Below are 72,089 nucleotides of genomic sequence, written 5' to 3'. Positions count from 1 at the left end.
TGCAGAAAAAAATTATATTGAATTTGCAACCTGATGGAGGTTAGTATAGATGGACTAATAGAACAAGTCCCACACATTGCTAAAAGCTGAAATATTTTTTCAGAGCTAGATGCAGAAAAAAGTTATATTGAATTTGCAACCTGATGGAGGTCAGTATAGATGGACTAATAGAACAAGTCCCACACACTGTTACAAGCTGAAATATTTTTTCAGAGATAGATGCAGAAAAAAATTATATTGAATTTGCAACCTGATGGAGGTTAGTATAGATGGACTAATAGAACAAGTCCCACACACTGCTAGAAGCTGAAATATTTTTTCAGAGCTAGATGCAGAAAAAAATTATATTGAATTTGCAACCTGATGGAGGTCAGTATAGATGAACTAATAGAACAAGTCCCACACACTGCTACAAGCTGAAATATTTTTTCAAAGCTACATGCAGAAAAAAATTATATTGAATTTGCAACCTGATGGAGTTTAGTATAGATGGACTAATAGAACAAGCCCCACACACTGCTAGAAGCCTAAATATTTTTTCAGAGCTCGATGCGGAAAAAAATTATATTGAATTTGCAACCTGATGGAGGTCAGTATAGATGGACTAATAGAACAAGTCCCACACACTGCTAGAAGCTGAAATATTTTTTCAGAGCTAGATGCAGATAAAAATTATATTGAATTTGCAACCTGATGGAGGTCAGTATAGATGGACTAATAGAACAAGTCCCACACACTGCTACAAGCTGAAATATTTTTTCAGAGCTAGATGCAGAAAAAAATTATATTGAATTTGCAACCTGATGGAGGTCAGTATAGATGGACTAATAGAACAAGTCCCACACACTGCTATAAGCTGAAATATTTTTTCAGAGCTAGATGCAGAAAAAAATTATATTGAATTTGCAACCTGATGGTGGTCAGTATAGATGGACTAATAGAACAAGTTCCACACACTGCTACAAGCTGTAATATTTTTTCAAAGCTACAGTCATGGCCAAAAGCTTTGAGAATGACACCAAAATGATATTTTCACATGATCTGCTGGTCTCTGGTTTTTATTAGTGTTTGTCTGATGTTTATATCACATACAGAAATATAATTGCAATCATATTATGAGTACCATTAGGTTATATTGACAGTTAGAATGAGTTAATGCAGCAAGTCAATATTTGCAGTGTTTCCCCTTCTTCTTCAAGACCTCTGTAACTCTCCCTGGCATGCTCTCAATCAACTTTTGGACCAAATCCTGACTGATAGCAGTCCATTCTTGCATAATCAATGCTTGCATTTTGCCAGAATTTGTTGGTTTTTGTTTGTCCACCCGTCTCTTGATGATTGACCACAAATTCTCAATGGGATTAAGATCTGGGGAGTTTCCAGGCCATGGACCCAAAATCTCTATGTTTTGTTCCATGAGCCATTTAGTTATCACCTTTGCTTTATGGCAAGGTGCTCCATCATGCTGGAAAAGGCATTGTTGGGCGCAAAACTGCTCTTGGACGGTTGGGAGAAGTTGCTCTTGGAGGACATTCTGGTACCATTCTTTATTCATGGCTGTGTTTTTAGGCAAGACTGTGAGTGAGCCGATTCCCTTGGCTGAGAAGCAACCCCACACTAGTGTTGAGCCACCCCCGTAGTGTTCGGGTTCGGTTCGGTTCGTCGAACACCGGGATGTTCGAGGAACTGTTCGTCGAACTGTTCGTCGAACACCTTAGAACACCGTCGAACACCGTTAAAACCAATGGCAGGCAAACAAAAACACATAGAAACACATAGAAAACACCTGCAAAGGTGTCCAAAAGCTGACAAACTGCTCAGAAGACACTCTCTTTAAAAAAGCCGGCCGGCAAATTCAGCAGCGGCATACACCGGTACCCGACAATTTAGACAAGAAGGAATAGAGCATCACACATAGATTAGATAGATAGAAACATGTCAGTCACACATATAAGAAGCACAGTGACAGTGTTGGTTACTGCACTTGTCATTTAGTGTAAAGGATTTATTAAAAAAAATATTAGTGTTTTCATGCACCGTCTCTTTAAAAAAGCCGGCCGGCAATTCAGCATCTGTACCCGACAATTTAGAACAGAAAGAATAGAGCTTCACACATAGATTAGATAGATAGAAACATGTCAGTCACATATATAATAAGTACAGTGAGAGTGTTGCTTACTGTACTTGTCATTTAGTGTAAAGGATTTATTTAAAAAAATAATAGTGTTTTCATGCACTGTCTCTTTAAAAAAGCCGGCCGGCAATTCAGCAGCGGTACCCGACAATTTAGAACAGAAAGATAGAGCATCACACATAGATTAGATAGATAGAAACATGTCAGTCACATATATATGAAGTACAGTGATAGTGTTGGTTACTGTACTTGTCATTTAGTATTAAAATAAAGGATTTATTATTAAAAAAATTGGCGTGGGGTTCCCCTTAATTTTAGGCTCTAGCGGAGGTTAAGCAGACGGCTGGGGCAGATGTTTGAAGCCTGGGAAGGGGGTAATACCCACGGAGCTTCCCAGGCTACTAATATCAGCCCCCAGCTGAATACATAGCCTTTACTAGCTATTAAAATGGGGGACCCCCCAAAAAAAATGACGTGGGGTCCCCCCTAATTTAATAGCTAGCAAAGGCTAGGCAGACAGCTGGTGGCTGATATTAATAGCCCAGGAAGGGAGCCATGAATATTGGCCCCCTCCCAGGCTAGAAACACCAGCCGTCAGCCGCCCCAGAAATGGCGCATTCATAGGATGCGCCAATTCTGGCACTTAGCCTCGCTCTTCCACGCTGCCCTGGTGCGGTGGCAGGGGGTAATAGGGTTGGGGTTGATGTCAGCTTATAATGCCAGCTGACATCAAGCCCAGGTTAGTAATGGAGAGGCGTCTATAAGACACCCCCATTACTAACCCCATAGTCAAAGTTAAAAAAAACACAAACACCCAGAATAAAGTCCTTTAATTGAAATAAAGACACAATTCTTTATTGTTCTAAATTAAACCATACTTACCATCACACCCATTCCAGCTGAAGCCAACGATCTCCTGCAATAAAAGAAAAATAATAAACCAACCTCATCCTTACCTTTCCATGGTTCCCACGACAGCTTCAGCTCTGCTACATCGAGATGACTGGCTGGACCGCAGCAGAACGCTGCCATCCAGCCTGTCATCCCGCAGACACTGAGAAGCGCAGGCTTGCTTGCGCTGCTCAGCGTCTCTCTGTGACGACATCCAGATGAGCCGAGTTCATGTCCAATGAACTCGGCTCACCTCATGCACGTCACTGACAGCGTGGGAAAATTCTCACGCTGAAGCGCTGATTGCAGGAGAATTTTCCCACGCTGTCAGTGACGTGCAGGAGGTGAGCTGAGTTCATTGGACATGAGCTCACCTCATGCACATCACTGACAGCGTGGGAGAATTCTCCTGCACTCAGCACTTCAGCGTGAGAATTTTCCCACGCTGTCAGTGACGTGCATGAGGTGAGCCGAGTTCATTGGACATGACCTCGGCTCATCTGGATGCCGTCACAGCGAGACAGTGAGGAGCGCAAGCATGCCTGCGCTTCTCAGTGTCTGCGGGATGACAGACTGGATGGCAGCGTTCTGCTGCGGTCCAGCCAGTCATCTCGATGTAGCAGAGCTGAAGCTGTCGTGGGAACCATGGAAAGGTAAGGATGAGGTTGGTTTATTATTTTTCTTTTATTGCAGGAGATCGTTGGCTTCAGCTGGAATGGGTGTGATGGTAAGTATGGTTTAATTTAGAACAATAAAGAATTGTGTCTTTATTTCAATTAAAGGACTTTATTCTGGGTGTTGTGTTTTTTTTAAATACTTTACTAGAAATTCATGGCGGTCATGTCTAATACTGGCGTGACCCCATGAATTTTGGGCTTGGGGCCAGCTGATAATACCAAGCTGGCCCTAACCCCTTTATTACCCAGTGAGCCACCGCACCAGGGCCCTGGATGAGTTGGGTACAGCGCCAGAAGATGGCGCTTCTATGAACGCGCCATTTTCCGGGGTGGCTGCGGACTGCAATTTGTAGCGGGGGGGGGGGCCCAGAAAGCTTGGGCCTCCCTGCGCTGCAGATTCCAGCCCCCAGCTGCCTAGTTGTACCTGGCTGGACACAAAAATAGGGCGAAGCCCCACGTACTTTTTTTTTAATTATTTCATGAAATTCATGAAATAATTAAGAAAAAAAGGCCTTCCCTATATTGTTGTGTCCGGCCAGGTACAAATAGGCAGCTGGTGGTTGGGGGCAGCCCGTTCCTGCCTGCTGTACCTGGCTGGACACAAATATAGTGCGAAGCCCCACTTCAATTTTTTTTAATTATTTCATGAAATTCATGAAATAATTAAGAAAAAAAGGGCTTCCCTATATTGTTGTGTCCGGCCAGGTACAAATAGGCAGCTGGTGGATGGGGGCAGCCCGTTCCTGCCTGCTGTACCTGGCTGGACACAAATATAGTGCGAAGCCCCACTTCAATTTTTTTTAATTATTTCATGAAATTAATGAAATAATTAAGAAAAAAAGGGCTTCCCTATATTGTTGTGTCCGGCCAGGTACAAATAGGCAGCTGGTGGATGGGGGCAGCCCGTTCCTGCCTGCTGTACCTGGCTGGACACAAATATAGTGCGAAGCCCCACTTAAATTTTTTTAAATTATTTCAGGAAATTCATGAAATAATTTAAAAAAAATTGACGTGGGGCTTCGCACTATATTTGTGTCCAGCCAGGTACAGCAGGCAGGAACGGGCTGCCCCCAACCACCAGCTGCCTATTTGTACCTGGCCGGACACAACAATATAGGGAAGCCCTTTTTTTCTTAATTATTTCATGAAATAATTTAAAGAAAATTGACGTGGGGCTTCGCCCTGTTTTTGTGTCCAGCCAGGTACAACTAGGCAGCTGGGGGCTGGAATCCGCAGCGCAGGGAGGCCCAAGCTTTCTGGGCCACCCCCGCTGCAAATTGCAGTCCGCAGCCACCCCGGAAAATGGCGCGTTCATAGAAGCGCCATCTTCTGGCGCTGTACCCAACTCATCCAGGGCCCTGATGCGGTGGCTCACTGGGTAATAAAGGGGTTAGGGCCAGCTTGGCATTATCAGCTGGCCCTAAGCCCGAAATTCATGGGGTCACGCCAATATTAGACATGACCACCATGAATTTCTAGTAAAGTATTTAAAAAAAACACAACACCCAGAAAAAAGTCCTTTAATTGAAATAAACACACAATTCTTTATTGTTCTAAATTAAACCATACTTACCATCACGCCCATTCCAGCTGAAGCCAACGATCTCCTGAAATAAAAGAAAAATAATAAAGCAACATCATCCTTACCTTTCCATGGTTCCCATGACAGCTTCAGCTCTGCTACATCGAGATGACAGGCTGGACCGCAGCAGAACGCTGCCATCCAGCCTGTCATCCCGCAGACACTGAGAAGCGCAGGCTTGCTTGCGCTCCACAGTGTCTCTCTGTGAGGGCATCCAGATGAGCCGAGTTAATGTCCAATGAACTCGGCTCACCTCATGCACGTCACTGACAGCGTGGGAAAATTCTCCTGCACTCAGCGCTTCAGCGTGGGAGAATTCTCACACTGAAGCGCTGAGTGCAGGAGAATTCTCCCACGCTGTCAGTGACGTGCAGGAGGTGAGCTGAGTTCATTGGACATGAGCTCACCTTATGCACGTCACTGACAGCGTGGGAGAATTCTCCTGCACTCACCGCTTCAGCGTGAGAATTTTCCCACGCTGTCAGTGACGTGCATGAGGTGAGCCGAGTTCATTGGACATGAACTCGGCTCATCTGGATGTCGTCACAGAGAGACGCTGAGCAGCGCAAGCAAGCCTGCGCTTCTCAGTGTCTGCGGGATGAGAGGCTGGATGGCAGCGTTCTGCTGCGGTCCAGCCTGTCATCTCGATGTAGCAGAGCTGAAGCTGTCGTGGGAACCATGGAAAGGTAAGGATGAGGTTGCTTTGTTATTTTTCTTTTATTGCAGGAGATCGTTGGCTTCAGCTGGAATGGGCGTGACGGTAAGTATGGTTTAATTTAGAACAATAAAGGATTGTGTCTTTATTTCAATTAAAGGACTTTATTCTGGGTGTTTGTGTTTTTTTTTAACTTTGACTATGGGGTTAGTAATGGGGGTGTCTTATAGACGCCTCTCCATTACTAACCTGGGCTTGATGTCAGCTGGCATTATAAGCTGACATCAACCCCAACCCTATTACCCCACTGCCACAGCTACAGGGCAGCGTGGAAGAGCGAGGCTAAGTGCCAGAATTGGCGCATCCTATGAATGCGCCATTTCTGGGGCGGCTGACGGCTGGTGTTTCTAGCCTGGGAGGGGGCCAATATTCATGGCTCCCTTCCTGGGCTATTAATATCAGCCCCCAGCTGTCTGCCTAGCCTTTGCTAGCTATTAAATTAGGGGGGACCCCACGTCATTTTTTTTGGGGGGTCCCCCATTTTAATAGCTAGTAAAGGCTATGTATTCAGCTGGGGGCTGTTATTAGTAGCCTGGGAAGCTCCGTGGGTATTACCCCCTTCCCAGGCTTCAAACATCTGCCCCAGCCGTCTGCTTAACCTCCGCTAGAGCCTAAAATTAAGGGGAACCCCACGCCAATTTTTTTAATAATAAATCCTTTATTTTAATACTAAATGACAAGTACAGTAACCAACACTATCACTGTACTTCATATATATGTGACTGACATGTTTCTATCTATCTAATCTATGTGTGAAGCTCTATTCTGTCTGTTATAAATTGTCGGGTACCGCTGCTGAATTGCCGGCCGGCTTTTTTAAAGAGACGGTGCATGAAAACACTATTATTTTTTTTGATAAATCCTTTACGCTAAATGACAAGTACAGTAAGCAACACTGTCACTGTACTTCGTATATATGTGGCTGACATGTTTCTATCTATCTAATCTATGTGTGAAGCTCTATTCTGTCTGTTATAAATTGTCGGGTACCGCTGCTGAATTGCCGGCCGGCTTTTTTAAAGAGACGGTGCATGAAAACACTATTATTTTTTTTGATAAATCCTTTACGCTAAATGACAAGTACAGTAAGCAACACTGTCACTGTACTTCGTATATATGTGGCTGACATGTTTCTATCTATCTAATCTATGTGTGAAGCTCTATTCTTTCGGTTCTAAATTGTCGGGTACAGGTGTATGCCGCTGCTGAATTGCCGGCTTTTCATGTTTCACTGTTGGCACTGTTCCCATCGATTTGGGCAATCACTGTAATGCCACAACCGCCATGGCTGTGGCATTACAGTGAGTGGCAGACAATCCCTGCATGATTGGTGCTCTAAATAGCGCCAGACATGCAGGACACGCTTTTGGTGCACGAACAGTTATCGAACATAACCTCGAACAGCCGAATTTTTTGCAAATCGTTCGGGTTCGTCGAACAACTCGAACACCGCCCAAAACAGCTCGAATTTGAGATTGGCGAACAGTTCTAGTCGAACACCGCTCATCTCTACCCCACACATGAATGGTTTCAGGATGCTTTACAGTTGGCATGAGACAAGACTGGTGGTAGCGCTCACCTCTTCTTCTCCGAATAAGCTGTTTTACAGATGTCCCAAACAATCGAAAAGGGACATCAGAGAAAATGACTTTGCCCCAGTCCTCAGCAGTCCACTCCCTGTACCTTTTGCTGAATATCAGTCGGTCCCTGATGTTTTTTCTGGAGAGAAGTGGCTTCTTTGCTGCCCTCCTTGAAACCAGTCCTTGCTCAAAGAGTCTCCGCCTCACAGTGTGTGCAGAAGCACTCACACCAGCCTGCTGCCATTCCTGAGCAAGCTCGGCACTGCTGGTAGTCCGATCCCGCAGCTGAAACAGTTTTAAGATATGGTCCTGGCGCTTGCTGGTCTTTCTTGGGCGCCCTGGAGCCTTTTTGACAACAATGGAAGCTCTCTCCTTGAAGTTCTTGATGATGCGATAGATTGTTGACTGAGGTGCAATCTTTGTAGCTGCGATACTCTTCCCTGTTAGGCCATTTTTGTGCAGTGCAATGATGGCTGCACGTGTTTCTTTAGAGATAACCATGGTTAACTGAAGAGAAACAATGATACCAAGAACCAGCCTCCTTTTAAAGTGTCCAGTGATGTCATTCTTACTTAATCATGACTGATTGATCGCCAGCCCTGTCCTCATCAACACCCACACCTGTGTTAATGGATCAATCACTAAAACGATGTTAGCTGCTCCTTTTAAGGCAGGACTGCAATGATGTTGAAATGTGTTTTGGGGGTTAAAGTTCATTTTCTGGGCAAATATTGACTTTGCAAGTACAGTAATTGCTGTTAAGCTGATCACTCTTTGACATTCAGGAGTATATGCAAATTGCCATTACAAAAAATGAAGCAGTAAACTTTGGAAAAATTACTATTTGTCTCATTCTCAATACTTTTGGCCATGACTGTACATGTGACGCACCCCCTGGGCCGTGTGTGCACGCGTGTGGGTTACCCGGAGCCGGGTCTCTGGGGGTTGTAGTCTCCGTGGCGGCGACCCAGTCTCGTGGCTCAGGGTAGTCAAACCAGTGGCAGTCTTTATAGGGTTTTGTGGTTTTAATGTCCGACTACGCCACCCGTGGATTGCGGTCAGGGTGTACCGCCGCTGCGAGGCAGTTCGCTGAGGCTGGTGTAGTGTGCGCAGCTAAAGATGGGATAACTCCCCACGGGAAGAGTATGGCCTCAGGGCAGGGAATGTGGATGATGGGAGTGATGGTGCGTGGGCGTCCCAGTACTAGTAGTGCTGTATGCGGTGAGAAAGCAGGAACGACTCAGAGTCTTTGCAGTGCAGTTCAGGGTCTTTACTGATGATATTAAGGCAGACCCTCCCGGGAGTACTGGCTAGCATAAGGGCCTGGTCAGTCTGTGAGCAAGCAGGAGTTCCCCTGGCCAGGTGGAGTTGTAGGCCTCCCCGTCTATCTGCACTCTTCCTGGCTACCTTGCTGTAAGCGAGTGGAAGTAGCCCACGTCCCTGAGTATACCGTGTGGTGCTCACCCGTATGGCTGGTGACTTGGGGCCTTCTGATAGCCTCCGCTCCTCGATGGCGGTGCTGGTCCCTTCCTTGTGACTGAGCCTCTGGGCTTCTATGGCCAGAGTACCTGGAATCCCCTGCCGGCTGGTTTCTGCTGCTGGACTTAGAGGTTCCCACAGCCTCGGACTCCGTTGTCCGGTACTTAGATTCTTCTGCCAGGGCGAACTCTGCTTAGCTCCAGCCCCTGGCACTCAGCTCCTGCTCCTACAGAGCTCCTGCTGTTTCTTGCCCTGTGTCTGGAACTGTCTCCAGGCTCTGACTCCACTGACTAATCCCGCCCCAGACCCAGTTTGTAAGGGCAGATTCCTCCCCTCCCAGGTCTGGGCAGAAAGTGTTGCATGCTTAAGGTCTCCTGACCAGAGTAACCTCCCACTTGCTCTCAGACATAATATTCCTATTACTGTGGCAACCAGACCCCTGGGGTGCCACATTCCTCCCTAGTAAATTTAGCACTCTGGGACTAAACACATTTTTAAGAAAACACAAATACAGGGTATAACAATAGCATAACATATATACAAGAAGCTTTAGTCTTTAGAGGTCATGGCATGTCCGTAACCGGGTGTCCATATCACCCAACAAGGTGATGTCTTGGCACAGAGTAGGGGACCTGTCCAAAGCAAACCCCAAGCGTTGGCCCTGGGCGTGGCTGCAAGGCTGAGGCTAGCTACTTTGGGCCACAAGGAGGCCACGCCAGACAGGTTTTCTCTTCCGCGGCCATCTTCGCAAGAGGCACCAAGGTGCAACTATCTACAATGTAGTTCCAGTTACTCAGCGTCCATAACCTGTCAGTCCAAATAAACCTGCAGGGTAACTAGTGAAACATAATCAATGAACAGGCAACAAAAACATAAACCATTTTCAACATTTGCAGTTTACAAGTATCACAGTTTAGATTTTCCAGCGAGCGGGCATCTGTCCTCTAGTGCTCCTGGTGGACCTACGTAACCCACTATCTGGTTCTGCACTACAGGGTGTAGGAGGTGTTGTGGGTAGGTCTGGCAGCTTTCTGCGTACCCTTTGGCTTACTGGGGGCATGGCAGGCTCACTACTAGCAGAGGGTTGATTCTCCTGGGCTGCTGGTATGGATTCTTCTGCCTCCTGGGCCGGCTGCTCTTCTGACGCTACCTGTTCTTCTGTAGGCTCTTGAGGGGCTGGCTGGAGAAAGGTGAGGACGGGTACCACGACTGAGTTGTTGATCTGAGTCCAGGACCGGGGAAAGTCTCTGAGTACGGTACTGATCATTTCTTCCCTTTCCTCTGTGGGTTGAGGGTTCTCTTGATCTTCGTCAGGGCTTTGCAGCTGCTCGGGACACTTTTTCAGGTGGTCTCTGGAAACAATGGCTGTGGTTTCTCCTCCATCCTTACTGATTACACAGACTTTTGGATTGTCATGGCTAGAGGGCAGTACGGTGTACAGGTCCTTCTCCCACTGGTCATCCAACTTGTGGAGCCGTCTCTTTCTCTTCAAGACCTGCTCTCCAGGTACCAGGGGAACAGCGGGAGCATACTGGTTATAAGCCTTCTCTTGCCTTTCTCTTGCTTGAGACAGACTTTGCTCGATGCTCTCCTGCACTTTCTGATACTGCTGCTGCCGTTCTGTATCCCAGTCTGCCTCTGGCGAGGTGTCCTCAGGTGTCAGGACTCCCATATCCAGGTCAATAGGCAGCTTACCAGGTCTTGCTCTCATTAGGTAAGCCGGGGTACAGTTGGTGGAGCCTACGGGGATGTGATTGTACAAGTCCACCAAATCAGGCAGTTTTTCAGGCCACAGACTGCGTTCCTCCAGGGGCAACGTTTTCAGCAAGTCTATCATCACCTGGTTCATTTTCTCACGTAGTCCGTTGGTCTGAGGGTGATAGGGCGTTGTTCTTATCTTCCTGCAGCCATACAGATTGCAGAACTCCTGGAAGACCTCCGCTTCGAAGGCTGGTCCTTGGTCCGTCAGCATTTGCTCCGGATACCCGTGTGGACAGCAGAAGTGCAGCTGGAAGGCCCTGGCTGCTGTTTGGGCCGTTAAGTCCTTGACAGGGACCACCACTAGGAACCAGGAGTAGTGATCTACGATGGTGAGGGCGTAGACGAACCCAGATTTGCTTGGAGCCAGTTTCACATGGTCCAGGGCTACCAGTTCCAGTGGCTGACTGGTGATGATGGGCTGCAGGGGACTCTTCTGGCTGGCACGGTCCTTTCTTCTTAGGTTGCACGGGCCACAGTCTCTGCACCACCTCTCGATGGCTCCTCTCATGCCTACCCAGTAGAACCGTTCACGCAACAAGAACTCCAGCTTTTTCCATCCGAAGTGTCCTGCTCCATCGTGGTACGCCTCCAGAACCATAGCCGTGTCTCGTCTTGGGACCACTACCTGCCAGGTCAGCTCATGTGTTCTAGAGTTGACCATTCTCCGGCACAGCTTCTCCTTGTAAAGAAACAGCCTGCTTTTCTCCTTCCACAGTTGCTTGGTCTCCTCCGGAGCGTCTGGGTCAAGACTGGCATCAGCCTGTGTCAGCATTTCCTTCACCAGACGGACTGCGGGATCACTGTCTTGTGTCTCCGCCCAGCTGTAGTGGGGTAAGGGATTGAACGTGGCAAAGCGCCTGTCCCTTACACGGTGGGAATACAGGGTAATCCCATGACGGTGGAACGCAGGGAGTTCGACTTCTTCCAGTTCTTCTGGATCTTCCCCTACGTCCGGTAAGTTTGGCATTCTGGACAGGGCATCCGCATTGGCATTTGAGCATCCCGCCCGGTATTTGATGGTGAATTCGTAGTTGGACAGGCGGGCCATCCATCTCTGCTCCAGGGCACCAAGTCTTGCAGTGTCCAGGTGTGTCAACGGGTTGTTATCCGTGTACACGGTGAACTTGGAAGAGACAAGGTAATGCTTGAAACGTTCGGTCACTGCCCACACCACTGCCAGGAACTCTAGCTTGAATGAGCTATAATTCTCAGGGTTTCTCTCTGTGGGCCATAGTTTTCGGCTGGCGTAAGCGATTACCCGTTCTTTCCCCTGCTGGATCTGGGATAGTACGGCTCCTAGCCCGATGTTGCTCGCGTCCGTGTGGAGGATAAAGGGCTGGCTGTAGTCAGGGTACGCCAGGATTTCATCCCCCGTGAGGGCCATCTTCAGCTGGCAGAAGGACTCCTCTTCCAGCTTTTCCCATCTGAAGGGCGGCTCTGGTTTTTGGCCTTCCTGGATTGGCCTCTCAGGAGGTCCTGCATAGGGGCTGCCATTTTGGTGAAACCGGGAATGAATCTTCGGTAGTAGCCTACCAACCCGAGGAACTGCCGCACTTCCTTTATGCTAGAGGGTCTTGGCCAGTCCTTAATCACGGTGATCTTATCGGGGTCGGGAGCCACTCCGTCAGCACTCACCACGTGTCCCAGGTACTGCACCTTTGGTTTCAGGAGGTGACACTTGGAGGGTTTCACCTTTAGGCCGTAGCTTGCCAGGGCGTCAAACACTTCTGCCAGGTGTTTCAGATGGTCCTCGTAGGTTTTGGAATAAACGATGACATCGTCCAGGTATAACAGGACCGTCTCGAAGTTCCGGTGTCCCAGACAGCATTCCATCAACTACTGGAAGGTTCCTGGTGCGTTGCAGAGCCCGAACGGCATACAATTGAATTCGCTGAGACCCATCGGGGTGGGGAACGCAGTCTTCTCCTTGTCCGCCTCTGCTACAGGAACCTGCCAGTACCCGCTAGTAAGATCCAAAGTGGAGAAGAAGTTAGCAGATTTTAATGTAGCTAAAGATTCTTCTATTCTAGGTAACGGGTACGCATCTTTGTGTGTGATACGGTTGACCATTCTGTAGTCTACACACATTCTCATTGTATTGTCCTTCTTTTTCACTAGAACTAGTGGAGCTGCCCAGGGGCTACAGCTGTCCCTGATTACCCCAGCCTCCTTCATGTCCCGCAACATCCCCTTTGCATGCTGATAGTGTGCAGGGGGTACAGGTCAGTATCTTTCCTTTATGGGTGGATGGTCTCCTGTTGGGATGTGATGTTCTACCCCCTTTACTCGCCCGAAGTCTAGCGGGTGTTTACTAAAGACTCTTTCGTACTCCTGAACCACACGGTAGACTCCCTGTTTTTGGTGTGAGGGAGTGGAGTCAGTACCCAAATGCAGTTGCTGACACCAGTCCTCCATTTGTTTCTTAGAGCCGTTACCTTCCTCTGGTTGAGATGGAGGCAAGGGTTCCACAGCCCTTACAGAATTTTGGTTTATGGTGAACAATTTGGCTAGCGTGGCATACCGGGGCAGGTATACTTCTCTCTCCCCGATATTTATGATGCGGACGGGCACCCTCCCATGGCGTACATCGACCACCCCCCGTGCTGTCAAAATGGTGGGCCTACTGTCTGAGTAGACGGGTTCTACCATTGCTTGGTAGTCTCTACATTTTAGACCAATAGCTGCCCGGCACCAGATCATCATCTCACTTTTCGGGGGCATGGCAATAGGGAACGGGTCACACATTTTCACGCTACCTATCTCACCACCAGATAGTTCCACTTGTTGCCGCTTCATCAGTGCCCGGATCTCTTTTTGGAGCACACGCTGCTGGCTAGAACTGGCGTTCTTGGCAACCTGCTGTAAAATGAGAATCACCTCTGCAAGACAATTTTCAATCACGTTAGTTCCCAAGGTTATTCTAGGGTGGCTCTCATGATGGTCTATGTCCACAATAATCAGTCCTTGTGCCGCCAGTTCGACTTTACCGACTTTAATGGTCACCTCCTTGAATCCCACCTGCGGCACGGGCTGACCATTGCTGGCGATGATACTCAGGTTGTCATCTGGGTAGCGGGTTATGTCCGAGTCATTCCAGTACCGCTTAAAGAGCACGTACGGGATGGTAGTCACTTGCGACCCAGTGTCCAGTAGGGCACTCATAGGAATGCCATCCAGTACCACAGGCAAGACCGGACGTCCCCCTACGTATTTATCACACCAGTTTGATGTGCCTGATGATCTTATGCCTGGGGGTTGGCCCTCTACCCCAGGTTGTGCCCGTTTAAATGACAGTACCTTGCCATGTGTCCGGGTTGATTGCAGCGGCGGCAGATGGGTTGACCGTCCTCATTGTATCTGTCGCTGGGTTTTCCTCTGGACGTTGGGATCCTCCTCTGTCGGCGCCACGGAACGTCCTCCGGTCCGGATGCCAGCTGGATCTTCCCTGGAGGGGAAACCTGTAAAGACTGCACAGTTCTGGTTAGCGCGGCTACGCTTTTGGTTAACTCTTGGACCTGATGGTGCAGGTCTGTAGCCGGGTTGTTATCCAAAGCCTGCGCACCAGCTCCTATAGGCTCTGCAGACAAGGGCGTCGCCTCCTGGTATTAGGTAATAGCAGGGCACCGGTGGGTTACAGCTCTACCCGGTGCCGGTTCTCTGAGCACCCGGATGGCCCTGTCTTTGAACTTTGCGAAGTCCAAACCAGGGATCTGCAAGGCCATTGCACGTAACTGGGTTCGGTGGGCATTGGACAGCAGACCCTCAATGACTTGCTCAGTTAACAGTTCATCTGCATTCCGCACACTGTCAGGGTCTGCCTGTTTAATGGCTCCCAGGGCCTCTTGCAAGTTCAAAGCATAGTCTCTTATACTGTCTTGGGCCCGCTGCTTGCACCCATAGAATTTCATTTTGATCTCTGCTGAGGTACGGGTATCAAAAGTGTCCCTCAGACGGGTTAAGATTTCTTTTACAGTCTCCTTGTCCCGGACTGACCAGGACTTTACTTTACGTTGGGCTGCCCCGGTTAGCTGGCCTACCAATATGCTCACTTTTTGTCCTTCTGTCAGGGGGTATACCTTAAACAGGCTGTACAGTCTCTCTTTAAAGTCGCTTAGGGTATGCGACTCCCCTGGGTACTGGGGCAGCCAGGCCGCTCCGGGGATATAGGGCATTGTAAATGGCATTACTGCGGCAGCGGCCGCGCTGGTGGTAGAGGGTCCCTCCGTATCCGTCATCTTCCTTCCCCCTAGTTAAGTGTGGCCTACCTTCTGTTGCTTCTTCTCCGTAGGCCGTGGCTCCGCTGATGATCGTCAGGGTGGAGGACCTTGCGTCGCGCTCTGGTGACGTCAGCGTCGCTCTCTCTCCCTTCCAGGACCTTGTGCAGCGTCGATGCGTGGGGCGGAGCTGCGGGTCTCGTGCGCTTTCGGCGTCCACGCCCCTCTTCTTCCCGCGTGGCGTCCCGAAGATGGCGTCCGATGGCAGGAAAACGACTGCGGATGGCGGGAAACTTTTGAAGATGGCGGGAAACGGCTCCGGATGGCGGGGACCTTCACCACGGCAGGTATGAGTCTTTTGAAGGCGCGCAGTACCCGGTGGTTGCGGGCACGAAATCCTGCCGACTACGCCAAAGTTGACGCACCCCCTGGGCCGTGTGTGCACGCGTGTGGGTTACCCGGAACCGGGTCTCTGGGGGTTGTAGTCTCCGTGGCAGCGACCCGGTCCCGTGGCTCAGGGTGGTCAAACCAGTGGCAGTCTTTATAGGGTTTTGTGGTTTTAATGTCCGACTACGCCACCCGTGGATTGCGGTCAGGGTGTACCGCCGCTGCGAGGCAGTTCGCTGAGGCTGGTGTGGTGTGCGCAGCTAAAGATGGGATAACTCCCCACGGGAAGAGTATGGCCTCAGGGCAGGGAATGTGGATGATGGGAGTGATGGTGCGCGGGCGTCCCAGTACTAGTAGTGCTGTATGCGGTGAGAAAGCAGGAACGACTCAGAGTCTTTGCAGTGCAGTTCAGGGTCTTTACTGATGATATTAAGGCAGACCCTCCCGGGAGTACTGGCTAGCATAAGGGCCTGGTCAGTCTGTGAGCAAGCAGGAGTACCCCTGGCCAGGTGGAGTTGTAGGCCTCCCCGTCTATCTGCACTCTTCCTGGCTACCTTGCTGTAAGCGAGTGGAAGTAGCCCACGTCCCTGAGTATACCGTGTGGTGCTCACCCGTATGGCTGGTGACTTGGGGCCTTCTGATAGCCTCCGCTCCTCGATGGCGGTGCTGGTCCCTTCCTTGTGACTGAGCTTCCGGGCTTCTATGGCCAGAGGACCTGGAATCCCCTGCCGGCTGGTTTCTGCTGCTGGACTTAGAGGTTCCCACAGCCTCGGACTCCGTTGTCCGGTACTTAGATTCTTCTGCCAGGGCGAACTCTGCTTAGCTCCAGCCCCTGGCACTCAGCTCCTGCTCCTACAGAGCTCCTGCTGTTTCTTGCCCTGTGTCTGGAACTGTCTCCAGGCTCTGACTCCACTGACTAATCCCGCCCCAGACCCAGTTTATAAGGGCAGATTCCTCCCCTCCCAGGTCTGGGCAGGAAGTGTTGCATGCTTAAGGGCTCCTGACCAGAGAAACCTCCCACTTGCTCTCAGACGTAATATTCCTATTACTGTGGCAACCAGACCCCTGGGGTGCCACACATGCAGAAAAAAATGATATTGAATTTGCTACCTGATGGAGGTTAGTATAGATGGACTAATAGAACAAGTCCCACACACTGCTAGAAGCCTAAATATTTTTTCAGAGCTCGATGCAGAAAAAAATTATATTGAATTTGCAACCTGGTGGAGGTTAGTATAGATGGACTAATAGAATGATGCTATGCCCAAAAGGTTTTACTTCACTAGGTGCAGTAAAAAAAATTGTATTCTATACACAGGTAGTGTAGCTTGCAACACAGATAGGCTACTCCACTGACTAACACACTCTGCAATAGGCCAAAAAGGATTTGCTTTGCTAGATTTAGCCAAATGCTGTGAAAAAAACTTGCACAGCACTGGCACAGACCTGCCTTGCAAAAAGTGATAGGAACTGATGTAACCTAGCCCTGAAAAGGACTGAAATTACAATTAGTCTTTACTCCCAACCTATCTATTTAAGAGCACAGACCTGCCTGATAAATGTCGTATGAAATTATGTAACCTAGTCCTTAAAAGGACTGCAATCACAACTCTTCCCTACTCCCAAGCTATCTGTAGATTTGTGCAAAAATTGGCTTGAAATTAACAAAGTATAGCGCACACAGCAACAGCGGTGCCGTCTAACACGCAGCTGCAGCAGTGAAAAAATGGTGGCGACGGGGAAAATGGCTGGGTCTTATAGGGCAAGGACATGTGACATACACTGCCAATGACACATGCCCTTGCTTGTGTGAAAAAAAGCAGTTCGCTCCATGTGTGCGCTGCTGATAGGCTGACAGACTGCACCGCCCCACTGTAAATGCGGGGAAGAGAAAAAAAAATGGAGATCTTCATTATTTCTGCAGAGATCCATCCCCTGCCCCTCCCCCCGCCCCACTGTACACTCAAACTGCGTATTAACATTAATTTTCAGCATTACTGAGAAAAAATCCAGTTATGATTTTGGTGCACGAACAGTTATCGAACATAACCTCGAACAGCCGAATTTTTTTCAAATCGTTTGTGTACGCTGAACAGCTCGAACACCGCCCAAAACAGCTCAAATTTGAGATTGGCGAACAGTTCGACTCGAACACCGCTCATCTCTATTCACCACTCCCCAACTGACCTATCCATCAAAGTGAATGGCTTTCCACTCTCCCCAGTCCCCCAAGCTTGACTCTGATCTGTCCTTCAAACGTCAGATCCAAGCCTTTTCCACTTGCTACCAACTCCAACTCCAAAGTATCTCGGGGATCCGCACATCCCTCAACCATGCATCTAGAAAAACACCAGTGCAGGCCTTCATCATCTCCCGCCTCTTTTACTACAAGCTCTTGCTCTGTGGCCTCCCTTCTACCACTTTTGCACCCCTCCAATCTATCCTAAAGTGTGTTGGCCAATTAATTCCTGGCTTCTCCCCTCTGTTAAACCCTGCGCAGGCTCCTTGTTGCCCAGACACTCCAGTTGAAAAGCGTAACTTTGGCATACAAAGCCATCGAAAACCTGTTTCCTCTATACATGTGTGACCTAGTATCCCTGTACTAGTTACCTTTACGCAACCTCCCATCCTTCCAAGATCTCCTTCTCTACTTCCCTCTTATCTCTTCTTGTCACAATCGCATACAAGATTTGTCCAGTGCATCTCTGCTACTGTGTAAATCTGTACCCCAACACATCAGACTGTCGCCTACAGTGGAAACCGTGAAAAGGAAGCTGAAGACCCACTTCTTGTAACAAGCCTACAATCCACGGTAACCCTCGCTCCAGGACACTGCTGCATGACTAGCTGTACCCTGACCTACTGTATCCTCCCCCATGCCTTGCAGATTGTTTATGCGCCCTCGCAGGCAGAGTCCTCTCTCCTCTTGTACCAGTTGGTGACCCCTTTGGACATGAAATAAATGTTTCTGTCATAGTAATAATAATTATAGTACTTGTACTCTGGGTCAATTGATGGCACTTCCCTGCTGTCTACACCTAATTTGATGTGTTTTGGCAGCTTTTGGGCCCATTTGTAGGTGTTGTATATGCATTTTTTTGGTCTCCCCATTGACTCCTATGGTGTTTGGTATTGTTCAACGAACAAATTCGGCAAATTGGCGAACAGTTCGAGTCGAACACCGCTCATCTATAGCCCCGACCGGAGGGGTTGAAGGCGATTCAGCAATTCCTGGGCTACGCAAATTAATACTGCCTCTTCATCCCTCATTTCTCCTCCTGGACTGCTCCCATCTCCGCGCTCACCCATAAGGGAGAAAATCCCAGCGAATGGACTTGCGATGCGGAGGAGGCCTTTGTCTCCCTAAAACAAGCTTTCTCCTCTGCCCCTGTGCTGCTCCGTCGGGATTACAACAAGCAGTTCTTCCTGGAGGTTGATGCTTCCTCCTCCTGAGCCGGAGCGGTGCTCACCCAGAAATCTTCGTCCGGGAGAATGGTAACCTGCAGTTTCTTTTCCAAGCTCTTCTCCTCGTCCGAGCGCAACTACTCCATAGGAGATCGTGAACTGCTAGCCATCAAATTGGCGCTGGAGGAGTGGCGCTACCTGCTGGAAGGGGCTCTGCACCCAGTGGTTATATACACTGACCACAAAAACCTGGCCTATTTACAAAACGCCCAAAGACTCAATCCGCGTCAGGTCCGATGGTCTCTATTCTTTGCCTGATTCTGCTTTACTCTACACACACTACCGCCCTGCGGACAAGAACATTAAAGCCGACGCTCTATACCGCTCATTCCTGTCTTCCGACAAAGAGGAGGAGCCTCTGCATATCATCGACCCCTCCAAAGTAATGACTGTGGCTCTGTTTGACCTGTCTCGTCTTCCACCCGGTAAGACCTTTGTAGCGGTTCCGGATCGTAAGAAGGTTCTTCTCTGGGGCCATTCATCAAACTAGCCGGCCATGCTGGCCAGAGGAACACCTTCCTGCTCATCTCCCGACATTACTGGTGGCCTTCCCTACGCAAAGATGTTGCGGATTTTGTCACGGCTTGTTCCTCCTGTGCCCGTAACAAGGTTCCCAGGCATCTTTCAGCCGGTCATCTCCTTCCTCTTCCCGTACCTTCCGCTCCCTGGCAACACATTGCTATGGACTTTATTACGGATCTCCCTGTTTCTGCCGGTTGTACTGTCATTTGGGTGGTCGCTGACCGCTTTTCTAAAATAGCCCACTTCATCCCGCTGCCTGGTCTCCCATCTATATAGATAAACGGACCGAACCCTATGATTATCTAGCATAATTGGTAGTCGGGGTATTCCTCAAGGTATACATAAAGCCTACAAAAAATAGAGTATCAACCCCAAAAGATATGAAACAAATATTGATATAAATTAGAAACTATTTTATTAGATAGACAGAATAAAACCGTATAACAAGATTAAAAAAGGTCACTCGGGGTGGGAATACACACAATTACAGAGCGGCAAGTGTAGGTAGATCCACAGATAAGTAAATCAACCCTCTAGACACATATACTAAGTAATACAGGTATACCTATGTAAAGGCTCATGCACTCCAAGTATCATTAAGCACAATATATAAGGGCTAGAGGGCCTCCATATGAAAGAGGCTTCCACATACACACATTGGTGAGAGCCACATGGAAAATAGTAAGTCAAGAAAAGAGGGTATCAGTTAAGTCAGGAGGCTCACCCATAAGGTGCTGGTGGAGGCCACTGAACCGCTCTGGAGCCCCGACACTCGTTTCGCGTAGCTTCTTCAGGGGTCTCCCATCTGCATATGTGCTGGCTAAGGACTTCATCCATCACATATTTCGTCTCCACAGCCTACCCCCCATATTGTGTCTGATCACGGGGTCCAGTTCACTTCGTGCTTCTGGAGAGCTACGTGCAAGCTTCTGGATGTCTCCTTGAATTTCTCCTCTGCTTATCATCCTCAGTCCAATGGTCAAGTGGAATGTATCAACCAGGTCCTTACCAGCTTTCTTCGGCACTTCGTCAATGCTCACCATAATGATTGGGTTGAGCTCCTACTCTGGGCCGAGTTCTCCTATAACAACCATGAGAGAGAGTCTTCTTCCAAATCCCCATTATTTGTGGTCTTCGCTCAACACCCCCGGATTCCGTTTCCCATCTCTTCTTCAGTGGACAATCCTGCCGCGGAGTCTCTTCAGCGAATTTTCTGCTATTTGGGAAGACACTAGATCCGCACTTCTTCAATCTTCCGAGCGGATGAAGAAACTGCTGATAAGAGACATCTGGATCCGCCTCAATTCCATCCGGGAGACAAGGTCTGGCTCTCCTGCAAATATGTTTGTCTCTAAATACCATCGTATAAGTAGGGTCCGCGGTTCATCGGCCCGTTCGAGTTTCTGAACCAAATCAATCCCGTGGCTTACAAATTAAAACTCCCGGCCACCTTACGGATTCCCAACTCCTTCCACATATCTCTCCTCAAACCAGTTGTTCTTAATTCTTTTTTTGATGATCCAGGTACCACCCCAGCTCCTGTCTCCACTGAGGACGTCTATGAGGTAGAGAACATTTTGGCCACCAAAGGGGTAAGAGGAAAAACCTTTTTTCTGGTGGATTGGAAGGGGTTTGGCCCAGAGGAGATGTCTTGGGAACCCAGGGAGAACATTCATGCCCCTCTTGAAAGGGATACAGGGATGTAGTGAGCTGTCTTTCTTCTTAACGAAGAATTTCTTGAAAGCCTAAAAAAGAGGGGGCGTAAAGGGGGGTACAGTAGCATCAGCAGAGACGCCGTCCCCCTTACCGCCGCGGTCCTGGTCCGGCGTCCTCCGGCCTCCCTGCTGCTGCTGGTGCACGCAGCTTCCCAGGCACGATGCTTAGGGTGCACGCGCGCTCCCTCCCTCTTAAAGGGGCCGCGCGCACCGTCCTAAAAGTCCCCGGCCAATGGTCCGAGGAATTTCCCTATTTAAAGCACCTCCTCCAATATGGAGGTGTCCGTGCAAGGTTGTTGCTCTGTGTTCTTACTGTTGCTTCAGCCCTCAGGTCCCTCTGCAAGTCAGTCCTGTCCGCCAGCCTGTTCTTCAGTCCATCCCACCAGTCTGACTGCAATCCAGCTTGACAGTCTGTCTACAGTCTAGTCCGCCAGTCTGTCTATGGGCTCTGCCCTCCTGCTTATCTGGAAGCACCTGCCAGTTACCTGCCATGCCTGCCAGCCTCCTTACCTGGAAGCAACTGTCTGTTACCTGCCGTGACCGCCAGCCTGCTTACCTGGAAGCACCTGCCAGTTTCCCCTTGTGCCCGCCAGCCTGCCTACCTGGAGCACCCGTCTGGCTATCAGCCAAATCAGCCTGCTTATCCACTGTACCGGTCTGTTCCTGCCATCTGACCTGTGGGAGTCACCTGCTCTCATACAAGGTCGGTCCCAGAGTGGCACCTGGTCCCCCTGCTCGGTCCCTCGCTGGTTCACGGAGTCGACTAAGCCGCCGTGCAACCTTGGTCAGGCCGAGTAGGTATTTAGTCACTCCCCTCTGGTCCCTCCTTGCACCGCAGCGCAGAGGTTCCACCACCCAGACCCGTAACACATATGGTGGTGATATGGTGGTGGAGGATGAGGATGTGGAGAAGGAGGAGGACAAGAGCAAATAGACAAAATCAGGAAGCGTATACCCATGTCTGGGTGAGAAGACAGAGGTGCATGGGAATAGAGTTAGACCTCCCAAAAACAGGACATTTTATTTGAGTTTATGTTATGCTTGCTATCATTCGGTGGTGTTGAGAAGTCTGGCCCAATCCAAACCTTGTTTATTTTTATAAGAGTCAGCCTGTCAGCATTTTCAGTTGACAGGCAGATGCGCCTATCGGTTATAATTCCAACGGCGGCATTAAAAACCTGCTCTGACAAAACACTAGCGGCAGGGCAGGCCAGGACCTCCAAGCCGTAGAGGTCCAGCTTGGATACACAATAATTATAAGGCACAGAGGAATCATGGAGGACGTTGGTACGGTCTGCAACGTACTCCCTCACCATCTTCCGAAACTTTTGCACTCCTTGTGAGAGTACCCCGCGCCTCAGGGCCTGTGCAATGGGAGGGTCTGAGAAAACAGTTCCAGAAATTTGACAGTGTTCCCCTGCCTCTGCTGGACTGGAGTTGTGGCTTTCACCTGTACTCCTTGGTTGTCCAACAAACTTTTCAGATGGGAATTTTTTAAATAATTCCGCAACAAGGGCCTTCTTGTACTGCACCGTTTTACTATGCCTGTCCTGCAAGGGAATAAGAGACATAAAGTTCTCCCTGTAGCGTGAGTCTAGAAGTGTCACCAACCAGTAATGACTGTCACCCAAAATTTGGACAATGCAATGGTCACGGGAAAGGCAGTGTAACATAAACTCAGCCATGTGTGCCAGACTGCAAAGAGGCAAGACTTCCATGTCTTCACCAAGAGCACCAGGAACTACCGGTGGATACCGTGTTCCTCTCCAGCTCCAGTTATAGCTTATTTACACATACCCACTTGGGATTGAAGATCTACGCTATTTGAGACACTGAATCCTCCTCCTCTACGTCTATTTCTTAGCACCCACAAGCAGTCGGTTTACTGATGAATGTCTGATTGACCGAAACGCTTATGTTAATTTGTGGACTGCATTAAAATTCTTCTTCATTGAACTTTTGAGTGCCGAGGTTACTCTCTTTTTCACCAAGAGGATGACTGACCATACTCTCCTCCTCATCCTCCTCCTCCCTGTCCTCAGGCCATCCACGCTTAACGACGGTATGACAGTTGTGCAGGTAGTACCGTCTATAGCGCAGGAAACTAGCTCCTGTTCTTCCTCCTCCTACTCTTCTTCATTGTCACCCAATCCACGTTGGGATGAGATGAGGCTGAGCTGTGTGGAATCACCCTGTATGGTTCTTTGCTCCATCTCATCGTGCTCTGCCTGCAATGCATCCTCTTTAATTGAGAGGAGAGAGCGTTTCAGAAGACAGAGAAGTGGGATGGTGACGCTAATTATGGCGTCATCGCCGCTCACCATCTTGGTGGAGTCCTCAAAGTTTTGGAGTATGGTACAGATGTCTGACATCCATGTCCACTCCTGAGGTTTTATGTGTGAAGTCTGACTTGAATACCGATGGCCTTGTTGATGCTGGTAGTCAACTAGTGTTGAGCCACCCCCGTAGTGTTCAGGTTCGGTTCGGTTCGTCAAACACCGGAATGTTTGTTGCACTGTTCGTCGAACACCTTAGAACACTGTCGAACACCATTAAAACCAATGGCAGGCAAACAAAAACACATAGAAAACACCTTCAAAGGTGTCCAAAAGCTGACAAACTGCTCAGAAGACACTCTCTTTAACCCCTTAATAACATCTGACGTACTAATACGCGTCTGTGCCCTGGGACTTAAGAGCCAGACCCGTATTAGTACGTCATGGCGATCGCGCGCGCACACAGGCTGTGCGGGCGCGATCGCTGCCGGGTGTCAGCTGATTGTCACAGCTGACACCCGGTACTATGTGCAGGGAGCGGTCCTGCACCACTCCCAGCACATTAACCCCCGCGATGCTGCGATCGAAGTCGATCGAAGTCGATCGCGGCATTGCGGGGGCAAGGGGAGGTGATCGGCGATACTCACCTCCTCTTCCGGCTTCCAGCGCAGTCTGCAAAGGCTTCCCGGGTGTTGCCATGACGACCCGATGTCGTCATGACAACATCCGGGTCACCAGAGAGCAGGAAGATTGCTTGGGCATGCGCAGTGCATCTCCAAGCAATCTTCACACTGTGCACTTCTGACAGCCTTCATGGCATAGGGATGGTGCTTCATTCCTGTGCCATGCAGGCGATCAGAAAAAAAAAGTGAAAGTCCCAGAGTGGGACAAAGTAATAAAGTGTATAAACTGTGTGAAAGTGGAAAAAAAAAAAAAATGTGCAAAAATATTATAAAAAAATAAAAAAAAAAATACACCAAAAATAAAAATATAATGTACCCATCAATAAATATTATTATAAAAAAAAAAAAAACAATAAAAGTACACATATTTGGTATCGCCGCGTCCGGAACAACCTGACCTATAAAACTGTTCCACTAGTTAGCCCCTTCAGTGAACACGGTAAAAAAAAAAAAAAAAAACAAAGCAAAAAACAATGCTTTATCACCATACCGCCAAACAAAAAGTGGAATAACACGCGATCAAAAAGACGCATATAAATAAACATGACACCGCTGAAAAAGTCATCTCGTCCCGCAAAAAACAAGCTGTGACACAGCTCCATCAGCCGAAAAATAAAAAAGTTATAGCTCTCAGAATAAAGCGATGCTAAAAAATATTTTTTTTTATAAAATAGCTTTTATTGTGTATAAGCGCCAAAACATAGAAAAATGATACAAATGTGGTACCGCTGTAAACGTACTGACCCCAAGAATAAAGCTACCTCATCAATTTTACCACACGCGGAACAGAATAATAAAAAAAAAAAAAACAATTCCTGAATTGTTGGTTTTTGTTTATTCTGCCTCCCAAAAATCGGAATAGAAAGCGATCAAAAAATGTCACGTGCCTGAAAATGACACCAATAACAACGTCAAGTCATCCCGCAAAAAACGAGCCGTCACATGACTGTCTGCCAAAATCTGGAAAAATTATAGCTCTCAAAATATGGCGATGCAAAAACTAGATTTTACAAAAAATGCGTCTTTTAGTGTGTGACAGCTGTCAGTCATAAAAACCCCATATGATTCTGGCATTGCTGTAATCACACCGACCCGAAGAATAAAGTCGTCTAATCACTTATACCGCACAAGGAACGGCGTCAAAAATAAACTCTTGGGTTAGGATTGGGCTAGGGTTAGGGCTGGGTTTGGGGCTAGGGTTGTGCTGGGGCTAGGGTTGTGCTGGGGCTAGGGTTGTGCTGGGGCTAGGGTTGTGCTGGGGCTAGGGTTGTGCTAGGGCTAGGGTTGTGCTAGGGTTAGGGCTGGGGTTGGGATTTTTTTCAAAAGTAAGAAAAATAGATGACGATATGGCGACTAGTGTTGAGAGCAAGTGCTCGCTACTTGAGTTTGCATTGGGTGCTCTGGTATGCATTGAGTATCGTGGGTATTTGAGTGACATGCTCGAGTCTCTGCCCCATATGCTTCGCGGCCAAAAAACTTTACGGGGATTGCCTGCCATGCACGAGCGATCCCCGCATGTTTTTTTTTGGGTGTCTAATAACCTTGAAACATGCGGAGCAGGGACTCGAGCATGTCACTCGAGCACACGCTGTACATGGTGCATACCTGAGTACCCGATGCAAACTCAAGTAGCGAGCACTTGCGCTCAAGAATAATGACAACTTATTCAATATGATGACCTAATGTAAACAAATTCTGTGCCGTACCTCTGGGTTCAAAATGTTCACTATACACCTTAATAAAATCCTTGAGGGGTATAGTTTCCAAAATGGGGACACTTGTGGGGGAGCTCCACTGTTTAGGCACATCACGGGCTCTCCAAACGCGACATGGTGTCCGCTAACAAATTGAATGGAAAATCGGCTCAAATTGTTAGCGGACGCCATGTTGCGTTTGGAGAGCCCCTGTGTGCTCAAACATTGGAGCTCCCCCACACTTTTTCATTTTTACGAATCAATTTGTGAAGCACCTGGGGGTTCCATGTGCTCACTATGCATCTAGAAAGGTGCCTTGGGGGGTCTAGTTTCCAAAATGGGGTCACTTGTGGGGGAGCTCCAAAGTTTGGGCACAGAGGGGCTCTCCAAACGCAATGTGGCGTCCGCTAACAATTTGAGCCGATTTTCCATTCAATTTGTTAGCGGATACCATGTTGCATTTAGAGAGTCCCTGTGTGCCCAAACATTGGAGCTCCCCCACAAGTGACCACATTTTGGAAACTAGACCCCCTAAGGCACCTATCTAGATGCATAGTGAGCACTTGGAACCCCTAGGTGCTTCACAAATTGATTCGTAAAAATGAAAAAGTGTTTTTTTTTTCACTTTTTCATTTTTACGAATCAATTTGTGAAGCACCTGGGGGTTCCAAGTGCTCACTATGCATCTATAAAGGTGCCTTGGGGGGTCTAGTTTCCAAAATGGGGTCACTTGTGGGGGAGCTCCAAAGTTTGGGCACACAGGGGCTCTCCAAACACAACATGGCGTCCGCTAATTATTCAAGCAAATTTTACAATCAAAAAGTCAAATGGCGCTCCTTCCCTTCCGAGCCCTGCCGTGCGCCCAAACAGTGTTTTTTCCCCAAATATTGGGTATCTGCGTGCCCAGGGGAAATTGCACAACAAATTTTGGGGTCCATTTTTTCTTGTTACCCCTGTGAAAATAAAAATAATTGGGTCTAAAGTAACATTTTTGTGAAAAAAGTTAAATGTTCATTTTTTTCTTCCACATTCAAAAAATTCCTGTGAAGCACCTGAAGGGTTAATAAAGTTCTTGAATGTGGTTTTGAGCACCTTGAGGGGTGAAGTTTTTAGAATGGTGTCACTTTTGGGTATTTTCTGTCAAAAAGACCTCTCCAAGTGACTTCAAATGTGATGTGGTCCCTAAAAAAATGGTTTTGTAAATTTTGTTGGAAAAATGAGAAATCGCTGGTCAACTTTTAACCCTTATAGCTCCCTAACAAAAAAAATTTTGGTTCCAAAATTGTGCTGATGTAAAGTAGACATGTGGGAAATGTTATTTATTAACTCTTTTGTGTGACATATCGCTCTGATTTCAGGGCTTAAAAATTCAAATTTTGAAAATTGCAAAATTTTCAAAATTTTCGCCAAATTTCCGTTTTTTTTCACAAATAAACGCAAGTGATATCGAAGAAATTTTTCCACAATCATTAAGTACAATATGTCACGAAAAAACAATCTCAGAATCAGGGGGATCCGTTGAAGCGTTCCAGAGTAATTACCTCATAAAGTGACAGTGGTCAGAATTGTAAAAATTGGCCCGGTCATTAACGTGCAAACCACCCGCGGGGCTTAAGGGGTTAAAAAAGCCGGCCGGCAATTCAGCATCGGTACTCGACAATTTAGAACAGAAAGAATAGAGCATCACACATAGATTAGATAGATAGAAACATGTCAGTCACATATATAAAAAGTACAGTGACAGTGTTGGTTACTGTACTTGTCATTTAGTGTTAAAGGATTTATTAAAAAAAATAATAGTGTTTTCATGCACCTTCTCTTTAAAAAAAAACGGCCTGCAATTCAGCATCGGTACCCGACAATTTAGAGCAGAAAGAATAGAGCATCAAAAATAGATTAGATAGATAGAAACATGTCAGTCACATATATAAAAAGTACAGTGATAGTGTTGATTACTGTACTTGTCATTTAGTGTTAAAATAAAGGATTTATTAAAAAAAAAATTGGCGTGGGGTTCCCCTTAATTTTAGTCTCTAGCGGAGGTTAAGCAGACAGCTGGGGCAGATGTTTGAAGCCTGCGATCCAGCCTGTCATGTGAATGTAGCAGAGCTGGAGCCATCCTGGGAACCATGGAAAGGTAAGGATGAGGTTGGTTTATTATTTTACTTTTATTGCAGAAGACATTGGCTTCAGCTGGAATGGACGTGATGGTGAGTATGGTTTAATTTAGAACAAAAAAGAATTGTGTGTTTATTTCAATTAAAGGACTTTATTCTGGATGTTTGCGTTTTTTTTTTAACTTTGACTATGGGGTTAGTAATGGGGGTGTCTTATAGACGCCTCTCCATTACTAACCTGGGCTTGATGTCAGCTGGCATTATAAGCTGACATCAACCCCAGCCCACTACAGGGCAGTGGGAAGAGCGAGGCTAAGTGCCAGAATTGGAGCATCCTATGGATGCGCCATTTCTGGGGCGGCTGACGGCTGGTGTTTCTAGCCTGGGAGGGGACCAATATACATGGCACCCTTCCTGGGCTATTAATATCAGCCCCCAGCTGTCTGGCTAGCCTTTGCTAGCTATTAAAATAGGGGGGACCCCACGTCATTTTTTTGGGGGGGTCCCGCATTTTAATAGCTAGTAAAGACTAGGTATTTAGCTGGGGGCTGATATTAGTAGCCTGGGAAGCTCCGTGGGTATTACCCCCTTCCCAGGCTTCAAACATCTGCCCCAGCCATCTGCTTAACCTCCGCTAGAGACTAAAATTACGGGGAACCCCACGCCAATTTTTTTTTAAATAAATCCTTTATTTTAACACTAAATGACAAGTACAGTAATCAACACTATCACTGTACTTATTTTATATGTGACTGACATGTTTCTATCTATCTAATCTATGTGTGATGCTCTATTCTTTCTGTTCTAAATTGTCGGGTACCGGTGTCTGCCACTGCTGAATTGCCGGCTTTTCATGTTTCACTGTGAGCACTGTTCCCATCGATTTGGGCAACCACTGTAATGCCACAACCGCCATGGCTGTGGCATTACTGTGAGTGGCAGACAATCCCTGCATGATGTGAAAAAATCCAGTTACGCTTTTGGTGCACGAACAGTTATCGAACATAACCTCGAACAGCCAAATTTTTTGCAAATCGTTCGCGTTTCGTCGAACGACTCAAACACCGCCCAAAACAGCTCGAATTTGAGATTGGCGAACAGTTCTAGTCGAACACCGCTCATCTCTATAGTCAACAACTGCCCTCTTCTGCTCACAAATCCTTCCCAAAATCTGCAATGTAGAGTTCCAAAGCGTGGGGACATCACAGATCAGTTGGTGAGCTGGAAGCTGCAAACGCTGCTGAAGCACGGCAAGAGCGGCGGAAGCTGTAGCTGACTTTCTAAAATGGGCACACAGGCGGCATATTTTGACAAGCAGATCCAGCAGATCCGGGTATTATTTGAGAAACCACTGAACCATGAGGTTAAGCACATGGGCCAGGCATGGTACGTGTGTGAGCTCGCCTCACCTCAGAGCCGCCACCAGATTCCGGCCATTGTCACACATGACCATGCCTGGCTGTAGGGTCAGCGGTGTCAGCCACAGATCTGCCTGCTCTTTCAGAGCTGTCCACAAGTCTTCAGCATTGTGTGGTTGGTCACCTAAGCATATTAGCTTCAGCACAGCCTGTTGCCACTTGGCTGAGGCAGTGCTGCTGTGCTTCCAGCTTGTGACAGATGGATGCTGAAGAGGAGGAGGTGCAGGAGCTGTAGAATGTGTGGGCAACCTTGATTGACCCAGGGCCCGCAATCCTCGGTGTCGGGAGGACGTGTTTTATCCCAAGGTCGGACTGGGTCCCGGCTTCCACTATATTAACCCAGTGTGCCATCAGCGAGATGTACCGTCCCTGCCCACAAGCACTTGTCAACATGTTCGTGGTTAGGTGGACTTTCTCAGTAACTGCGTTGTTGAGGGCACATCTAATATTGTGGGACACGTGCTCGTGTAATGCGGGAACGGCACACCGGGAGAAATAGTGGCGGCTGGGGACCGCCATCAGGTTGCAGAAAGCTTCCATCTCCACAAGCCTAAAAGGCAACATTTCTAGCGCAAGCATTCGCGAAATGTGTGAATTTAGTAGTGTGGCCTTTGGGGGGTTAGCTTCGTATTTGCGCTTGCGCTCCAAGGACTGGGCTAGGGACAACAGAACGCTGAGCTGGGAAAAGGACATGGACGTGCTTACTGATGGTGCTACTTGAGAGTGTGCAGCAACATGTGCAGGGCATCTTGGCATGCGCCATAGACAGGGGAGTGGTGTGCATGCACAGCGGCAGAAGCAGTGGTGTCACCGGCAGACACTGTTGCTGGACCCTGGTGTTCGGCCCACTTAGTCGGGTGCTTTGCTGCCATGTACCTGATCATGTTGGTGGTGGTCAGGCTGGTAATTTTGCTACCCCTGCTGATGCTGGCCTGGCAGGTGGTGCAAATGGCCTTTTTGGGTATATCTGCAGAGTCTTTAAAAAATAAACAGACTCGAGAAGACCTAACAGTTGTACTGGCAACTTCCTTCATCTTGGCGTTACAAGGAACGCTTTCCCGCCTTCTGTCTGCGGCCACCACACTGCTTCTTCCTGCCTGTTGTGGAGCTATGGCTCCCTCTTCCTGTGTGCTGCTGTCCTCGCTCTGCATGTCCGATTGCCAGGTTGGATCAGTTACTATATCATCCACCATCTCGTCTTCCACTTCTGCACTCTAGTCCTCCTCCTGACTTTCTGGCAATTTTGTCTCATCATCATCATCCACCTTTTGCAACAGTAATTGCACTTTACCACCGTCGCCTTCGTGTGACCGTGGCTGCTCCAATATTTGGGCATCGCTACACGCGTTCTCCTCTTGACTCGCTTGAAGCTGGGCGGACGAGAGGCCCGAATCTACAAATGGAAAAGTGAACAGCTCTTCTGAGTGTCCAAGTGTGGAGGAAGGAGGATCAGGGTGAGGAATATGGGGTCCAGACTCACGGCTACTGAGATTTGACCATGTTGAAGACAGGGTGGTGGTGGTGGCTAAGTGACTGGAAGCATTATCTGCTATCCAACCAATAACCTTTTCACACTGCTTTGTGTTCAATAGTGGTGTCCTACAGTCCCCTAGTAATTAGGACAGAAAGGTCAAGCGAGAACATGTGGGTGTTTGTTGTGGCACAATTTCAGCTTGCCCATGGCCACGTCCTTGGCCTCTGTATGCACCGTCACCATCACGTCCACTTACACGTCCCTTGCCAGGCACTTTGCTCATTTTAAATGGAGGACAATATTTTCCACGTTCACGAGAAATGGTTGATTTTGGAACGCAGTTATATGTGTTATGTCTGTCAGAGAACCACGGTTTTAAATAGCAGGCCTGTAATTTGCTAACTCTATCCTTCATAGACACCTAGTGTGAATAACTTGACCGACACACTGCAGCGGAATGAAAATAGAAGAAATGTCTGAATTTGGAACATTATTATAGGTGTTATGTCTGACAGAGAACCATAGTTTTAAATAGAAGGTCTGTAATTTGCTAATACTATCTTTCACAGACACCTAGTGTGAATAGCTTGATCGACACACTACAACGGAATGAAAATGGAAGAAATGGCTGATTTTGGAACACTCTTAGGCTGCATGCCCACGATGCGTTTTTTAAGTGTTTCCGCAGAGGCAATTCCGCCGCAGAGACACTTAAAAAATGCTTGGTAGAAGGTCTGCAATGTTCCCCAATGATAATCCGCATGTGCTGTGCACATGCTGCGGAAATCTCCGCTGCGGATTATCATTGCGGAAAAATCCGCAGCACTAGCATTAATTTTGCGTAATCACGGAATTTTTGCCGCCATTGACTTGCATTGAATCGCATAATATCTGCATGACGTGCACATGCGGATATTATGCGATTGAATGTGCGGATGGTACCCAAGTCTGGAGAAGAGGAGAGTCTCTTCCAGACCTGGGTACCGTAGTAACCGGTATAAAAAAATGAATTTAAAATAAAAAATAAACATTATACTTACCTTCTGATGGCCCACGGTCTTCTCTCCGGTGCGTCCTGGCTCCCCGGTGGCTCGCAATGGTGTAAAAGGACCTTCCATGACGTCATGTAGTCATGTGACAGGTCACACGACCGCAAATGGAGCAGAAAAATGGTGTTGCTTTTTCTGGATTGCTTTATAAGCAAATAACCAGGATTAAGATAAAAAAAAATTGCCCTGGCCCGTGATATCTGGGGCTGTCTAGAAATATCTGTAATTATTACAGCAGCAGCAGCCAGGACATTTAATGGACCCTCTTGTGCTGTATTATACACTGCAGTCTGCCACATACACTGTCTGCCTGCCTAGCACTGATTATATGCAGCTGGACTGTTGGTTCAGATGGATATAGATATATGTTGTGGAATACCTATACTATCTATGAAGATGCAAATCTCTCTCTGATGCAGCAGCAGCTCTCCCTACTCTGCCTGATTCCGAGGTAGACTGTGACGAGCATGGCGGCGCCCCGTCTTATATACACCTAATGACGCTGTGCAGCCAGCCAATCACTGTAATGCCCACAACCAACATCGCTACGGCACTACAGTGCGTGGTAGGCAATCCCTGCATGTTCATTGGCTCTCTAAAGAGCGCCAAACATGCAGAGAGGGGACATATGCGATGTAGAGGTCAGTTGGGAGTAAGTTGGAAATCGTTGGAAGGTTTCCAAAGATTCCAGTTGTAATGAAAAGATTTATTTGTTATGAAAAAATTGCACTGGAAACTGGTTGATTGACTTTATTTATACATTGGGCAGTAGATGGGTAAACTATTGATTTCCAAAAAAGGGGTATAATTAGGTTAGCTCCCACAATGATAAAATGCAACAATTTATTTCCTATCTTGTTTAAACCTTTGAAGAGAAGGTTGAGAAATATGTTCTCTGTTTTAATGGGGAGGGATTAGTGATGAGCGAGCCTGCTCGCCACTGCTCAGTACTTGCCTGAGCATCACTGTACTCGACATGCTCGACACTTGGCAAGTATTTATGGGTTGCTCGGGCGGGAGCTCGGGTCCTCACCCTGCATGATTGGCACTCTTTAGAGAGCCAATAAACATGCAGGGATTGCTTGCTACGCACTGTAATACCGTAGCCATGTTGGTTGTGGCATTACAGTGATTGGCTGGCCGCACAGCATCATCGGGTCTATATTAGACCTGGTGCCGCTATGCTCATCACAGTCTAACCCGAAAACAGGCAGTGTAGGGAGAGATGCTGCTGAGCTAGGTACAGAATTGGTGGTGTAATAGTTAGATCTAGGTATTCTACAGCAAGATATATATCCATCTTAACTAAAAGTCCTTCTGAGGACTAATCTAGCTGCAGATAATCAGTGGTGAAAGTGATAGCAGGAGTTAGGCAGGCAGACAGGCAGGGTTTGTGGCAGTGTATACACAAAAGGGTTCATTGCACGTTTTGTTGTCTGTTGCTGTTACAGATATCCGTAGACACAGCCCCAGATATCAGGGGGCTAGGGATACTATTTTTTTATCTTAATCTTGATTATTTGTTTAAAAAGAAATCCAAAGTACACCATTTTACTGCTCCATTTGCTTGTTAGCACTGCAGATACTGCCCGATCTTTTCCATAATCAGACGTGATCCCATATTACAGCGATAAAAATCCACAAATATTGTCCTCCATTTAGAGCTTGTATCAGTGTATCAGTGAAGTTATTCACACGTGGTCGCTGTAAAGAATAGTAAACTACAGGGCCGCTATTTAAAACCGTGGGTATCCGTCAGACGTATCACATATAACTGCGGTACAAATGCAGCCATTTCTGTCCACCATTTAAAATTTGTAGCAGTGTGTCAGTGAAGCTATTCACACGTGGTTGCTGTAACAAATAGGAAACTACAGGGCCGCTATTTAAAACCGTGGGTGTCCATCAGACGTATCATATATAACTGCGGTACAAATCCAGCTATTTCTGCCCTCCATTTACAGTTTGTAGCAGTGTGTCAGTGAAGCTATTCACACGTGGTTGCTGCGACAAATAGGAAACTACAGGGCCGCTATTTAAAACTGTGGGTGTCCATCAGAATTATCACACATAACTACAGTACAAATTCAGCCATTTCTGTCCTCCATTTAGAGTTTGTAGCAGTGTGTCAGTGAAGCTATTCACACATGGTCGCTATGAAGAATAGTAAACTATAGGGCCGCTGTAATGGGTGTGTCAGAGGTGACAGACAGTCGCCCTGCAGTTGGTTGCAAGAGATTTCTACGTTTGGCATTACATACATCTTCTTATTGGCTGTCTCTACGACCCAGCGGCTACCTCCCTCTGGCTAATTAACACCCTGCCTGGGTGTATAAATACCTGCTGTGTTTCAGAGGGAGGTGCCGCGATATTCATTACTACCTGTGAAAGCTTTAGCAAGAGCAGTACTTCGTCCTTTCTGTAGCTTGAGGACGTGTGCGCATTTGTCTAGAGTTCATATAAAGCTAAGCAATTTCCCCCTGTTTGTCCACCCCTGTTGTCTATAGTGTTTAGTGGAGATCGACTAGTGCTCATCTCCTCCCCCTCCTAGCCTTAGTCATATGCAAGGGACAAACAGGGCGAGACACGCGTGCGGCCATTGGTGAAGAGCCAATACAGGAATGTTAGGGGAGACAGGGTGATGCTAGATCAACCTAGGAGGTCTCCACTCCCCCCCCTTTCCCTAGAGTCTGGGCTCCCTTTCCCTCTTCCCTTTGTGTTGTGGAGACGTACAGTTTGGATTTCCGTAGATGGGCAATGGATTCCAAATGGAATTACTCAGCCCTTAGAAGTCAATTTTGTGAGGGGCTTAGTGAAAGGTTGAAAGATGCCTTGGCAGTATATGAAACCCCTCAGTCCTGGGAGGCTGCCATGTCGTTGGCCATATGTCTTGATAGACACCTTCGGGATAGATGGGTGAGACCACCTTTTATGGGGCCTTCTTGTTGGGGTTGTGTACCTCTGCCAGGGGAGCGGTCTCTACATCATACATCTCCCCGGAGATTCACAGGGAAAAAGGTGTATGTTTTTTTTTGTGGGGAAAAGGGACATTTTGTTGGGACCTGTCCTGCAATTCCTAAATAAAAGGAGTCTCAAATAACTCTTGGTAGTCTGGAGTTGGGTAAACAATGGGTGCATTTGTTACTAACCTGCAGTTCCCACTTTGTCCTGTCAGCAGAGGTGGAGCTAGAGAACAAAAGAAAATATCTGTGTTTGTTGACAGTGGAGCCGGAGTCAGCATGGTTGATGCGGAGTTTGTGAAAACTCATGGTTTTGCTTGCTGTGCTTTAGCTGAACTTATTTCCATTTTTGGCACTGACTCAGTGCCACTTGCACAGAAAGCATTTACTCAGATTGTACATAAATGAAATGTAGTGAAATAATCCCTTGGTATGTCCTGGATAATCTTCCTACACCGATTGTTTTGGGTATGCCTTGGCTTGTTAAACATAATCCATTGGTGGATTGGCAAGCCGGGGAGATTATTGAATGGGGAGATTACTGCCATGAGAACTGTTTATATATTTCCCTTGCTACTGTCTCTAGGGAAATATTACCGGCTTTTCTGTCTGCCTTTAACCCCTTTAAAGCCCATGACGTACTAATACGTGTCTGTGCCCAGGAACTTAAGAGCCTGACCCGTATTAGTACGTCATGGCGATCGCGTGCGCACACAGGCTGACACCCAGTATTGTCACAGCTGACACCCAGTATTATGTGCAGGGAGCGGTCCCGCACCGCTCCCGGCACATTAAGCCCCGCAATGCTGCGATCGAAGTCGATCACAGCATTGCGGTGGCTAATGGGAGGTGATCGCAATACTCACCTCCTCTTCCGACCTCCAGCGCTGTTTGCCGCGGCTTCCCGGGTGTTGCCATGACGACCCGATGTCATCATGACAACATCTGGGTCACCAGACAGCAGGAATATTTTTTGGTCATGCGCAGTGCATGACCAAACAATCTTCTCACTGTGCAGCGCTGACTGCCTGCATGGCACAGGGATGGTGCTCCATCCCTATGCTATGCAGGCGATCAGAATAAAAAAAGTGAAAGTCCCATAGTGGGACAAAGTAAAAAAGTAAAAAAAACTGTAAGAAAGTGAAAAATAAAAATTGTAAAAAAAAAAAAAGAAAAAAAAGAAAAAAATAATCCACCAAAAATAAAAATATAATGTACCCATCAATAAATATTATTATCAAAAACAAACAAACAATAAAAGTACACATATCTGGTATCGCCGTGTCCGTAACGACCTGACCTATAAAATTGTTCCACTAGTTAACCCCTTCAGTGAACACAGTAAAACATAAAAATAAAAAACGAAGCAGAAAACAATGCTTTATCATCATATCGCAAAACAAAAAATGGAATAACACGCAATCAAAAAGACGAATATAAATAAAAATGGTACCACTGAAAATGTCATCTTGTCCCGCAAAAAACAAGCCACCATATAGCTCCATCAAAATGAAAGCTATGAAAAAGTTATAGCTCTCAGAATAAAGCGATGCAAAAAAATAATTTTTTCTATAAAATAGCTTTTATTGTGTAAATAAACTATATAAATGTGGTACCGCTGTAAACGTACAGACCCGAAGAATAAAGCTACCTTATCAATTTTACCACACACGGAGTAGAATAAAAAATATTAAAAAAGAACAATTCCTGAATTGTTGGTTTTTGTTTATTCTGCCTCCCAAAAAATGTCACGTGCCTGAAAATGTCACCAATAAAAAACGTCAACTCATCCCGCAAAAGACAAGCCGTCACATGACTCTGTCGGCCAAAATATGGAAAAATTATCGCTCTCAAAATATGGCGATGCAAAAACTAGATTTTACAAAATATGTGTCTTTTAGTGTGTGACAGCTGTCAATCATAAAAACCCGATATGATTCTCGTATCTCTGTAGTCGCACCAACCCGAAGAATAAGGTAGTCTAATCACTTATACCACACTAGGAACGGCGTAAAAAATAAATGCTAGGGCTGGGGTTGGGGTAAGGGTTGTGCTAATGTTAGTGTTGGGGCTAGGGTTGGGCTAGGGTGGGGTTATCTGCTAACTCAGGAAAAACATTTTTGTGGGAAAAATGTGAAAATTTTATTTTTACGGCTCAATGTTATAAACTTCTGTGAAGCACCTGGTGGTTCAAGGTGCTCACCACACATCTAGATAAGTTCCCTGAGGGGTCTAGTTTCCAAAATGGTGTCACTTGTGGGGTTTTTCCACTGTTTAGGCACATCAGGGGCTCCCCAAATGCAACATGGCGTCCGCTAATTATTCAAGCAAATTTTACATTTAAAAAGTCAAATGGCGCTCCTTCCCTTCCGAACCCTGCCGTGCACCCAAACAGTGGTTTTTCCACACATATGGGGTATCTGCGTGCTCAGAGGAAATTGCACAACAAATTTTGGGGTCCATTTTTTCCTGTTACCCCTGAGAAAATAAAAAAAATTGGGTCTAAAGTAACATTTTTGTGAAAAAAGTTAAATATTCATTTTTTTCTTCCACATTCCAAAAATTCCTGTGAAGCACCTGAAGGGTTAATAAAATTCTTAAATGTGGTTTTGAGCACCTTGAGGGGTGCAGTTTTTAGAATGGTGTCACTTTTTGGTATTTTCTGTCATAAAGACCCCTCAAAGTGACTTTAAATATGATGTGGTCCCTAAAAAAAATGATTTTGTTGTAAAAATGAGAAATTGCTGGTCAACTTTTAACCCTTATAGCACCCTAACAAAAAAAATGTTGGTTCCAAAATTGTGCTGATGTAAAGTAGACATGTGGGAAATGTTATTCATTAACTATTTTGTGTGACATATCTCTCTGATTTAAGGGCATAAAAATTCAAATTTTGAAAATATCAAAATTTTCAAAATTTTTGCCAAATTTCCGTTTTTTTCACAAATAAACGCAAGTGATATCGAAGAAATTTTACCACAATCATGAAGTACAATATGTCTTGAAAAAACAATTTCAGAATCAGGGGGATCCGTTGAAGCGTTCCAGAGTAATTACCTCATAAAGTGACAGTGGTCAGAATTGTAAAAATTGGCCTGGTCATTAACGTGCAAACCACCTTGGGCTGTACAGGGGTTACGGACGTTTTTTCAGAGAGGGGTTGTCAGGATTTGCCTCCTCACCGTGCTTATGACTGTCCTTTTAACCTGAGCCCGAAGCTAAACTACCGAAATCCAGACTGTATAATCTTTCTGGCCCTGAGAAACAAGCCATGAAGGATTTCATTGCGGAAAGTCTGGAGAAAGGACATATCAGACCCTCATCTTCGCTCGTGGCGGCAGGGTTCTTCTTTGTGAAGAAAAAAGATGGCGGTCTACGTCCCTGTTTAGATTTCCGGGAATTAAATCAAATTACCATCCGTGATCCATACCCTCTTCCTCTGATTCCTGATTTGTTCAGCCAGGTTGTAGGAGCTAAGGTATTCTCCAAGTTGGATTTAAGGGGAGCCTACAATCTGGTTAGAATCAGAGAAGGGGACGAATGGAAAACAGCGTTCAATACCCCGGAAGGACATTTCAAGAGTCTGGTTATGCCTTTTGTTTTGACCAATGCACCTGCGGTATTCCAGCATTTCATAAATGATATTTTCCATCATTTGGTGGGAAGGTTTGCGGTGGTCTATCTGGATGATATTTTGGTTTACTCACCTGATTTTTAGACTCATCAGGGGCATATTAAGCAGTTGCTCCAGATATTAAGGGATAACAAACTTTATGCCAAACTGGAAAAATGTGTTTTCACTGTTCAGGAGGTGCAGTTTTTTGGGTACTTGTTGTCATCTTCGGGTTTTCGTATGGATCCAGAAAAGATCCGTGCAGTCCTTGATTGGGAACGTCCCGAGAACATGAAGGCTCTACAACATTTTTTGGGGTTTTTTAATTTTTACTAGAAATTCATCCAAAATTACTGTGTTATTGTGAAACCCCTTATTGACATGACGAAGAAGGTGTCTCATTTTTCCAAATGGTTGGATGGTTTTCTCCAGGCTTTTCTTCCTTAAAGAATCATTTTGCCACTGCACCTATACTCAGTCAGCCCGATGTTTCCCAACCCTTTATTGTAGAGGTTGATGCATCGGATGTCGGAGTTGGGACAGTGTTGTCTCAGGGTCCGTCCCCTGGTAAATGGCTTCCATGCACTTTCTTTTCTAAAAAATTGTCTTCGGCTGAGAGAAATTATGACGTGGGTAATAGGGAACTTTTGGCAATCAAATTGGTGTTCAAGGAATGGCGAAATTGGTTAGAGGGGGCTGTCCATCCTATTACTGTTATTACTGACCATAAGAACCTGTCATATCTCCAGTCAGCTAAACGTCTCAACCCTAGGTCCCTGTTTTTTACTAGGTTCAATTTTGTTGTCACTTTTCGTCCAGGGGTCAAAAATGTCAAGGCTGATGCTTTGTCCCGGAGTTTCCCTGGTGGTGATGACCATGAGAACCCTTCCCCGATATTACAGAAAGGGGTAGTCATATCGGCACTGTATCCTGAACTGGAGAGTGAGGTGTTGAAGGTTCAGGGGGACGACCCTGCCTCCTGCCCTTCAGGAAGGTTATTTGTACCATCTAATCTGCACCGCAAAGTAATTAGGGAACATCATAACTGTGCTTGCTGGGCATCCAGGTGGTAAGGCAACCGCGGACCTCCTTTCTCGTTGATTTGGTGGCCGGGGTTGCATTGGAATGTGATTGAACACATACAGTGCCTACAAGTAGTATTCAACCCCCTGCAGATTTAGCTGGTTTGATAAGATGCAAATAAGTTAGAGCCTTCAAACTGCAAACGAGAGTAGGTTTTATGAACAGAAGCATAAATCTTACAAACCAAAAAGTTATGTTGCTCAGTTGAATTTTATTAAATTTTAAACATAAAAGTGTGGGTCAATTATTATACAACCCCTATGTTTAATATTTTGTGGAATAACCCTTGTTTGCAATTACAGCTAATAATCGTCTTTTATAAGACCTGATCAGGCCGGCACAGGTCTGTGGAGTTATCTTGGCCCACTCCTCCATGCAGATCTTCTCCAAGTTATCTAGGTTCTTTGGGTGTCTCATGTGGACTTTATTCTTGAGCTCCTTCCACAAGTTTTCAATTGGGTTAAGGTCAGGAGACTGACTAGGCCACTCCAACACCTTGACTTTTTCCCTCTTGAACCAGGCCTTGGTTTTCTTGGCTGTGTGCTTTGGGTCGTTGTCTTGTTGGAAGATGAAATTACGACCCATCTTAAGATCCTTGATGGAGGAGCGGAGGTTCTTGGCCAAAATCTCCAGGTAGGCCGTGCTATCCATCTTCCCATGGATGCGGACCAGATGGCCAGGCCCCTTGGCAGAGAAACAGCCCCACAGCATGATGCTGCCACCACCATGCTTGACTGTAGGGATGGTATTCTTGGGGTCGTATGCAGTGCCATCCAGTCTCCAAACGTCACGTGTGTGGTTGGCACCAAAGATCTCGATCTTGGTCTCATCAGACCATAGAACCTTGAACCAGTCTGTCTCAGAGTCCTCCAAGTGATCATGAGCAAACTGTAGACGAGCCTTGACATGACGCTTTGAAAGTAAAGGTACCTTACGGGCTCGTCTGGAACGGAGACCATTGCGGTGGAGTACGTTACTTATGGTATTGACTGAAACCAATGTCCCCACTGCCATGAGATCTTCCCGGAGCTCCTTCCTTGTTGTCCTTGGGTTAGCCTTGACTCTTCGGACAAGCCTGGCCTCGGCACGGGAGGACACTTTCAAAGGCTGTCCTGGCCGTGGAAGGCTAACAGTAGTTCCATAAGCCTTCCACTTATGGATGATACTCCCAACAGTGGAGACAGGTAGGCCCAACTCCTTGGAAAGGGTTTTGTACCCCTTGCCAGCCTTGTGACCCTCCACGATCTTGTCTCTGATGGACTTGGAATGCTCCTTTGTCTTTCCCATGTTGACCATGTCTGAGTGCTGTTCACAAGTTTGGGGAGGGTCTTAAATAGCCAGAAAAGGCTGGCAAAAGAGATCTTTAATCCACACATGTGAAGCTCATTATTCTTGGTGCCTGAACTACTTCTTAATACTTTAGGGGGACCAAACAGAATTCTTGTGGTTTGAGGGATTGAATAATAAATGACACTCTGAATTAACTTTTAGCGTTTTAAAAAAAAAAAAAAAAAAATTTGCTGCAGTGCATTTCCCACTTCCAGGCTGATCTACAGTACAAATGTCACAATGCCAAGTTAATTCCGCATGTGTCAACCAGCTAAATCTGCAGGGGGTTGAATACTACTTGTAGGCACTGTAGCTGCTTGCAGTATTTGTCCGCATTCTAAGGTTTCGCATACCCGTCAGTCTGGTACTCCTCTTCCGCTACTTATCCATAGTAGGCCATGGATACACTTGTACATGGATTTTATTACTGACCTACCGGTTTTTGCAGGCAAAACGGTGGTTTTGGTGGTAGTAGATAGGTTCAGTAAAATGGTTCACTTGGTCGCATTGCCTGCACTTCCAAATGCCAAAACACTTGCTTAGGTGTTCATAAATGAGATTGTGAAGCTTCACAGGGTTCCCTCCATTGTGGTGTCAGATTGGGGGACCCAGTTTGTTTCCAAGTTCTGGAAGGCATTCTGTTCTTGACTGGGGTGCAGCTTTCCTTTTCCTCTACCTTCCACCCTCAGTCGAATGGACAGACCAAGCGTGTCAATCAGAATTTGAAGACCTACCTCAGGCGTTTCGTCTACAAAAATCAGGAGGATTGAGCATCCTACTTACCGCTGACAGAATTTGCCATTAATAATCATAGTCAAGAATCCACTGGCAGGTCACCGTTCTTTGGTGCATACGGTTATCACCCACAGTTTGGTACCTTTAATGGGGGAGGAGCTTCAGGAGTTCCTGACGAGGAACGGTTTGCTTTGTCGCTCTCCTCGGTATGGCAGGTGTTCTGAGTAATTTAAAGATCATGGGAGACAGATATAAACGTATGGCTGGTAGAACACGCTTGCCAGGTCCGGACCTGAATGTGAATGACTTTGTGTGGTTGTCTACCAGGAATATAAGATTGAAGCTTGGAAGCTGGGACTTAGGTTTATTGGTTCCTATAAAATAACTGCCAGTATTAACCCAGCAGCATTTTGTCTTGAACTTCCTCAGGCCCTAAAAGTATGTGGAACCTCTTGAGCCCTCACCTCTAGAGATGAGCGAATATTTCAATATTCGATTCGGATTACGATCACTGAATTTGCGGTTTTCGCCGTTTTATTCGTTGAATGATCGCCGAATGTTACCGAGCACCATAAGATTCAATGGGGGGACAAAAAAAACACATACGCAACACCTTAAAACTGGCCCAAAAGCTGCCAAAACACATCAAGTTAGGGGTAGACACCAGGAAAGTGCCGTCAATTGACCCAGAGTACAAGCACTATAATTATTATTACTATTACAGCGACATTTATTCCGTGATGTGTTACATGTCAAAAGGGGTTACTGACTGGTACAAAAGGAGAGAGGACCCTGCCCGCCAGGGCGCAAAAACAATCTACAAGGGAAGGGTGCGGATACAGTAGGTCAGGGTACAGCAAGTCGTGCAACGGTATGCTGGAGCGAGGGTTGCCTCAGATTGTACGCTTGTCACAAGAAGTGGGTCTTCTGCTTATTTTTCAAGGTTTCCACTGTAGGCAACAGTCTGATGTGTTGGGGTACAGCGTTATCACAGTAGCGGAGATACACGGGACAAATCTGTCGAGAGCTTAAATCACGTTAAGCTTCCAGGAGCTCACAATTGAGCAGATTAACCCCTGCACCGATTAATATGAAGGCATAAGGCTTCTTTTTAATGACTGCAGGAGTGGGAGGAATCAGACGCTGCGGTCTTCTGGCTCCTCTCTGTCACGGTAAACCTGTGACACCTTGCAAGCTTCAACACAATGTTCACAAGGTACACTACAGCGGTGTTTGGTCTCCTAGACAACGAGCTAACTCCTTTATGATGATAGATGACAACATCTGCAAGAAGTTGGTATGTTGTCCCCGTGTTTGTGGGGTTTTCCTTCAGGTTCTCCGGTTACCTCCTCAGTAAAAAAGCAGCCATACAGGATTGTTTACAAATCAAAAAATTAGGGCCTGACATCACCATTTCCATGGGCAACAGATTGGAGATGGTGGATTTCCACCTCTTAGCTTTGTCATGTGTGGGAGGAAATAATTTTTTACGTGACCACAACTGCGGGACCAAGGGCTGGCTGCGGTGCTGAGAGAGGGCGGAGTACGGTGAAATGAATAAACTTCTGGATTGTGAATGAGGTGCAGAGGGACATGTTACGGTGGATTGAGAAACATGTGGTGTGCCCAGTGAAACAAACATAGCAGACATGTCCGCTTTCGTTACAGCTGACGGGCTCTCACTCAGCCTGACTGGAGCAGGTAGAGAAGCAGAGGTTCTGCAGTGGGAGACCTGCATGTCAATACTTGGCACGGTAACAGAGGAGGAGGAAGAAGCAGCAGATGCGGTTGATGGGGCAGCTGATAATAATAATAATTTTTATTTTTATAGCGCCAACATATTCCGCAGCACTTTACAATTTTAGGTGGGACTTATACAAACAATACAGAATAAGCATATCTCAAATCAAAAGGAGTGAGGGCCTTCTCGCAAGCTTACAATCTATGAGGAAATGGGGGAGACACAAAAGGTAAAATGTACATATATTGTATAATGCAGCCTTGATATACTAAATAGGATAAATGGTGATGGTTGTTGAGGTCCGCTGGTCCGCATTTTATCGCAGTGAGATTGCCAGAGTAATGCATGTTGATTGCGCATGCGAAGGTTCATGCATGTTGTAGTCAAATTATTGCACTTTTTCCCTCTACTGAGTTTTTTATCGGAAAGTTTTCAGATAACATGAGTTGGCTCATCCATTGCGGTCTCAAAAAAGGCCCAGGCTAGGCAACCCTTGCTGCCCCTGTGAGCTGCAGACCAGCGACTGCTGCTGGTCACTGCCACGGTTGTGGCTAAGGATATAGTGCTCCTCGTGCTTGCATCACTCCGTATCTGTACCATAAGATGCAACGTAACCATAACACGCAACGTAACCTCCACTTTTCCTCGTCTTCCTCCTCCACTTTCTCAAATGAGCTGAGATGCAGTGTGCTTTGTATACCCATGTTGAGTTTATCAGGTCTGTGTACTCCTGTGTGGAGATCAATATCTGCACCAAAAAATTATTTTCACTAGAGTATAACTATTGTAAAGGAGATCAAAACCTCTTCCACTGCAGCCAACACAGCACATGGAGACCCAATCAGGAGTGTTCACAGTTCCCTAAATGACGGCCTAATACCACCGAAGTGGCATAAATTTCAGTACAGTAGAAAGTGTCCAATTAGGAACGACACGTCTTCCCCTACAGCCAACACAGTAGATGGAGACCCAATCAGGACAAAAACCACCAAAGTGGCATCAATTTCACTAGACTAAAAGTAGTATAAATGGGGACCGACACCTCTTCCACTATAGCCAATCCAATAGATGGAGACCCAATCAGGATTCCCCACATTTCCAAAAATTACTGGCAGACACCAACAAAGTGGCATCAATTTCAGTACAGTAGAAATTGTACAATTAGGAATGACACCTCTTCCACTACAGCCAACCCAATAGATGGAGACTCAATCAGGATTCCCCAATTTCCTAAAATTACTGGCAGACACCAACAAAGTGGCATCAATTTCAGTACAGTAGCAATTGTACAATTAGGAACGACACCTCTTCCCCTAGAGCCAACCCAGTAGATGGAGACCCAATCAGGACTGTTCCCATTTGAAAACATTTGGGCCTAAAACCACCAAAGTGGCATCAATTTCACTAGAGTATAAGTAGTATAATGAGGACCGACACCTCTTCCACTACAGCCAGCCCAATAGATGGAGACCCAATCAGGATTCCCCACATTTCCAAAAATTAGGGCCTAAAACCTGCAGCCGCAGCAAGAGCAGGCGCACAAGCCATATCACAGACTGCAATTCCGCAAGATCAATGCAGCGCAATAAAAACTACAACATCGCCTACTCTGTACAGTCTGCAATTGGAGTGCAAAAGTCCTTTGAGATCCATGACTTGTTCATCTTGATAAAAGTTAGGCGGTCAACACTTTCATGGGACAGTTGGGTGAGCTTATCCATCAGGTCACCCCCAGCAGCGCTGAACACCTGTTCTGAGAGAATGCTGGCTGCCGGTTATAATAAAACCTCCAAGGTATGACAGACGAGCTCAGGCCATTCATCCATTTTTGAAGACCAAAATGTAAAAGGGTCAAAATCCTTACTGATGGTATTCATATTGAGCTCTAGATAGTCCTCCACCATCCTCTCCAGTCGTTCTCCACATGTCAGACTTGTACTCTGCTGTGCTGGTGCACGATCTAATCTAAAAAATGTGTGAAAGGACTCACAGATATTGCTTCTGCTACTTTCTCTGCTGCTGCTGCTAATGTTTTGCCATTGACGAACTGATGTGCCTGAGGTTGAAAGACTACAGCTGCGATGCACACTGTGTGCCTCACTGCTATCTTGGGGAAAAGCTCTATTAAGGTTGCTTAAAACCTTGGTTCGATACTCCAACATTAGGATGTCCCTTTCCATGGCGGGAAGTGTCTGGCAAAATTTTCTCTTATAATGTGGATTTAGCAGAGTGGCAACCCAGTAGTCAGCATTATTTCGAATCCTAACTATACGGGAATCATGTTGCAGAAAGTGCGGCAAGAAGGCACTCATATGTTGGGCTCTTCCAGGTGGTCCAAAGCCAGACTCTATTGTTGGCTGAGTAACACTGATGCATGTTTCCTCCGTCCCCTCCTGCTAACCACCTTCAACAGAGAGGGGATGATTATCCTCTCCGTCGTCTGATTGTTGCTCGCCCATCACCTCTTCCTTCTCCATTTGTTCCTCGGCTCTTGCACCATCACTAACAGTATGTCTGGTATCACCAAACCCTAGATCGCAGGAAGTCTCCATCACTTGGCATCCGCCTGTGTGATGACAGTCTGGAACTTTGAGACATTCTTATCCCTTCCGCATCCTCCTCTTCTTCTGGGACAAACACCTCCTGCCGCACGCTATTCAAAGTCTTCTCCAGCATGTAGATGACCGGAATAGTGATGCTGATGACAGCATTGTCAGTACTAACTAGTTTAGTAGCCATTTCAAAACTGTGCAGAAGGGTGCAGAGGTCCTTAATCTGTTCCCACTCCATAAACGTGATATGCCCCATGTCCGTACTGTGTTGGCTTAGGCTATATGACATGACATACTGCGTCAGGGCTTGTTGCTGCTGACACAGTCGCTGCAACATGTGCAGAGTGGAATTCCACCGCGTTGGCACATTGCATATCAACCTGTTAACTGGCATGGAGAAAGACCTCTGTATCGATGCAAGTTGATGACATGAGGGATGCGAATGGTGGAAGTGAGCACACAGCTTCCGTACTTTCTGAAGCAGCTCATCCAGGCCGGGATAGTGGCGGAGAAATCTCTGTACCACAAGGTTGAGGACGTGAGCAATGCAAGGCACGTGTGTGAGTTTGCCTCGGCATAGGGCCACCAACACGTTCGCACCATTATCGCACATGGCCTTCCCTGGCTCCAGGTTCAGCGGAGACAGCCATTGCTGAAACTGAGCCTGGAGAGCTGTCCATAACTCTTCAGCTGTATGACTGCGATCTCCAAGGCATATTAATGTGAAGACTGCCTGATTGCGGTGAGCCCTGGCTACGCAGTACGGAGGTGGTGTGGATTCATTCTGCACTGTTGGAACGCATGTCTCGTTAAGGCAGAGGTTGATTGCGCAGGTGGAGGCCCTAGAGGAGGTGGAGGATGCAGAAGCAGTGGAGGAAGTGTGAAATACAGAGGTTTGGTCTGCAAGCCTTGGGGATTCCAAGATTTGTGGAGCAGCCGCTTCCCCGCCTGTCCCCACAGCCACCAGAGTCACCCAGTGCCCAGTCAGCGAGATGTAACGCCCTTGGCCATGCTTACTCGTATCTGTGGTGAAATGCACATAGATTTAGTCAAGGATTGGGTGATGTTCTCTGCGACATGCTGGTGTAGCGCAGGCACAGCTTTCTTAGAGAAGTAATGGCGACTGGGCAACTCGTACTAGGGGACTGCGAAGGCCATCAGCTTTCGGAAACCGTCTGTATCTACCAGGCGGAAAGGCAGCATTTCCGCGGCCAACAGATTTGAGATGGTGGAGTTCAACCTCTTAGCTTTGTCATGTGTAGGATCAAACAATCTTTTACATGACCACAACTGCGGGACCGAGGGCTGGCTGCGGTGCTGAGAGAGGGCGGAATACGGTGAAACTGACAAAATGCTGGATTGTGAGTGAGGTGCAGGTGCCGATGTTACAGTGGATTGAGAAACGTGTGGTGTGCTTGGTCAAACAAAAACAGCAGGCATGTCTGCTTCTGTTACAGCTGACGGGCTCTCACTCAGTCTGACTGGAGCAGGTAGAGTACCAGAAGTTTTGCGGTGACAGACCTGCGTGCCAATACTTGGCATGTTAACAGAAGAGGAGGAAGAAGCAGTGGATGCGGTTGATGGGGCAGCTGATGGTTGCTGAGGTCCGCTGGTCTGCATTTTAGCACAGTGAGATTCCCAGCATAACGCATGTTGTGTGCGCATGTGAAGGTTCATGCATGTAGTAGTCAAATTATTGCACTTTTTCCCCCTACTGAGTTTTTTCTTGTAAAGTGTGCAGATAACATAACCCGCGACCGCTTCTGGTCACAGCCACAGTTGTGGCTAAGGATGCAGTGCTCCCTGTGCTTGCATCACTCTGTGTCTGCGCCTTAGTGCAGAAGGCAACCTACTCATCTTCCTCCTCCATCTCCTCAGATGACCTTCTTGACTGCATGACTCTGGGTTCACACCAAGTAGGATCTTCAACCTTGTCATCATCCAATATGTTATCCCATTCCTCGCACTCAGAGTGACCCTTCTCCTCTTGTTGCCCTGACAGCACAGTGCAGTCCGCATGGTATCTGAGTCTCATCAGGATCACCTCCCTCCCCGGTGTTTCATGTCTGGTGACGAGGGTCAAAAACCTGCACCGATCCTACTCCCTCCTGCCCCAAATCCATCCTAAAAAAAATGTGGCCATCGGTGCAGAGGTTTTCCTCCTCTTCTTGACTCTATGAATGTTTGGAGTACACTTCTGATGCCTATGGTATAGAATGGGTGAACAGTTCTACAGACTCGCTCATCTGTTTTTCGCTATAGTCAGTTGGGCGCTTGGACAGTTGCGCCATGGGGGGAAGCAAGGGTTATTGGGCTGCCACCTCTTTGGACTGTACTGTGTGTGATGTGGAGGTGGAGGAAGAAGAGGAGAGGCCACTTGAAGCAGCGTTTGCCATCCTCTGGAGCACCTGCTTTTTCTGGTCCTTATCAACAAGGCATATCGCTGTACGGCTGCCAAAGAAAGGGAGTGGGGTAGCCTGTCCAGTAACAGAATTTGTCAGTTGTCTTTGGATAGGACATGACGGTGTTAGTTCACTAGTACTTGTAGCGTCGGCGTCCCTGCCTCCTGCTAGGCAGGGACGCTGTTCCCCTCACCTCTCCGCTCCGTGCCCGGAGTCTTCCTCCCGCTCTGCTGGCAGCGCGCGCTGCTTCCCGGCCACGGTGCTTAGGGCGCGCGCACGCTCCCCCTCTCTTAAAGGGGCCGCGCGCGCCGTCCTAAGGAGTCGCCGGCCAATGGCCGGAGGACTTCACCATATATAAGGCATCTCCTCCAAAATGGAGGTGCCCGAGCAATGTTGTTGCAAAGCCTTCACTCTGCTTCAGCCCTCAGGTCCCGTTACCAGTTACCTGCCAGTCACCTGCCAGATTCCTGCCTGTTACCTGCCAGATTCCTGCCTGTTACCTGCCAGATTCCTGCTTGATACCTGCCTGATATTCGCTTACCTGCTTGCAAGCCCGCGGTCCGACAGTCTGCCCTCCGACACCTGTCAGTCAGTCTATAGACCAGCCTGCCCGCTCACCTGGGCGCGCTCATCTGCTACCTGCCTGCTAGCCTACCTGGAGGCTCTGCCGTCACTTGCCGTGACCACCTGCCTGTCCAGAGACTCTTGCCCGCATACCTGGGAGCGCTCATCTGCTACCTGCCTGCTAGCCTACCTGGAGGCTCTGCCGTCACTTGCCGTGACCACCTGCCTGTCCAGAGACTCTTGCCCGCTCACCTGGGAGCGTCCACCTGCTACCTGTCTGCTAGCCTACCTGGAGGCTCTGCCGTCACTTGCCGTGACCACCTGCCTGTCCAGAGACTCTTGCCCGCTCACCTGGGAGCGCCCACCTGCTACCTGCTTGCTAGCCTACCTGGAGGCTCTGCCGTTACTTGCCGTGACCACCTGCCTGTCCAGAGACTCTTGCCCGCTCACCTGGGAGCGTCCACCTGCTACCTGTCTGCTAGCCTACCTGGAGGCTCTGCCGTCACTTGCCGTGACCACCTGCCTGTCCAGAGACTCTCACCCGCTCACCTGGGAGCGCTCACCTGCCACCTGCCTGCTAGCCTATCAAGAGACTGTCCCCGTCACTTGCCGTAACCTCCTGCCCTTCTACCCAGAGACTGTCCCTGTCACTTGCCGTGACTACCTGCCCGCCTTCCCTGGGAGCCACCCGCTTCCTTACAAGGACTGCCCCCTTGTATAGTTGCTCAGAGGTTCCACCTCCCAGACCCGTTACAGTTTGCTCGGGCCCTGGAACCTGGTGGCACCCAAGCTCCCTCGCTCTCGGACCTATGTCATGAACTTTCCCGTCAGAGGTCCCAACAGGAGTCCATCCTGAGTCACCTGCATGGTGTTAACTCCCGCCTGGACACATTGACTACCTCTTCGGGAGCTGCCTCCACTCGCACACTTACTACCCCGGCACAGCCGCAGCCCATCAACACCATGACATCTCTTTCCGGTCCCCACCTCTCCGCCCCTCCTTGTTTTGGCGGAGATCCCAGCCAGGCACGGGGCTTCATTAACCAGTGCACTCTGCACTTCGAACTGTTGACACACCAGTTTTCCACCGACCGAGCCAGAGTAGCCTTCATCATGTCCCATCTCACGGGAGAGGCACTGGCTTGGCTAAATCCTCTATGGGAGAGAGGAGACCCCCTGGTGTCCAACCTGCCAGCCTTTCTCACGGCCTTCCGGAAAGTCTTCGACGAACCAGGACGGAAGACCTCATCCGCATCATCTCTGCTATGCCTCCGTCAAGGAAATCTCACCGTGGGCCAATATGCCATACGGTTCCGTACCCTTGCTTCGGAGCTGGCCTGGGATAATGACGCCCTGGTGTCTGTCTTTTGGGAGGGTCTGTCCGGCCGTATTAAAGATGAACTCGCCGGTCGGGACATTCCTACCACTCTCGACGACTTAATAACACTTGCCACCCAGATTGACATCCGGTTCCAGGAGCGCCCCAAAGAGGTCACCCGTGAGAGGAGGTTTCCACGCCTAGCCCCTACCTTCCAGAAACCCATCACTTCTTCCATTACTCCCCAGGCGCACTCACCCGAGCCTATGCAGGTCGACCAGACCAAGATGGTCAAAACCCGTCAAGAGTTACGCCGAGCCGAGGGGAGCTGCTTCTACTGTGGCAGTAAGGAGCACCGGATCCGTTCCTGCCAGGAGAGGTCGGGAAACGCCTGTGTCTAGGATTGCTCAGAGAGGTCGTCCTAGACAAGAGTAAACCCTCTCCATCTCTGTTGCTGTCGGTCTCTATCATCTTCGGGGAGAACCGTTATTTTGAACTAGCCCAACTTGACTCTGGAGCTGCAGGAAATCTTATTTCTCAGTCCCTGGTAGAGAAATACCGCATTCCCACCAAATCTCTAGCTGTACCCTTATCTGTCGCTGCCGTGGATGGGGGTCTCTTACCACATCCCATCCAACTCATCACCGAATCCATAACCCTGCAGGTGGGAATGCTGCACTCAGAGAGCATCTTCTTTCATGTTCTGCCTGGACTCTCTCACGCCCTCTTATTAGGCCTACCTTGGCTTCAGAAACATGCACCCGTGCTTGATTGGCAGACCGGAGAGGTCCTTCGCTGGGGACAGGACTGCCATAAGACTTGTTTAGTTCCCGTCCATCCTGTCCGTCCTTCTCCTACTCCAGCCAATCTACCTGGTCTTCCGGCTCCTTATTGGTCTTATGCGGACGTCTTTGATAAAAAGGAGGCAGAGACATTACCCCCTCATAGACCATACGACTGCCCAATCGACCTGATGCCCGGCGCTACTCCTCCCCGTGGGCGCATTTACCCTTTGTCCGCTGCTGAGACCCGGTCCATGTCTGAATATATTGAGGAGAATCTGGCCCGGGGATTCATCCGGAAATCTACTTCCCCGGCGGGAGCAGGCTTCTTCTTCGTCAAAAAGAAGGACGGCTCACTCCGTCCCTGTATAGACTATAGAGGCCTTAACCAGATCACGGTGAAGAATAAATACCCCCTTCTGCTCATTCCAGAATTATTTGACCGTCTGAGGGGGGCTAGAATCTTCACCAAGCTGGACCTCCGTGGGGCGTATAACCTGGTCCGTATCTGTCAGGGGGATGAATGGAAGACGGCATTCAACACCAGGGACGGCCACTATGAATACCTGGTAATGCCCTTTGGTCTCTGTAACGCTCCCGCCGTCTTTCAAGAGTTGGTCAATGACATCTTCCGGGACCTTCTCTACTCCTGCGTAGTGGTGTACCTGGACGACATCTTGGTCTTCTCTCCGGATCTTCTCACTCACCGGAGGGATGTTCGTTAGGTTCTGCTCAGGCTGAGGCAGAACCACCTCTACGCTAAATATGAGAAGTGCCTCTTTGAGCAGACCTCGCTTCCGTTTCTGGGCTACATAATCTCTCAGACCGGCCTACGAATGATCCTGAGAAACTGTCTGCCATCCAGAAGTGGCCCCGACCAGAGGGGTTGAAGGCTATTCAGCGGTTCCTGGGTTTCGCCAACTACTACCGCCTCTTCATACCGCACTTCTCTTCCCGGACTGCCCCAATCTCTGCGCTCACCCGTAAGGGCACTAATCCCAGAGAATGGCCGCCCGAAGCAGAGGAAGCCTTTCTTTCCTTAAAACAGGCTTTCTCTTCCGCCCCGGTGCTGCATCGTCCGGACGGCAACAAACAATTCTTCCTGGAAGTTGACGCCAATGTTTATTAAATGGAAAGAGGGAGGCATATCTAAAGAAGATTATAATGCAGTCTGCAGATCCTGCAGGGCACGTATCAGGTTAGCTAAAGCTGACAATGAATTAAGGCTTGCAAGAGATGTCAAAAGCAATAAAAAAGGATTTTGGGGGTATGTCAAAAGTAAAAGAAAAGTCAAAGATGCTATAGGATTTTTACAGGATGAAAATGGAGAAATGGTAAGAGAGGATGTTGAGAAGGCCAAACTTTTTAATTCCTATTTTGCATCTGTTTTCTCTCAGAAAGAAAATGTAACATCAACTGATCTTCACTGTCCTTTTAAAGGAATAGAGGAATCCAAGTTATCTGTAAACAGAAAGATTGTGAGGGAATATTTAGCTAACATAAATGAGTTCAAGTCTCCAGGTCCAGATGAATTACACCCCAGAGTACTGAAGGAGATCGTAGAAGAAATTTTAGAACCACTCTCCATAATCTTTGAAAATTCTTGGAGAACAGGAGAAGTCCCAGAAGACTGGAGAAGAGCAAATGTTGTTCCTATCTTCAAAAAGGGGAAGAAGGTGGACCCAGGGAACTATAGGCCGGTGAGTCTGACTTCTATACCAGGAAAGATCTTTGAACAAATTATTAAACAACATGTATGTAAGTACATGGATAAGAATGAAGTGATTAACCAGAGTCAGCATGGGTTTGTAACTAACAAGTCATGTCAGACTAACTTAATTTCCTTCTATGACAGAATCACTGACTGGGTGGATCAGGGAAATGCTGTAGATATAGTATATCTTGACTTCAGCAAAGCATTTGACAAAGTATCTCACACCATCCTTATTGAAAAAATGACCAAGTATGCAATGGACCAGGCAACTGTTAGGTGGATTCATAACTGGCTTAGTGATCGGACTCAAAGGGTGGTTGTAAATGGCTTCACATCCAGCTGGATGAATGTCTCAAGTGGGGTACCACAGGGCTCCGTCCTGGGGCCTGTATTGTTCAACATCTTTATCAATGATTTAGATGAAGGAATTGAGGGTAAGCTGATTAAATTTGCTGATGACACAAAGCTAGGAGGGATAGCTAATACTAGAGAAGAGAGAGAGAGGATTCAAAAAGACCTAAATAAACTGGAGCAGTGGGCAGCAACCAACAGAATGGTTTTTAACAGGGAAAAATGCAAAGTACTACATCTGGGCAATAAAAATGAAAAAAGCATATACAGAATGGGAGGAATAGAGCTAAGCAACAGTACATGTGAAAAAGACTTAGGTATACTAATAGATCATAGACTGAACATGAGTCAACAGTGTGATGCAGCAGCAAAAAAGGCAAATACAATTCTGGGATGTATTAACAGAAGCATACAGTCTAGATCACGTGAAGTCATTATCGGTCTTTACTCCTCTTTGGTCAGACCTCATCTGGAATACTGTGTACAGTTTTGGGCACCACATTTTAAAAAAGACATAGACAAACTGGAGCAAGTTCAGAGAAGAGCGACCAGAATGGTGACTGGTCTGCAAACCATGTCCTATGAGGAACGGTTGCAGGATTTGGGAATGTTTAGCTTGCAAAAAAGAAGACTGAGAGGAGACTTAATAGCTGTCTACAAATATGTCAAGGGCTGTCACATTGTAGAAGGATCATCTTTATTCTCATTTGCACAAGGAAAGACTAGAAGCAATGGGATGAAACTAAATGGGAGGAGACACAGATTAGATATTAGAAAAAACTTTTTGACAGTTAGGGTGATTAATGAGTGGAACAGGCTGCCACGAGAGGTGGTGAGTTCCCCTTCAATGGACGTCTTCAAACAGAGGCTGGACAGACATCTGTCTGAGATGATCTCGTGAATCCTGCTTTGAGCAGGGGGTTGGACCAGATGACCCAGGAGGTCCCTTCCAACTCTACCATTCTATGATTCTATGATTCCTCCTCTGGAGCCGGAGCGGTACTTACCCAAAAGTCGCCTTCCGGAAGAATGGTAACTTGCGGCTTCTTCTCCAAACTCTTCTCCCCTTCTGAGCGCAATTATTCTATATATTCTATAGGAGATCGAGAGTTATTGGCCATTAAGCTGGCACTGGAGGAGTGGCGTTACCTGCTCGAGGGGGCTCTTCACCCGGCAATAATTTACACGGACCACAAGAACTTGGCTTAGCTCCAGAGCGCCCAGAGACTTAACCCGCGCCAAGCCCAGTGGTCCTTGTTTTTTGCCCGCTTTGATTTCGTTCTTTATTTTCGCCCAGCAGACAAAAACATCAAAGCTGACGCCTTGTCCCGATCCTTCCTGGTGTCTAATCTAGAGGAGGAACCGAAGCACATCATTGATCCCGCCAGAGTAATGCAGGTGGCCCCCGTGAATCTAAATCGTCTCCCTCCCGGTAAGACGCTCGTAACAGTACCTGATCGGAAGAAGGTCCTACACTGGGGTCACTCGTCTAAGCTAGCTGGCCACGCCGGTCAGAAAAAGACCCTCCAGCTTATTACCCGGCATTACTGGTGGCCTACCCTGCACAAGGATGTAATAGACTTTGTTTCAGCCTGTGTGTCCTGCGCCCGCAACAAAGTTCCGAGACACCTGCCAGCCGGTCGCCTCCTTCCTCTTCCAGTACCTGCTGCCCCGTGGCAGCATATAGCTATGGACTTTATAACGGATCTCCCTGTCTCTGCCGGTTGTACGGTCATTTGGGTGGTCGCTGACCGCTTTTCCAAGATGGCGCACTTCATTCCCCTGCCGGGTCTCCCGTCTGCACCCGAACTGGCTAAAGACTTTATTCGCCACATCTTCCGTCTCCATGGCCTGCCCCTCCACATCGTGTCGGATCGTGGGGTTCAGTTCACCTCACGCTTCTGGAGAGCCACATGTAAGCTGCTTGACGTCACCCTGGACTTCTCCTCCGCTTACCACCCACAGTCCAATGGTCAAGTGGAGCGGATCAACCAGGTCCTGACCAGTTACCTCCGGCACTTCGTTAATGCCCACCATTTGGACTGGGTGGATCTCCTACCATGGGCCGAATTCTCTTACAATAATCACGAAAGCGAATCTTCCTCCAAATCCCCGTTTTTTGTAGTCTTCGGTCAGCATCCTCAGATCCCATTTCCCGTCTCCACCTCGGTGGACAATCCGGCTGCGGAATCTCTCGTTAGCAAATTCTCCTCCATTTGGGAGAGTACCCGATCCGCACTCCTTCAGTCGTCCGAGCGGATGAAAAAACACGCTGACAAAAAACGCCTGGATCCTCCACAATTCCGTCTTGGAGATAAAGTCTGGCTCTCGTCCAAGTATGTCCGGCTCAAGATTCCCTCCTACAAGTTAGGGCCTCGGTTCATCGGCCCACTGGAAGTTATCAAACAAATCAATCCGGTGGCCTATTAATTGGAACTCCCGGCCAACTTACGGATCCCTAACTCCTTCCATGTATCTCTCCTCAAACCCGTTGTACTTAACTCTTTTTCCAAGTCTACAGGTATGCCCCCTGCTCCGGTTTCCGCTGAAAACGAGTTTGAGGTAGAGAACATTCTAGCCACCAAAAGGGTAAGAGGAAAGACCTTTTTTCTGGTAGATTGGAAGGGGTTTGGTCCTGAGGAGAGAACGTGGGAGCCCCAGGAGAATATCCATGCCCCTCTCATCCTTGATAAATTTCTCTCGCCTAAAAAAGGGGGGGCCTAAAGGGGGGGGTACTCTAGCGTCGGCGTCCGTGCCTCCTGCTAGGCAGGGACGCTGTTCCCCTCACCTCTCCGCTCCGTGCCCGGCGTCTTCCTCCCGCTCTGCTGGCAGCGCGCGCTGCTTCCCAGCCACGGTGCTTAGGGCGCGCGCACGCTCCCCCTCTCTTAAAGGGGCCGTGCGCGCCGTCCTAAGGAGTCCCCGGCCAATGGCCGGAGGACTTCACCATATATAGGGCACCTCCTCCAAAATGGAGGTGCCCGAGCAATGTTGTTGCAAAGCCTTCACTCTGCTTCAGCCTTCAGGTCCCGTTACCAGTTACCTGCCAGTCACCTGCCAGATTCCTGCCTGTTACCTGCCAGTCACCTGCCAGATTCCTGCCTGTTACCTGCCAGTCACCTGCCAGATTCCTGCTTGATACCTGCCTGATATTCGCTTACCTGCTTGCAAGCCTGCGGTCCGACAGTCTGCCCTCCGACACCTGTCAGTCTGTCTATGGACCAGCCTGCCCGCTCACCTGGGAGCGCTCATCTGCTACCTGCCTGCTAGTCTACCTGTAGGCTCTGCCGTCACTTGCCGTGACCACCTGCCTGTCCAGAGACTCTTGCCCGCTCACCTGGGAGCGCTCATCTGCTACCTGCCTGCTAGCCTACCTGGAGGCTCTGCCGTCACTTGCCGTGACCACCTGCCTGTCCAGAGACTCTTGCCCGCTCACCTGGGAGCGTCCACCTGCTACCTGTCTGCTAGCCTACCTGGAGGCTCTGCCGTCACTTGCCGTGACCACCTGCCTATCCAGAGACTCTTGCCCGCTCACCTGGGAGTGCTCATCTGCTACCTGCCTGCTAGCCTACCTGGAGGGTCTGCCGTCACTTGCCGTGACCACCTGCCTGTCCAGAGACTCTTGCCCGCTCACCTGGGAGCGCCCACCTGCTACCTGTCTGCTAGCCTACCTGGAGGCTCTGCCGTCACTTGCCGTGACCACCTGCCTGTCCAGAGACTCTTGCCCGCTCACCTGGGAGCGTCCACCTGCTACCTGTCTGCTAGCCTACCTGGAGGCTCAGCCGTCACTTGCCGTGACCACCTGCCTGTCCAGAGACTCTCGCCCGCTCACCTGGGAGCGCTCACCTGCCACCTGCCTGCTAGCCTATCAAGAGACTGTCCCCGTCACTTGCCGTGACCTCCTGCCCTTCTACCCAGAGACTGTCCCTGTCACTTGCCGTGACTACCTGCCCGCCTTCCCTGGGAGCCACCCGCTTCCTTACAAGGACTGCCCCCTTGTATAGTTGCTCAGAGGTTCCACCTCCCAGACCCGTTACAGTACTTTCACTAACATTACCACCTACCCCATGTATACCTTGAACACCAAGCCTATTCCCCCTTCCACCACAACCTCTCTTTTTCCCACTCATGTTGCTCAGATACTGTAGTAGGAGCATGCTATTAGCAAAACAAAAATAGATTTTTTCCTCTGCAACAGCTCTGCACACACCTGAATTTCAGCGGCACTAAATGACAAGGTAAGATATGGGTTGCTGTATAACGTTACTAACCGAACAAAGTATTTTTTAACTGTGGATGATGCCTGTATAACATAGATATTCTCCAAACTATTTCAAACTCAGATCTAGGCTGTTGTATAACATTAGCAACAGCAAAGAATAGATTTCTTTGACTCTGCACAAGCTCTGAATACAGCTGAATTTCACCGCCACTAAAAGCATTGGGTGGCTTATACTAGAGTGTAACACGTCTGCGACACAAAAAAAATCTTTGGTGGACTGTGACTAGCAACAGAAAAAAGTCTATTTTTTTACTCAGATAATAGTTGAATTTCACCGCCAATAAAAGCACTAGGTGGCTTATAGCAGAGTGTAACACGTCAGCGACAGAAAAAAAAAATCTTTGGTGGACTGTGGCTAGCAACAGCAAAATAATATTTGTTTTACTGTGCATAAAGCTGAAGTTCATCCACCAAAAAAATGACAAACTGGGCTAACACAGCTTGCACTATCATATTAGCAAATGAAAAAAAAAGTTTTTTTGTGCTCTGCACTCAGAAGCTCTGCATTGACAAAATCTGCAGATAGCTGAATTTCAACCCCACAAAAGCAAAAAGTGTCCTACAAGGGCTTGCTTGCTTGCTGGCTTGCTTTATCACATGAGCAAGTGCAAAAATAGATTGAAGGTCTGCATGGAGCACAGTACAACCAATGAACAGCACTGTTCTGAGCCATAGACCCTGCTCTTTCTGTGAGAATCTCAGTAATTGCACAAAAACATTAAAAAAAAATCTGCAAGGTCGATTGAACAAGTGCACAGCACAGGACTTACCTACACTATCTGACTTCCACAGAAGCACCCATCTATCTAGCTAATATCTCTCATTACACAGGAGCTGGGTGCAGTAGCAGTGTCTAACACAAGTGACATGCATAAAATGGCGCTGAGGGAACATGGACAGTTTTTATATGGAGAGGACATGTGATTTCAGCAGCCAATTGCAGAAGCCCTTGTGTCTGGAACACTGTGGATGCTTCCTGCTCTCTGACTGGCTAGCCGCGCTTTCCTGACTTAAAGTTACTGCCTACAGAAAGGAAAAAAAACAGCGTGATCTGACCTGTTCTGAGCTTTCACCAGCCCCCCCCCCACTCATCTGTCACGTCTCCCCACTCATCATACGCAAGCACTATGGTAGCAAAACTGAAAAAAACACAGTAGTTGCCCCGCAATCAAGTAACCACGTAAATTCACCTAATGTTACCGATTTTTCCAAATTTAACAAATTTTGCTCGTCTTTCCGATCACGAATCCGAATGTGCCACTTTCGTGTCGAACTTAACATTTGAGATCAGATTTCGAACATATTCGCTCATCACTACTCACTAGTGATGAGCGAGCATGCTCGCCACTGCTCGTTGCTCGCCCGAGTATCTCACTGCTCGAGTATTTCCGGGGTTGCTCGGCGAGAGCTCGGGTTCCCTCCCTGCATGTTTGGTGCTCTTTAGAGCGCCAATCAACATGCAGGGATTGCCTGCCACTCACTGTAATGCTGTAGCCATGTTGGTTGTGGCATTACAGTGATTGGCTGGCCGCACAGCGTCATCAGGTCTATATCAGACCTGGCGCCGCCATGCTCGTCACAGTCACTCCGGAATCAGGCAGAGTAGGGAGAGGTGCTGCTGTGTCAGGGAGAGATTTGCTTGTGTATTAGGTAGTGTAGGGAGAAAAACCGTACATTACACATCTTAACAAACAGTCCTTTTGAGGACTAACTAATCCATCTGCAGAGATATCAGGTAGGCAGTATATATAGGCAGGCAGGGTATATAGCAGACTGCAGTGCATATAGCACAAGAGGCTCCATTCCAATTCTGCCTTTTGCTGCTGTTAGATATTTCTATACAAAGGCCCTGGTCTCAGGGGCCAGGAATACTTTTTTTTGGATCTTAATCCTCACTAATTGCTTAAAAAGCAATCCAGAGAACACAGTTTTTCAGCGCCATTTGCTTGTTGGCACTGCAGAATACAGCCAGGTCCTTTACTTATTACAGAACTAGAAATCCAGCTATTTAAAACTGTGCTTTCTCCGTCAAACGGATCACATACACGTTGTTAGAAAATACTGCCATTTCTGGCCTACATTAAAAATTTCTTTCAGGGTGTCAGTGAAGCAATTCACACCAGTTTGCTGTTAAAACTACTTACCTACAGGCCAGGTATTTAAAACTCTGTTTTCTCCGTCACACGGATCACATATAAGTTCGCTCCAAACTCAGTCATTTGTAGTGAGCGTGGAAGACACTGTCCTCCATTTGAAATGGGCAAGGCACGTGGCAAGGGACGGGGAACTGGACGTGATGGTGATGGTGCATGCAGAGGCTGAGGACAAGGCCGTGGGCAAGCTGAAATTGTGCCACAACAAACACCCACATCTTCTCGCCTGAACTTCCTGTCCCAATTCCTAGGGGACCACAGCACACCACTATTGAACCCAGAGCAGTGTCAAAAGGTTGTTGGTTGGATAGCCGATTATGCTTCCAGTCACTTAGCCACCACCACCGTCACCCTGTCTTCCACACGGTCAAGTCTCAGTAGCCATGAGTCTGGACCGCATATTCCTCACCCTGATCCTCCTTCCTCCCACCATGCAGAGTGCCCGGAGACAACTGATCCCACACTTGGACATTCTGAAGAGCTGTTCACTTTTCCATTTATAGATTCGGGCCTCTCGCCCGGTCCACTTGAAGTGGGGCAAGAGGAGATCGCGTGTAGCGATGCCAATTATTTGAGCAGCCATGGTCACACGAAGGCGACGGTGGGAAAGTGTCACAAGAGGTGGACAATGATGAGACACAATTGCCAGAAAGTCAAGAGGAGGACCAGGGTGCGGAAGTGGAAGACGAGGTGGTGGATGATATAGTAACTGACCCAACCTGGCAGGAGGACATGCAGAGCGAGGACAGCAGCACACAGTGGGAGGGAGGCAGAACACCCCAACAGGCATGAAGAAGCAGTGTGGTGGCCAAAAAAAGAAGGCAGACAACCGTTCCCCGTAACACCAACACAAAGGAAGTTGCCAGTACAACTGTTAGGCCATCCCGAGTCTGGTTGTTTCTTAAAGACTCTGCCGATAACCCCAAAAAGGCCATTTATACCACCTGCCAGGCCAGGATCAGCAGGGGTGGCAAAACGACCAGCCTGACCACCATCAGCATGATCAGGCACATGGCAGCAAAGCACCCGACTTTGTGGGCCGTACCCCAGGGTCCAGGAACAGTGTCTGCAGGAGGCACCATTGCTTCTTCCGCTGTTGTGCATGCAAGCCAATACCCTGTCCATGGTGTATGCGAAGATGCCTCCTGCCCTGCACCTGTCGTTGCGCACTCTCAAGTAGCAGCATCAGGAAACACGTCCATGTCCTTGTCGCAGCGCAGCGTTCAGTTGTCCATACCCCAGTCCATGGAACACAAGCGCAAATATGCAGCCAACGCCCGACAGGACACACTACTAAATTCTCACATTTCACGACTGCTTGCGCTCAAAATGTTGCTTTTTAATCTTGTGGAGACGGAAGCATTCCGCAACCTGATGGTGGTGGCCATCCCTCGGTGCTCGGTCCCCAGCCGCCACTATTTGTCCTGGTGTGCCGTCCCCGCATTACACAAGCACGTGTCCCAAAACATTAGCCGTGCTCTCAACAACGCAGTTACCGGGAAAGTCCACCTAACCACGGACACATGTACAAGTGCTTGTGGGCAGGGACGGTACGTCTCGCTAACGGCACACTGGGTTAACATAGTGGAAGCCGGGACCCAGTCAGACCTTGGGACGGAACACGTCCTCCCAACGCCAAGGATTACGGGCCCTAGCTCAATCAGGGTTTGCCCCCACGGTCTACAGCTCCTGCACCTCATCTTCCTCAGCCTCCTCCTCCTCTTCAGATTCCATCTCCGAAATGACCACATCAGTTACAAGCTGGGAGCACTGCAGCACTGCCGCGGCCAAGCTGCAACAGGCTGTGCTGAAGCTAATATGCTTAGGTGACAAACCGCACAATGCTGAAGAGTTGTGGACAGCTCTGAAAGAGCAGGCAGATCTGTGGCTCACACCGCTGAACCTATAGCCAGGCATGGTCGTGTGTAACAATGGCCGGAACCTGGTGGCGGCTCTGAGGCAAGGCGAGCTCACACACGTACCATGCCTGGCCTATGTGCTTAACCTCGTGGTTCAGCGGTTTCTCAAATCCTACCCGGAGCTGCCGGATCTGCTTGTTAAAGTACGCTGCCTGTGTGCCCATTTTAGAAAGTCAGCTACAGCTTCCGCCGCCCTTGCCGTGTTTCAGCAGCGTTTGCAGCTTCCGGCACACAGACTGGAGTGTGATGTCCCCACGCGTTGGAACTCTACACTGCAGATGTTGGGAAGGATTTGTGAGCAGAAGAGGGCAGTTGTAGAGACCAGCATCAACAAGGCCATCGGTATTCAGTTCAGACTCCACACATAAGACCTCAGGAGTGGACATGGATGTCAGACATATGTACCATCCTCCAAAACTTTGAGGACTCCACCAAGATGGTAAGCGGCGATGACGCCATAATTAGCGTCACCATCCCACTTCTCTGTCTTCTGAAACGCTCTCTGCTCACATTCAAAGAGGATGCATTGCAGGCAGAGCACGATGAGATGGAGCAAGGAACCATACAGTGTGATTACAACCAGCCAAGCCTCATCTCATCCCAATGTGGATTGGGTGACAATGAGGAAGAGGAGGAGGAGGAAGGACAGGAGCTAGTTTCATGCACTATAGACGGTACTACCTGCACAGCTGTCATACCGCCTGTTCAGCGTCGATGGCAAGAGGACAGAGAGGAGGAGGAGGAGGAGAGCATGGTCAGTCATCCTCTTGGTGAGGACACGGAAGTCTTGCCTGTTAGTAGTCTGGCACGCATGTCTGAGTTTATTTTACGCTGCCTTTCCCATGACCCTCCCGTTCTCAAAATTTTGGGTGACAGTCATTACTGGTTGGTGACACTTCTAGACCCACGCTACAAGGAGAACTGTATATCTCTTATTCCTGAGGAGGACAGGTCTACAAAAATAGGGCTCTACCAGAAGGCCCTTGTTGAGGAACTATTAAAAAAATTCCCATCTGAAAATGCTGGCGGAAGAGGGCACACTTTGTTGGACAACCAAGGAATCCAGGTGAGAGAGACACAACTTCAATCCAGCAGAGGCAGGGGAATACTGTCAAAGTTATGGGAGAGTTATCTCAGATCCTCCCATCGCACAAGCACTGAGGCGCGGGGTACTCTTACAAGGAGTGCAAAGTTTTGGAAGATGCTGAGGGAGTACCTTGTCGACCGTACCAACGTCCTCCGTGATTCCTCTGTGCCTTATAATTATTGGGTATCCAACCTGGATACGTGGAATGAACTGGCTCTCTATGCCTTGGAGGTCCTGGCCTGCCCTGCCGCCAGCGTTTTATCAGAGCGGGTTTTTAGTGCCGCTGGTGGAATTATAACTGATAAGCGCATCCGCCTGTCAACTGAAAATGCCGACAGGCTGACTCTTATAAAAATGAACAAGGGCTGGATTGGGCTAGACTTCTGAACACCACCGAATGATAGCAGCGTAACATAAACTCAAATCCAGTGTCTTTTCTTGGGAGGTGTATTCCCATGCACCTTTTCACACCCACACATGGGTATATGCTTCCTGATGTTGGCTATTTGCTCTTGTCCTCCTCCTTCTCCTCATCCTCCACCACCATATCACCAGGGTGACCTTGGTCCGTGATGCAACACCCACATAACTTTTTTAAAGGGTGTTTATGATGCCCGTAAAAACAAAATTTTTATACAGTATGTTCATGTATACCCCCCAGGGGTAAATGTTTGTCAGCCCATACACTTGTGCATGGGCATTACGGTATAGGAGGCCCGCTCCTTTCTAATGGGAACATTTTTTCATGAGGCCCTCCTCCACGTCTCTTCCAAAGGGCATTGAAGTGCCTCCAAACTTTTGGCAGCCCTTGCATTCACTGCATAGGCCAACACTATGGAAGACTCTCTCCTTTCTAATGGGAATTTGTCGTTATTGTGGCCCTGCTCTATGTGTCTTTAAATTCTTAGTGGGGTTTTTCCTAAAATTGGTCAGCCGTTGGACTCACTGCATACCCTATAACTGTATAGCAGACTCTCTCCTTTCTAATAGGAATTTGTCGTACCTTGTTACTGTGGCCCTGCTTTATGTCTCTTTAAATTATTAGTGGGGTTTTTCCTAAAATTGGTCAACCGTTGGACTCACTGCATACCCTATAACTGTATAGCAGACCCACTCCTTTCTAATAGGAATTTGTCGTACCTTGTTACTGTGGCCCTGCTCTGTGTGTCTTTAAATCCTTAGTGGGGTTTTTCCTAAAATTGGTCAGCCGTTGGACTCACTGCATACCCTATAACTGTATAGCAGACCCTCTCCTTTCTAATGGGAACATGTCGTACTTATTACTGTGGCCCTGCTCTATGTGTCTTTAAATTCTTAGTGGGGTTTTTCCTAAAATTGGTCAGCCTTTGGACTCACTGCATACCCTATAACTGTATAACAGACTCTCTCCATTCTAATGGGAATTTGTTGTTACTGTGGCCCTGCTCTATGTGTCTTTAAATTCTTAGTGTGGTTTTTCCTAAAATTGGTCAGCCGTTGGACTCACTGCATACCCTATAACTGTATAGCAGACCCTCGCCTTTCTAATGGGAACATGTCGTACTTATTACTGTGGCCCTGCTCTATGTGTCTTTAAATTCTTAGTGGGGTTTTTCCTAAAATTGGTCAGCCTTTGGACTCACTGCATACCCTATAACTGTATAACAGACTCTCTCCATTCTAATGGGAATTTGTTGTTACTGTGGCCCTGCTCTATGTGTCTTTAAATTCTTAGTGTGGTTTTTCCTAAAATTGGTCAGCCGTTGGACTCACTGCATACCCTATAACTGTATAGCAGACCCTCGCCTTTCTAATGGGAACATGTCGTACTTATTACTGTGGCCCTGCTCTATGTGTCTTTAAATTCTTAGTGGGGTTTTTCCTAAAATTGGTCAGCCTTTGGACTCACTGCATACCCTATAACTGTATAACAGACTCTCTCCATTCTAATGGGAATTTGTCATTACTGTGGCCCTGCTCTATGTGTCTTTAAATTCTTAATGGTGTTTCTCCCAAATTTTGGCAGCCCTTGCAGTCACAGCATGGGCATTACCACTATAGGAGACCCGCTCCTTTATAATGGGAACATTTTTTTTTACTGAGACCCTCCTCTATGTCTCTTCAAAGGGGTATTGGGTTGCGTCCAAACTTTTGACAGCCCTTGCAGTCACTGTATATGCAATAACAGTATAGGAGACCCACTTGTTAATAATGGGAATAATAAAGCATAGCCAGCTGATGGCTCTCTAACAAACGCGAGGGCCGACTGCTGGCCTTTTAAGAATAGTAAGGGCCATCTGATGGCCCTATAAAAATAGGCTTTATGACTTTCAGAGTCCCTCCATCATAAACAAAACAGTATGTGTCTAACGATGTGTCACACACCACATTGCCAGATAAGGTTGTAAAATGTTAAAATGACATTTCCCGGTGAATGCATTTGTCTTAAAAAAATAACGTAAAAAAAACAAAACAATAGGATCTTTCTTTAGTATAAAAACAGCGTTACCAATTTAACCTCAATGTAATCACATTGTTCAGCTCCTGCACCTCCTCCTCCATCTCCAAAATGACCACATCAGTCACAAGCTGACACAGCACTGGAGCACTGCCTTGGCCAAGCGTGAACAGGCTGTGCTGAAGAAAACATGCTTAATGCTTAATTGACAAACCGCCCAGCGCTGCAGAGTTGTTGAAAACTGTAACACAGCAGCCTGATCTGTGGCTCTCACCGCTTAACATAGAGCCAGGCATGGTCGTGTGTGACAATGGGCAGAACGGTGACGGAGAAATGACAGCCGGAGTAGATACGGTTTCCCTCTATGCCAGTCCTTTCACCCAGCTAAAGAATATGGCTGTGGTGAAATACAACTTCCACTGAGAAGCTGTTTCAGATTGAAAAACATTGTGCCCACCAGAGGATTTGATTCTGAGGGCTCACCTTTCTCCCCCGCTCAAGAGCCCTCAGAATCAAATCCTCTGGTAGGCACAATGTTTTTCATGATAGCAGCTGCAAAGTTAGTGCTATCATGAACTCTCCTGAGGTAGAAGCCAAGGCACACCAGAGTATTCTCTGGTGGGACCGTCCAACCCTGCCGAGAATTAGTCCTGGCTAGAGCTGAGCGGTGTTCGACTAGAACTGTTCGCCAATCTCAAATTTGAGCTGTTTTGGGCGGTGTTCGAGTCGTTCGACGAACGCGAACGATTTGAAAAAAATTCGGCTGTTCGAGGTTATGTTCGATAACTCTTCGTGCACCAAAAGCGTGTCCTGCATGTCTGGCGCTATTTAGAGCACCAATCATGCAGGGATTGTCTGCCACTCACTGTAATGCCACAGCCACGGTGGTTGTGGCATTACAGTGGGAACGATGGGAACAGTGCTCACAGTGAAACATGAAAAGCCGGCAATTCAGCAGCGGCATACACCGGTACCCGACAATTTAGAACCGAAAGAATAGAGTATCACACATAGATTAGATAGATAGAAACATGTCAGTCACATATATAAGAAGTACAGTGACAGTGTTGGTTACTGTACTTGTCATTTAGTGTAAAGGATTTATTAAAAAAAAATATTAGTGTTTTCATGCACAGTCTATTTAAAAAAGCCGGCCAGCAATTCAGCAGCGGTACCCGACAATTTAGAATAGAAAGAATAGAGCATCACACATAGATTAGATAGATAGAAACATGTCAGTCACATATATAAGAAGTACAGTGATAGTGTTGATTACTGTACTTGTCATTTAGTGTTAAAATAAAGGATTTATTAAAAAAAAAAAATTGGCGTGGGGTTCCCCGTAATTTTAGTCTCTAGCGGAGGTTAAGCAGATGGCTGGGGCAGATGTTTGAAGCCTGGGAAGGGGGTAATACCCACGGAGCTTCCCAGGCTACTAATATCAGCCCCCAGCTGAATACCTAGCCTTTACTAGCTATTAAAATGGGGGATCCCCAAAAAAATGACGTGGGGTCCCCCCTATTTTAATAGCTAGCAAAGGCTAGGCAGACAGCTGTGGGCTGATATTAATAGCCCAGGAAGGGTGCCATGAATATTGGCCCCCTCCCAGGCTAGAAACACCAGCCGTCAGCCGCCCCAGAAATGGCGCATCCATAGGATGCGCCAATTCTGGCACTTAGCCTCGCTCTTCCCACTGCCCTGTAGCGGTGGCAGTGGGGTAATAGGGTTGGGGTTGATGTCAGCTTATAATGCCAGCTGACATCAAGCCCAGGTTAGTAATGGAGAGGCGTCTATAAGACACCCCCATTACTAACCCCATAGTCAAAGTTACAAAAAAACACAAACACCCAGAATAAAGTCCTTTAATTGAAATAAAGACACAATTCTTTATTGTTCTAAATTAAACCATACTTACGATCACGCCCATTCCAGCTGATGCCAACGATCTCCTGCAATAAAAGTAAAATAATAAAGCAACATCATCCTTACCTTTCCATGGTTCCCACGACAGCTTCAGCTCTGCTACATTCACATGACAGGCTGGACCGCAGCAGAAAGCTGCCATCCAGCTTGCCATGCGGCAGACACTGAGAAGCGCAGGCATGCTTCTGCTCTTCAGTGTCTGGCTGTGACGGCATCCAGATGAGCCGAGTTCATGTCCAATGAACTCAGCTCACCTCATGCACGTCACTGACAGCGTGGGAAAAGTCTCCTGCGCATGCGGTGAGTGCAGGAGAATTTTCCCACGCTGTCATGAGGTGAGCCGAGTTCATTGGACACGAGTTCACCTCTACTATGGACGAATGCTTGTGGAGGAGAAGAAGGATTTATGACATTGTCGTACAGCAATCGCCAAGGCCTATATATCTTGTCTTCTGTATTGTGAACCTTGTCTAAATGAACTATTGCTTTTTGTATCTTTCCTACCCTCTAGGTGACTGTATATTGTGATGTGTGTGGCTGGGTCCTTTTTGTGGGTGGTTATTGTCCCTACTTATTGGATGACACTGTTATTGCAATCTATAGGCACAATATTACTGTGATTATACATTTTATACTAATATATAATGCTATTTTGTCTATTATGATCATGTATATTTGATAAGTATTCTATACGGTGATGGTGTGCCTATGTCGGAAGCGATTTGACACATATAGTGAGGCCCATGCTATGCGTGAGATTGTCCCTATATTGATATATATTGTGATGCATGTGTATATTCCTTTTGGTGGGAGATTCTTATATTATGTTTTACCACTGGATGAATGTGGGTAACCATTATCCTACAATTGGACATTTTGCCACATACATCTTTGTTTATTGTCCCTGGGATACCGTGGGCAGTATTCAGATGGACCTCCAGTTGGGCTTGAGATTGTCTTACTTAAGGTGCGGTACTCAGGACAGGTACGTGCAGGCGTTCTCCGTTGCTGAGGTTGGCTCGCGCTGCCTGGCGTCTCTATGCTAGGACCTGCGGGTCACGTGGGCCCGCGTGACTTATGGGAGGTCCTTTGCATGACGCCGGCATCGCGGGTTGCCGAGGCAGCGGAGACGCCGTGCGCGTCATCAGATGTCCGCCCACACCTTTCCATTGGCCAACGATAGCCTTTTAAGGACACACCCCCGGTTTATAACCACGCCCCCTGAAGAAGGTAACGCCGAAACGCGCGTCGGGGTGGACGCGCGGTCCACATGTGAGCTTTTCCACCGCCAGCTCTCTGTCCAGGTAGACTCCATTTTTATACTATATGGTTACAGACATGGGTATTTTGTTATATAGTTGGGCAGCACTAGCTGACCACCAATGATACTTGGACATATATATTGGAGATCTGCTGAACAGTAATATTAGTATCTATATTATATGGTTACAGACATAGGTATTTTGTTATATAGTTGGGCAGCACTAGCTGACCACCAATGATACTTGGACATATACATTGGAGATCTGTTGAACAGGAATACTAGTATCTATATTATATTTTGGTGGATGCCTCACGTGTGGACCTCTGTGTCCATTGAGCATGATGGTATTTTAAGATATTTTTTATGTACGTTGTGCACTGTTTTTGTCAATTTATGTGATGTATTTTTCTTATATCATATATTTATTAAAAGTTATATTTTATGATCAACTACCTGCTGTGTAGCTTCGATCGCATTTTTTCTTCGCTGTATATATAATTTTAGTGTATGTAAACTTTTGACTTTGTTTTAAGGCAGTATTCTTACTTACTGCATTCTCTCATTATTTTGGCACTTGGCAAATATTAAAATTATGGTAATCCTAATTAAACGGGAAAGATTTATTCGGATTTCATGTCAGATATTGAGAAAAACCAAGCATATGGTTTTTTTTTTTTTTTATATAGTGCTTGTACACTTCTGGTTTCAACTGTGTAAAAAAAAATAAAAATTACACACACACACACGTGTGAAAAAGTGTTTGCCCCCCCATCTGATTCTTTTGCATGTTTGTCACACTATAATGTTTCAGATCACAAAACAAATTTAAATATTAGACCAAGATAACACAAAATGCAGTTTTTAAATGAAGGTCTTTATTATTAATCGAAAAAGAAATCCAAACCTACAGGGCCTCGTGCAAAAAAGTGATTGCCCCCCTTAAAAATTAACTGTGGTTTATCACATCTTTGGGAAGGGGAGCTAAATTTCCGTAGCCACAAACAGGCCTGATTACTGCCACGCATGTTCTCAATCAAGAAATCAGTTAAGACCTGCCTGACAAAGTGAAATAGACCAAAAGATCATCAAAAGCTAGACATCATGCTGCGATTCAGAGAAATTCAGGAACAAATGAGAAAAAGTAATTGAGATCCATCAGTCTGGAAAAGGATATAAAGCAATTTCTAAAACTTTGGGACACCTGCAAACCACAGTGAAAGCCATTATTCACAAATGGCGAAAACATGGAACAGTGGAAAACCTTCCCAGGAGGGGCCAGCCAACCAAAATACCAAGAAGTCACACAAGACCCCAAAAATACATCCAAAGAACTGCAGGCCTCACTTAAGGTCAGTGTTCATGAGAAAGCGACTGGGCAAAAATGGCATGCATGGCAGAGTTCAAGACGAAAACCACTGCTGAGCAAAATGAACAAAATGCTTGTCTCAGTTTTTGACAGAAAACATCTTGATGATTCGAAAGACTTAATAGAATACACTGTGGACTGACGAGACAAAAGTAACTTTTTGGAAGGTGTATGTCCCATTATATCTGGAGTAGAAGTAACAGCATTTCAGAAAAAGGAACGTCATGCCAACAATAAAATATAGTGGTGGTAGTGTGATGGTCTGGGGTTGTTTTGCTGCTTCAAGACCTGGAAGACTTGCTGTGGTAAATAGAACCATGAATTCTGCTGTCTACCAAAAAATCCTGAAGGGGAATGTCAGGACCTCAAGCTGAAGCTCACTTGGAATATGCAGCAGCACAATGATCCAAAACACACCAGCAAGTCCACCTCTGAAAGGCTTAAACCCCCCCCCCCCCCCCAAAAAAAAACAAACAAGACTTTGGAGTGGCTTAGTCAAAGTCTTGACCATAATCGGATTGAGATGGTGTGGCAGAATCTTAAAAAGGCGGTTCATGCTCAAAAACCCTCCAATTTTGCTGAATTACAACAATTTTGCAAAGATGAGTGGGCCAAAATTCATCCAGAGCGTTGTAAAAGACTCATTGCCAGTTATCGCAAACGCTTGATATGCAGTTGTTGCTGCCAAGGGTGGCCCAACCAGTTATTAGGTTTAGGGGGCAATCACTTTTTCACACAGGGCTCCGTAGGCTTGGGTTTATTTTTCCCTTAAAGAAGATGTATACTTACTTTATATTACCTCCCCCCCCATGTATCCCCCCGGGGCCCCTAAGACTTTTTGTAAGTATGTTATGTTGCTGATAATGCCTGTGAGCGGCGCTATCGTTGGCAGCTCACAGGCATCACATGACCCCGCGCTGACAAGTGAGGTGTGACTCAGCGATGGGGTGTCCCCACGATGGCTGCTGGGTTGTGGGCAGGGTTACCCCCGCATCACACCCATCCACTGTGCGCTTTCCCAATGAATGGGGAGAAGCAGAGCACACGGTGGATGCCGGGTGTGGGGGGGGGGGGTAACCCCACCCACACCCTAGCATCAACCTGGAACGCACAAGACCAAGATCCCCGGCAGCTGCCAGCACTTGTCGTGACATCAGTAGATGTCAGAGCCGGCTGCAGTCGGGGGTTACGTGATGCCTGTGAGCGGCCAGTGATAGCGCCACTCACAGGCATTATCTGCAACATAACGTATTTACAAAAAGTCTTAGGTGCCCCAGGGGGACACATTTGGGGGGTGGGTGCGGCGGTAATATAAAGTAGTGTACAACCCCTTTAATAATAAAGACCTTCATTTTAAAAACTGCATGCTGTGTTTACTTGTGTTATCTTGGTCTAATATTTAAATTTGTTTTGTGATGTGAAACATTTAAGTGTGACAAACCTGCAAAAGAATAAGAAATCAGGAAGTGGGCAAACACTTTCACACCACTGTATATAGGTAAATGGGGAAAATAAATATTTGATACACTGCCAATTTTGCAAGTTTTCCCACCTACAAAGAATGGAGAGGTCTGTCATTTTTATCATAGGTACACTCCAATTGTGAGACAGAATCTCAAAAATAAAAACCAGAAAAATCATATTGTATTATTTTCAAATAATTAATTTGCATATTATTGCATGAAATAAGTATTTGATCACCTACCAACCAGCAAAGAATATCTTTGCTTCTCCAGCTCTCACTAACAACTCCGTAGGGCACCCACCCAACTTTCCATGTGTGTGATACATCTTACCTCTCGTGTTCACTAACAACTCCATATGTCTGTAAACTGAACACTGCATGACCCTTGTTCAACACTTATCTTTCTTTATGACCAGCCTGTTTTAGTTTGCTTGTGTTATATCCTGCATCTGGGCCAATTTGTAATTATCTGCTTAGATGGGTTGGAGGCCTCTCCCCTCTACTTCACAATATATATGCTAGCAAACGCATTCAGGTGTTAAGACTAAGTCTGATGTCAGTCTGCCCAGTGTGAATTCACCAAGTGTGATTCATAAGTGTGGCATATTGAAGAATTAGACCTGAATTGAACCTGAAGGGAACAGAAGGAAACTGGATACCCAGACAAAGTAAACAATGTTTGCTTGTCTTCACTCTCTCCGCTATAGTCCTCCACTTTCTACTAAACTCCCCTAATCCCTACACCTAGTAAGGTACTCATCTCTCCCTCCTTCCTCCTCAGAACTATTCTTCAATATTCACTCCTGTGTCTCCAAACAGACAGCCACCTCATCCCCTCTCCTGCTCCCACCTGTTAACACTTTCCCTGTTCCTTCTGACTGCCGGCGAGATCTCTCCAAATCGTGGCCCTCACCGCATCCCCACTCATCCACGAACTGTCAAACTCTCGCAACCTTTCAAACCTTATACCCATCCACCCAGCCCCCGCTTCCCCAGCCTCACTAACAGGAGCTCTATGGAATGCTCGCTCAGTCGGCAACAAACTTTCCTAAATTCAAGACCTTTTCCTTACTAACAAACTATCCTTCCTCGTCATCATTGAAATCTAGCTCAACCCCTCTGACAGCCTCTTCCAGCTGCACTTTCGTAAGGTGGATTCCATCTTTCTCACACATCCCGCTCCAATGGCAAGAATGGTGGAGGAGTAAGTTTTCTCCTG

The sequence above is a fragment of the Phyllobates terribilis genome, unplaced genomic scaffold, assembly GCF_046119375.1.
Source record: "Phyllobates terribilis strain yellow unplaced genomic scaffold, ASM4611937v1 Scaffold_12__6_contigs__length_324123572, whole genome shotgun sequence".
Lineage (NCBI taxonomy): Eukaryota > Metazoa > Chordata > Amphibia > Anura > Dendrobatidae > Phyllobates > Phyllobates terribilis.
The sequence above is the reverse complement of the archived record's forward strand: the minus strand, read 5'-3'. Positions refer to the sequence as shown.